At 35.6% G+C, this 71,699-nt stretch overlaps 4 protein-coding genes across 4 annotated transcripts in view; 3 read left to right on the plus strand and 1 right to left on the minus strand.

Annotated features, from left to right (window-relative positions):
• The first annotated feature begins 10,292 nt into the window (after positions 1-10,292).
• sh3rf2 (SH3 domain containing ring finger 2) lies at positions 10,293-33,264 on the plus strand. Its single transcript, XM_058797819.1, has 11 exons — positions 10,293-10,429; positions 10,835-11,209; positions 14,134-14,400; positions 23,247-23,342; positions 25,576-25,854; positions 29,231-29,352; positions 29,593-29,763; positions 30,779-31,020; positions 31,607-31,893; positions 32,017-32,297; positions 32,561-33,264. The coding sequence occupies exons 2-11, from the start codon at positions 10,865-10,867 to the stop codon at positions 32,739-32,741; spliced, it is 2,271 nt and encodes a 756-aa protein (XP_058653802.1). The 5' UTR covers positions 10,293-10,429; positions 10,835-10,864; the 3' UTR covers positions 32,742-33,264.
• Positions 33,265-34,217: 953 nt separating this feature from the next.
• Positions 34,218-54,176, plus strand: kif3a (kinesin family member 3A). Its single transcript, XM_058797820.1, has 17 exons — positions 34,218-34,370; positions 35,574-35,856; positions 35,988-36,132; positions 36,313-36,397; positions 37,310-37,415; positions 37,682-37,821; positions 37,904-38,101; positions 38,283-38,457; positions 39,864-39,962; positions 45,681-45,837; positions 45,956-46,136; positions 46,226-46,336; positions 48,964-49,089; positions 50,891-50,944; positions 51,050-51,118; positions 51,214-51,341; positions 53,576-54,176. Exons 1-17 carry the CDS (start codon positions 34,365-34,367, stop codon positions 53,622-53,624), a joined length of 2,112 nt encoding a protein of 703 aa, XP_058653803.1. The 5' UTR covers positions 34,218-34,364; the 3' UTR covers positions 53,625-54,176.
• A 42-nt stretch (positions 54,177-54,218) lies between these two features.
• On the minus strand, positions 54,219-56,549 carry il4 (interleukin 4). Its single transcript, XM_058797821.1, has 4 exons — positions 55,836-56,549; positions 55,710-55,757; positions 55,536-55,634; positions 54,219-54,566 (listed from the first exon to the last, which is right to left on the minus strand). Exons 1-4 carry the CDS (start codon positions 55,965-55,967, stop codon positions 54,447-54,449), a joined length of 399 nt encoding a protein of 132 aa, XP_058653804.1. The 5' UTR covers positions 55,968-56,549; the 3' UTR covers positions 54,219-54,446.
• Positions 56,550-64,868: 8,319 nt separating this feature from the next.
• The window catches only part of drd1a (dopamine receptor D1a), a 23,908-nt gene continuing 17,077 nt past the window's right edge, over positions 64,869-71,699 (plus strand). The window contains exon 1 of the mRNA XM_058798337.1: positions 64,869-65,295. The gene's annotated coding sequence lies outside the window, so the exon portion shown is untranslated. The remainder of the gene's footprint in view (positions 65,296-71,699) is intronic.

The following is a 71,699-nucleotide window of genomic DNA, read 5'->3' on the forward strand; positions in this document are numbered from 1 at the left end:
AAATACTTTTATTGATCATAATTAATTAATACAATTCTTCTGGCATATTGTTTTTGCATACTAAGAATTCGGACATACTATTCTGTTTTTCACATCCTATGAATTTTAACATTTCTTTTTTGCATATGAATTCAGACATTCTACTCTTTTGGCCTACTTTTTTCTAGCATCACGGCAATGAGTTTTCACTCACTTTTCTTAAGAAAATCTAAATGAAGTTTTTTTGTCATGTCAGTACATTGGAAACAGTTTGCTTTGCTTATTGCTTACTCTTTTAATTTATTGCTATGGATAACATTAATACTGCTCCATCTGTACAAAGAATCACTGACTCATCAAATCAAGGTACCACAGTCATTATGTTGCAAGGTGAGCCTTGAGAGATTCTTAATGATCTCAAGTTAAATCTATAGTCTGACCCCAGCCTGGCTGACTTGTTTTGATTCAGGCTGTTTGGCAGATGCAGATATTTCTCAATAGCTCCTGCATGCTGTACAGGTGAACAGAGACGTGAGCCACAGGGTGCCGAGGGTAAACAAGAAGAAAACTGATTACTTGAAAGAAGCATTTAAGAGGAAAGAAATATACGTGACCTCAAAACGAAATCAGGTTCTAAATGGCACCAGGCTGGAGTATTTGTCTAACATGTTCCAGAGAGGGCAAGCTGTCACTATTGAAAAATGAACACAGAATAGCCTGGCTCCGTGTGTTTGCCATGACGATGGGGTGGTTTGTGACCCGTGAGAGATACTCGGGAATGCCTCGGGGTGCAGGCGACATTTTATTCATGCTATTTCGCCACTCAGTATATATGTGGTTCATTTGCAGCCATGGCCTGCTTGGGCTTGGTTCTGTTTCTCTGTCACTTCACCTCATGTGCTTTGCATATCAGGCCTGGCTTCTTCAGCCGCTCTCAATGAAGAGGTGTCATCACTCTGTCAGCATTAGGTAGCATCACAATCATGTGAGAATCAGGGTGCTAATTTGTAAGAATGAATAAAAAAAAATCAAGCCTCTGTGTTATGCATGTACAATATAATGCATAAAATGCATGGGGATTTTCAGCCAAGTCTGGGTCATATATGTACTATTAATCATTTTCACACTGAGAAATTTTGCATTTTTACATTTTCATGACAAATATACACCCATCTCTATTCTTCATCCCTTCTTAGTAGCCCACTAATGGGAAGAAGTTTCATTACTAAACCCATATGAAAAAATATTTTCAAATATTTTTTAAATATATTTCAAAATATACATAAAATGGCCAAAAAATATATTTGCTAAAATATCTTTTCATAAATATATTTTCTACCAATATATTTGTATATTTTTGAAAACATATTTAAAAAAATTTAAATATACTTTTAAAAATTGAAAAATACATTTTGTGCTATATATTTCAATCCAAGAAAGCACATCTACACATTTGAAGAAAAGCGTTATTTGTTGTCTATAACACAATTTTTGAATAAAATTAAATTATAAAATAAGCTTATAAAATAATATCATAATATAAATAATATTATAAAATAAGCATTATTAAATCCTTATTAATGCAGATCTCTTGGCTGTTCCACATTTGCATTTAGCCAATAAATGCAGGCTATTGTAAGATTGGAAATGTATTTTCTTGCTCCTGAAATACATTTTGAAATATGTTTTGGTACACGAGGGTTGAAACTAAATATTTTGGTCTAATTTATTAATTATTTTGGTGTGTGTGTACTTTACAATTTAAATACTCATACAGCAATATATATTGCATCTGTAATGCATCTTAAACAGATCAGCACATGACAGATTTGTTATAATAATGCATTTTCTGTGCAAGCAACGACAGATCACATACATCAGCGGTATAAGAAGGTTTTGCTTGCAAGCATTTAATAAAAGGACAAAAACTCTGGGGACTTGCGGCATAAAATTTTAAGCAAAAGAACTGTGTCTGAATCCTCGGCCGAGTTCAAAAATGAAATCTTTGTATGGAATTGGAATTAGATACAGACAAACACATCAAAGCCATGATTATTGAGCTGGTTTGTTTCCCAGCAGATAAGTGTGGGAACGGCAGCCATAATTTCAGATGTGAATTAGTTTCATCATTTACAAACATGTGGGAAGCTATGTAATCATGTTACTAGTTTGACTTTGAAACCAAACAGCCTATTGCACGGTATCTGGGGAAATAATAAAAGGAGACTGTTTGTTTCATATGAGCTGCATAAACACAACTCAAAAAGCGAAGTTTTCTTTCCCTTTGAAAATCGAAATCACCATTCACTCTCTATTTTTCATTGGTGAGTCGTGCCTCGCTCTCTTTGTTTATGAGTAGCCATGCTATAATAAATAAAGGTCTTATCAGTTCAGCAAGCATTCAGACAGACCCTTTTTTTGTGTGCACTGATGTTAAATGTGGCCTCATTTCCCTTCCTGCATTCTTATTCACCATGGAATTTTCCTTTGGGGCCAATAGCACTCATTGGAAATCAATGGGAATAAAGCATGAGGGAATTGCAGAGATCAATTATTTCAAAAATGTGTTTGGCGTGAGGCCATTGTGGTTGGTTTTCTAATTTGGCTAGTTAATCAGCCTTAACCCAGGGCACAGAGAAGGAGAGTCTGGCTTTATGTTGTAGTCAACCCCCTCTCTCCCGCTCGTTTTTTCAGTGTCTGAGGAAATAGAGTGTTCTCAGTGAGGACAAACAGAGAGGCAGCTGGCTTGCATGCATGTTTGTGTGTGTGCATCCTATATTTAGGTCCTTTGCTTGTTCTGACAGCTGTTTATGTGTTCTTTAATTAAAAGCACAGCCAGATGTAAAGCTCCATGGATGTTCCATACACACACAATACCATCAAACACATTCACTCCGTACACCAAAATAAATAAATAAATATATATATAAATTTCACATATATTTCAAAATATTCAAAAAAAAAAAAAAATGCTTCAAAAATATTTATATATAAATATAGTAATTTAAATATAATATAAATAGTAATATAAGTCTAATATATTTTCTATAAAATAATATATACCACCACCAAACACATTCACTCCATACAGCAAAAAAAAAAGAAGATATATAAATTTCAAATATATTTCAAAATATTAAAAAAATGCATAATAGATTTTTTGTGAAAACGTAACGTGTAAATGTTGAGTCATATATCTGTCTATAGATGGTGACAGATTTCTTTCTCTTTTTTTGTAAATATTTTTTCTCTGGTTGCATTGCTATGAATTATATATGTGCAATATAATACAAGCACAGTGTATATTATAACACGTGTAAATTGTTGAGTCATATATCTATAATATTATTGATTTTAATACTGTGTACCGTATATTGTTTAAAGTGTATCATATTTCTGTCTGTCTATCTATCTATCTATCTATCTTGGTAAAATATGCTTCAAAAATATTTAAATATAAATATAAAAATTTAAATATAATATAAATATAATATATTATCTATAAAATAATATATTCCACCAACAAACACATCCACTCCATACAGCAAAAAAAAAAAAATGAAATTTGTGTGTATAATATATATTTTAATATACTTCAAAATATACAAAAATGACCCAAAAATATATTTGCTTAAATTTGATTCAAAATATATTTGCATAAATATATTTTCTACAAGTATTTTTATTTTTTCTTTGGCATTTTTTAAATTAAATAAAAATATATAAAAAACAAACATAAGAAATATTTTGCACTATATTTCATTTCAAGAAAATACATATGTCAAATTTGAAGAAAAACTTTGTTATCTAGGCCTATAACATGTATGAACATATTAACGCATTTGAATAAAATTAAGCAAAGAACATACTTTACGATGTTCAGCAAATTATATATAATGTAATGTAGGCTACTGTAAGATTGGAAATGTATTTCAGGGCCAAGGAAATACGTTTTGAAATATATTTTGGTATGAGAGGGTTGAAATGAAATAAATTAAACTAATAAACTAAATAAATGCCGTATCTGACTCAGGACATATCAGATCATTTTTCTACAAATGAACGTAATGTCCTCTATAATGGGAGCGCTTGAGGTTTATTTCTGATGATGGCCCGTCAGGTCCAGAAGGCAAACAGGACCTTAGACGGCTCGCCTAGAGGTCAGGCAGAATGTCACAACATCACAGACGCCACACTGATGACAGGCCGCTCTTAATGGACATGCACAGCCGTATCAGGTCACCGCCGAACTGAAGCAGGCTGAAGTGGCTTGATGTTCTTCTCATCGTGGTGGAGTATCAGCGTCCAGTGGCATGTTCAGTCATTAATTCAATCTTGTACAGTGGCTTCTTCTGTTATGGTGCCATCGCCCAGAGCTGAGAAGCACAATGCATTTCTCAATGGAGAATGACATATAATAACCTGTCGAACCAGAGCAGAAGCAGAATGAGAGCACAGGTGCGCTGCAGATGGATGGTAAAGGCATTTGGCAGGGGACCACCTGCTGCAGAAACAGCTAACATTTGGTTTCCAAATTAGATTCAAGGCCTTCAGACAAGGATAATTAAGTTGATCCAATGTGACAGATTTTCGACTTTGTTTCGTAGCAGGGGGTTGAATATTTTGATCCAAGGGTTTTTGTTTTTTTAAACCGTTTTGTGACAAATCTCTTGTATTTGTTCCAAATATTTTGATCTGCGGATTTGTTTGTATATCTCTGGTTGCAATAATATGAATATAAAATATGAGCAATAAAATACATTCATAATAGATTTTTTGTGAAAACGTAACGTGCAAATGTCGAGTCATATAGATGGTGACAGATTTCTTTCTCTTTTTTTGGAAATCTTTTTTCTCTGGTTGCATTGCTATTAATTATATATGTGCAATATAATACAAGCACAGTGTATATTATAACACGTGTAAATTGTTGAGTCATATATCTATAATATTATTGATTTTAATACTGTGTACTGTATATTGTTTAAAGTGTGTATCATATTTCTATCTATCTATCTATCTTGATTTGAGAGTTTATTTTGATCTGCAATATTTTTTTTCTTCACGTTGCAATGCTGTAAATTAGATATATGAGTAATATAATACAAACACAGTGTATATTATAACACTGTGCACATGTAAATTGTCAAGTAATATATCTGTAATATCAATTTTAATGCCTTGTACTGTATATTTTTAAATTGAGTTTAATATTTAAATTGTGCAGAGTGGCAGATTTGAGTGTTTTGACTACACTCTACAGTTTGATCTCTGGGAACTGTTTTAACCTTTTGTGTCAAATACAAGTGTTGCTTTTAACCTTAAAAAATGTTGTTGTTCAGGTTGGTCTTGCACAGCCGGCTCTTTGTTAAAAACTCTGCCAGCTGCATAACCACACATGGTGCACATACGGATATAACCATAATTAAGAAAACATCACAAACAGAAGGTGCTGTAGGATCCCAGAAATGGCAAAGTTAGGAAAATACAAACAACAGACTGACATCCCCCAGCATGAAAACTGAGCTACCTTAACAGTGTTTAGATTTACTGTTGCTCTCTCTCTCTCTCTCTGGCATGGACAACGCTGCAAAGATTTTAATATTGTGATCATTACAAGCGGCTGTAGTAGATACAAAAGTAAATTCTGCATCCAGCTGAGCAAGAAATGAATGCCTATACGTGTGTGGGCAATTTTGATAAATGTAAACTCTCAGAAATAATGGCAGGAAACAATAGCCATATAATCAGCCCATGAATAATTGATGCTCTGTAATGGAAGCCTATAAACACTCATTCCCACAGAACTCGGATGACTTGATTACTTCAAACTGCAGAGAAAGCACAAATCTGAAAGAATGATCGAAAACAAACAAAGAAACAAAATGAGCAAAGTAATGGACTACCGTTGTAACGAGCCAGTGATAAACTTTGTGTAAAGAGGAAACACTTAAAATTTGAGAAGAAAAGCTTATACAAACTGCGCCCTCTGCTGGCCAGATCTTCTCTGCTTCTGTCAGATAAGGGGCCAAAGAATTACAAACACCCAGCAAGGGCCTATTAAAGCTTTTGCAATTACTCTCCAGCCCGTCTCAAACACTCAGTCTTACAGCAGCCAAAGCCATACTGAGTTTTGTCAGGTCCTCAGCCTAACCTAACAAACTGAGTACAAGAAAAGCATGCATGAATACTTCAGTGAAGCACTCATATAAAACTACAGGAGATCACAAACATAAAGAAAACGAATCTTTCTTTTAAAGAATCTCTAAAAAAAACCTCCCATATTCTGCAGACTTACAAAACAGATAAAAAATTCATGCACCCTTAAAAAATTTAAGTGAATGTCCTGAACTTGTGCAGAACGCAGAGCCAATATTAATGAATAATTTAGCCGTGAGATGTTAACGGGACTTTGGGGTTTAAGGGATGTGTGAAATTGAAATCCCATAGATTCAAAACAGATGTCTGGATTGTTTCATTGCAGGGTAAAGCAGGAGATGATTTATGCGCTGACTAAGGCTGCAGTCACCAGCAGATCTCCCATCATCATTAGGCTTGTCTTGTCTTATCTGTCAATAGATCCACTGCTCATTAATCTGTCTGACTGAAGCATATGCCTATTCATGTAGGACGAATCTTATGACTAGGAACTTATAAACAAGATTAGAAGTTCCCGATGGGGTCGCTTTTATGGAAAACTTGGATGACTAATGAAATCGTAAGGCAATGCTATATTTAAAACAGAATTCAAATGCACCTGTTCACCACTAGAGGACGCCAGTATTATTTTAAAATAAACTTGGACCAGTTGCATTTTTTATATAACTAATTCATCAAATGAGCTCTGTATTGCATGTCTTGTTTATAGCACATATAGCACAAGTACAGTAAACTTTGGTTTTAAACAAATCCAATTTTTGTTGTGGAATCTATTTCATAAACTAATATCTAACATTAAAGCAGCTAGCTGTCAACAAATCAAATCTGTGTCTGATTTTGATGTTGATTTCGGCCTGTCTCACCTCAACTCACCTCAAAAAATAAAAAATAAAAAGGAATATAAAATCAAGTCATAATTGTCTAATGATCTTGGTATTTTGAGTATTTGTTTAATTGATATTCACTTTTAAAACATTTCCTACAGCCTGATGGGAAGACAAGTGAATCATCTCTAAATTATTTTCCATTTAAACCATTCTATTAAACAGAAAGTAATGTATCAATAACTACAACAAGTTTATAAATAACTACAAACCATTTTGGCCTGAATGGCAGCTTAATTATGGCAAAATTTACAGCACTTATAATATAAATTTTATATTTATATTATCATTATATTTATAACAAATATTTCACAAATTGTCCATTTAATTTAAATGTCTATTTAATACCGCCAATTATTATGTATTTCAAAATCACACAAAATTGCATTTTGCCAAATTTAGCTAACAGGGTAAACAAATTTAATAAATAAATAAAAAAAATTATTTTATTATTTTATTTTTTTTAAAGCTTAAGCACATTTCATTGACAATTTGTTGACAAATAAATGCATTAGTTTAAATGTCATTACAAATATCTGTCTCTCTAATGATCACTTAATTAATATAGTTTAACTTATACGGTGTACAGCGGCAATGAAAACATCATTTTGACTTCAGAAGTGTTTTCAGTCCGTTTCTGAATCTCAGGGACATTGAGCTGTAAGAGGACACCTGACCGCAAACATCCAGTTTAGGGCTGCTCTCTCAATCGCCCGTGCCCTTTTCTCTCTTCTTCTATTCCTACGTGACCACAAGGTACGTGAATGTTTAACTATATTTCAGTACAATGTTCAGTTTTATATCTAACTCGACGTTTTCGCTGCGAACGTGTTTCGTGTAACCAGGTAAACGTGACGTCGCGCGCGACTCACCTGATCTTGATTTCAATGAAAACTTGCTTTTGGCATAAGAGCACAAATGGTTTTGAAATGTAAGCTCAATTATAGTAACATAACCTAAACATAAACGTGTGTCGTGTCTGTATTTACAAATGTCGCTTGACGTTCACACCTGTTTGCATATTACAATAGCATAATGTACAGGTGTTGACGGAAGTACATGGCTAAACAGGTTTACAGTGAGAAATCATTATATGATTAGGGATCTAATATGCACTTTTGACTGAAGTAGCTCTGAATACTTTATGAAACTGTGTCTCAGGTGTGCTGGAGGAGGAGTGCCTGTTCCTGTATGATGGAGGATCTGGTTGTTTTGAACCTGTTGGAGTGTCCTTTGTGTATGGAGCCCTTGGACGTGTCTGCCAAGGTCTTGCCGTGCCAGCACACGTTCTGTATGGCATGCCTTCAGCAGCACGAGGCATCACACCCTCATCAGATGTGCTGTCCAGAGTGCAGAGCTGCTGTTCCAGGATCAGTGCAGGAGCTCCCGACCAACCCGCTGCTGCTGAGACTCCTCCAGAGCCTCCAGGATCGGGGTCCGCTGGGCACACCGAGGGACAGATCCGTCAGATATATCAGCTCCGCAGTCCAGGAGGACCTTTTAAGCAGTTACTTTCAAGATCTGCCCAAACAGGGGTAAGAATATGACATGTGCTTTTGTTGCATTGAGAAGAAAAGCTTATACAAACTGCGCCCTCTGCTGGCCAGATCTTCTCTGCTTCTGTCAGATAAGGGGCCAAAGAATTACAAACACCCAGCAAGGGCCTATTAAAGCTTTTGCAATTACTCTCCAGCCCGTCTCAAACACTCAGTCTTACAGCAGCCAAAGCCATACTGAGTTTTGTCAGGTCCTCAGCCTAACCTAACAAACTGAGTACAAGAAAAGCATGCATGAATACTTCAGTGAAGCACTCATATAAAACTACAGGAGATCACAAACATAAAGAAAACGAATCTTTCTTTTAAAGAATCTCTAAAAAAAACCTCCCATATTCTGCAGACTTACAAAACAGATAAAAAATTCATGCACCCTTAAAAAATTTAAGTGAATGTCCTGAACTTGTGCAGAACGCAGAGCCAATATTAATGAATAATTTAGCCGTGAGATGTTAACGGGACTTTGGGGTTTAAGGGATGTGTGAAATTGAAATCCCATAGATTCAAAACAGATGTCTGGATTGTTTCATTGCAGGGTAAAGCAGGAGATGATTTATGCGCTGACTAAGGCTGCAGTCACCAGCAGATCTCCCATCATCATTAGGCTTGTCTTGTCTTATCTGTCAATAGATCCACTGCTCATTAATCTGTCTGACTGAAGCATATGCCTATTCATGTAGGACGAATCTTATGACTAGGAACTTATAAACAAGATTAGAAGTTCCCGATGGGGTCGCTTTTATGGAAAACTTGGATGACTAATGAAATCGTAAGGCAATGCTATATTTAAAACAGAATTCAAATGCACCTGTTCACCACTAGAGGACGCCAGTATTATTTTAAAATAAACTTGGACCAGTTGCATTTTTTATATAACTAATTCATCAAATGAGCTCTGTATTGCATGTCTTGTTTATAGCACATATAGCACAAGTACAGTAAACTTTGGTTTTAAACAAATCCAATTTTTGTTGTGGAATCTATTTCATAAACTAATATCTAACATTAAAGCAGCTAGCTGTCAACAAATCAAATCTGTGTCTGATTTTGATGTTGATTTCGGCCTGTCTCACCTCAACTCACCTCAAAAAAATAAAAAATAAAAAAAGGAATATAAAATCAAGTCATAATTGTCTAATGATCTTGGTATTTTGAGTATTTGTTTAATTGATATTCACTTTTAAAACATTTCCTACAGCCTGATGGGAAGACAAGTGAATCATCTCTAAATTATTTTCCTTTTAAACCATTCTATTAAACAGAAAGTAATGTATCAATAACTACAACAAGTTTATAAATAACTACAAACCATTTTGGCCTGAATGGCAGCTTAATTATGGCAAAATTTACAGCACTTATAATATAAATTTTATATTTATATTATCATTATATTTATAACAAATATTTCACAAATTGTCCATTTAATTTAAATGTCTATTTAATACCGCCAATTATTATGTATTTCAAAATCACACAAAATTGCATTTTGCCAAATTTAGCTAACAGGGTAAACAAATTTAATAAATAAATAAAAAATTATTTTATTATTTTATTTTTTTTAAAGCTTAAGCACATTTCATTGACAATTTGTTGACAAATAAATGCATTAGTTTAAATGTCATTACAAATATCTGTCTCTCTAATGATCACTTAATTAATATAGTTTAACTTATACGGTGTACAGCGGCAATGAAAACATCATTTTGACTTCAGAAGTGTTTTCAGTCCGTTTCTGAATCTCAGGGACATTGAGCTGTAAGAGGACACCTGACCGCAAACATCCAGTTTAGGGCTGCTCTCTCAATCGCCCGTGCCCTTTTCTCTCTTCTTCTATTCCTACGTGACCACAAGGTACGTGAATGTTTAACTATATTTCAGTACAATGTTCAGTTTTATATCTAACTCGACGTTTTCGCTGCGAACGTGTTTCGTGTAACCAGGTAAACGTGACGTCGCGCGCGACTCACCTGATCTTGATTTCAATGAAAACTTGCTTTTGGCATAAGAGCACAAATGGTTTTGAAATGTAAGCTCAATTATAGTAACATAACCTAAACATAAACGTGTGTCGTGTCTGTATTTACAAATGTCGCTTGACGTTCACACCTGTTTGCATATTACAATAGCATAATGTACAGGTGTTGACGGAAGTACATGGCTAAACAGGTTTACAGTGAGAAATCATTATATGATTAGGGATCTAATATGCACTTTTGACTGAAGTAGCTCTGAATACTTTATGAAACTGTGTCTCAGGTGTGCTGGAGGAGGAGTGCCTGTTCCTGTATGATGGAGGATCTGGTTGTTTTGAACCTGTTGGAGTGTCCTTTGTGTATGGAGCCCTTGGACGTGTCTGCCAAGGTCTTGCCGTGCCAGCACACGTTCTGTATGGCATGCCTTCAGCAGCACGAGGCATCACACCCTCATCAGATGTGCTGTCCAGAGTGCAGAGCTGCTGTTCCAGGATCAGTGCAGGAGCTCCCGACCAACCCGCTGCTGCTGAGACTCCTCCAGAGCCTCCAGGATCGGGGTCCGCTGGGCACACCGAGGGACAGATCCGTCAGATATATCAGCTCCGCAGTCCAGGAGGACCTTTTAAGCAGTTACTTTCAAGATCTGCCCAAACAGGGGGTAAGAATATGACATGTGCTTTTGTTGCATTGAGACTTAAATGTCTTTTTTTTGTGTGTGTGTAGCAGCTGTTGGTGTGTTTTGTGACTTGCACTTAAGGCTTGCCTGCGTGTCAAGATTAGGCTTGTTTGCTTTTGTTTCTGAATTAAAAATAGTGCTGTCAAACGATTAATCGCATCCAAAATAAAAGTTTTTGTTTATATAATATGTGTGTGTGGACTGTATATAATAATACACACACATGCATGTATATATTTAAGAAAAATGTTAAGTTTATATATTAAATATGTTTATATATGATATAAATTATATGAATAAAAATATATGCATGTAAATATTTTCAAAATATATGCTATATGCAAAATATATACAAATATATTATGCAAACAAAAACTTTTAATCATTTGACAGCACTAATTAAAAGCTTTTATCTTTTAGGGGTTATGATTTATTGTTATTCTGATGTGAATATTTTCAAAACTTTCTCTAGTATGTGTTATATTACACCGTGTCTGTTGTCGTGCCACATCAAACAGAGCATGATGTTTGTTTTTCAACAGAGCGATAATCATGTGCAGCGTAAATGATGATGAAATGTGTATATTTAAATATATCAGGATGGTTTTTATGTTGTTTTATATGGTAGGTCAGTTTGACAATCCGATCTGCTTAAGAGCTCTATTATCTCTGTGTTTGTTTAACAATGTCCACTGAAACACACTGGGCCTTGGTTTGGTTTAAGTAGGTCGGTGGACTTGAGTTTCATTTGGGAAAAAAGCCATTGCATTTGCACAGTAATGCTGTTTAGAAGTTTGGGATGCTTTTGGGCTTTGGGGAACCTTTCCCACTGGATATCTCATTTCTAGTATACATGCATTTGAAGTACTGCAAGATAAAGAGCGCTGTTAGATGTTGTGTAATTTGCAAAAGTCAATTGTCCTTTAATTCTATATTTTTTTATTATTATATATTATATATAATAAATATATTTTTGTATTAAAGTTTAACTTTTTCTAATATTGTTTTAGTCTTTTATAGACCAAAACATGATTTTTTACAAAATGACAATGTTAGAAATAAACAACAAAAAAACAGAATAAATAAGATTTATAGACTGAATCTCTCTCTCAAAAAAGTCTAGATCATATTTAATTCCCAAAAAATCTAAATATAAAAAAAGCAATAATATTTTGCATAAAGAAAATACAATCTGTCTAAATCTATTTAGCTATAAAATTTTACATTTTTTGGTAACACTTTAGAACAGGGAACACTTATTCACTATTTACTACGACTCAATAAATTCCTAATTTGCTGCTTATTAATAGTTAGTAAGGTAGTTGTTAAGTTTAGGTGTCGGGTAGGATTAGGGATGTAGAATAAGGTCATGTAGAATAAGGCATTAATATGTGCTTAATTACTACTACTACTAACAAATGGCTAATATTCTAGTAATATGCATGCTAATAAGCAACTAGTTAAGAGACCCTAAAATAAAGTGTTACCGCTTTTATTATTATTATTATTAAAAAGAGCATAAATTAAAAACAATACAACAGGTACAGCATAAAGCATTCTTTAACTGTACTGTCAGATCTGCTTTTGAATTTAAACCAGGGGTCTTAAACTTTTTTTCTGATGTTTTGTACAGAAATCAATTTACTTTTATTTATAGTCATATATCAGAAAACAACAACAACAACAAAACATATATACATATAAAGGTCAAATACAAAATGACACATTTTGGTGTCCGCATCAAATTAAATTTACCAAAGTGATTTTATATACATAGAAAGCATATTAAATGCAAGTAAAGTGTCTACTTTAATGTTTCGAATAACGTTGTGATAATAAAATGTCAAAATATGGGTGAAATAATGTTCCATCTTCATTCATTGTAAAAGATATATTAACGTAAAAATGAATCAACATACTTATTCTGACCTGTGCTCATTAAAATATATAAAAGAATAAGTGATCGTTCTAAATTTTAGTATATTTTAAATGATTAAAAACCTCTTGCAGACAAATGAGTAAAACATGATAGTTTGAAGGATAGGCTTAGTAGGATTGGTAGATTTAAGATGAATTAGTTGAATTAATGGGTAACACTTTACAATAAGGTTCATTAGTTAAACATTAGTTAATGTATTAACTAACATGAACTAACCATGAGCAATACATTTGTTACTGTATTTACTAATCTTCGCTAACATTAGTTAATAAAAATACAGATGTTCATTGTTAGTTCATGTTAGCTCACAGTGCATTAACTAATGTTAACAAGATTTTAATAATGTATTAGTAAATGTTGAAATTAATATTAACAAAGATCAATAAATGCTGTATAAGTGCAGTTTATTATTAGTTAATGTTAACTAATGTAGTTAACTAATGAACCTTATTGTAAAGTGTTACCATAATGAATTAGTTTTTGGGGGCTGAACTGTGTGATCCTTAAATAGGTGTTTTAATCTTATCTAATGATTCTTGTTCTAAATATGCCTGACAAGATTTTTTTTTTTAAACTAGCGTTACATTGAATGACATATATAGTGGGTGTCTGCTGTAAATCATGTTAAAAATGTATGATAGTCATTTTTTTGGCTCAGAAAAAAATAAAATTAAACAGGACAGATTCTAATGTTTGGAGGGAACAATTAAAGCTGTATTTAACTTTTATTGTTTTGATGCTTCAAAACCCTTTTTTGTCTTTGACCCATTACCATATAGTAAAGTCCGTACATCAGTAGCATAATTTTGTGCATTCCAGGAAGTAGAATTAGATGTATTTAATTGTCATGACAATAATAGCACAATGTAAAATATAATTGTCCTAGAATGGCTTCATTATTTCTATTTGAGTTATGATCCAGATATATTTTTGACAGTCTTCCCTATGCTATTTGTATTTGTTTCAGGTGCAAGCTCAAGCTTTATCTGACTTCCAGGGTAACACACCTGGCGAGCTCATGATGAAGTCAGGTGACATTATTTACCTGCGCTGGAGAGTGGATGATAACTGGTATTACGGCGAAGGCAGAGACAGCTGCGGTCTGGTTCCGGTGGATGTGGTGAGGGTCATCGGCGAGCAGCCGCAGCCGCTGGCCCTTTGCCGAGCACTGTATGACTTCAATGCTAACCATCTGGATCCAGGGGGCAGCAAGGAATGCTTAACCTTCTTCAAGGTTCATTTCTGTACTTTATAGACCTACCCATTTAATTTGATTTCTTCTTCTTTAATCAATGTACCGCCACAATTCAGTTGGGTTGGTACAGTGGCCACAAAAAGTATTTGGACACTTATGCCATAAAAAATGTGTGAATGTCATTGCATTAATAAAACATCAAAGCTAGTGGCATCTGGTAAAATTATTCTAGACTGAGCTCTTCTAAGCTATTTTTACATTTACATTTAGTCAATTTGCAGACGCTTTTATCCAAAGCGACTTACAACTTGGGAATACATAAAGCGATTCATCTTGAAGAGGCAATCAGACAGACGAAGTGCTTGTAACACCAAGTCTCAGGCATTGTTCAAATAAGTACAAGCTAGCGAGGGAAGGAATAAATAATTTTTTTTAAGTTTAGGATGAACTCAAGTAGTGTCGAAAGAGATGAGTTTTCAGCTGTTGCTTGAAGATTGACAGGGATACAGCACTCTGGATTGGGGTGGGAAGATCATTCCACCAGCCAGGAATGGTGAACGAGAATGTTCTGGAGAGTGATTTTGAGCCTCTCTGTGATGGTACCACGAGGCGTCACTCACTAGCAGATCTCAGACTTCTGGAGGGGATGTAGATTCTTAATAGTGAGTGCATGTAGGCGGGTGCTGAGCCTGTGGTTGTTCTATGAGCAAGCATCAGTGTCTTGAACTTGATGTGAGCTGCGATTGGTAGCCAATGCAATGAGATAAAGAGAGGTGTAACATGGGCTTTTTTGGGCTCGTTGAAGACCAGTCGTGCCGCTGCATTCTGAATCATTTGTAGAGGTTTGACTGTGTTTGATGGAAGTCCAGCCAGAAGAGCATTGCAGTAGTCCAGCCTAGAAATGGCAAGGGTCTGGACAAGAAGTGGTGCAGCACGCTCCGTCAGAAAGGGCCTGATCTTTCTGATGTTGTGTAGTGCAAACCTGCAAGATCGAGCAGTCTTTGAAATGTGCTCTTTAAATGTCAGCTGGTCATCAAAGATTACACCAAGATTTCTGACTGAATTTGATGGGGTAATTGTTGATGAACCTAACTGGATCGTGAAGTCATGCTGTAGAGTTGGAGTGGCAGGGAAGACAAGAAGCTCAGTCTTTGCCAGGTTGAGCTGCAGGTGATGTTCTTTCATCCATGCTGAAATGTCCGCCAGGCAGCCTGAGATCCTTGCAGCTACCGTTGGATCATCTGGTTGAAAAGAGAGATAGAGCTGTGTGTCATCAGCGCAGCAATGGTAGGAGAATCCATGTGCCTGTATGATGGGACCCAGTGATGTAGTGTATGTGGAGAAGAGAAGGGGTCCAAGAACCGATCCCTGAGGAACCCCAGTGACCAGTTGATGTGCTTTGGATACCTCCCCTCCCCAGGCCACCCTGAAAGACCTACCAGTGAGATAGGATTCAAACCAGCGAAGTGGAATCCCAGTGATGCCCAGTGATGAGAGAGTGGAGAGGAGTATCTGATGATTGACAGTGTCAAAAGCGGCAGATAGATCCAGCAGAATGAGGACTGATGATTTGGAATGGGCTTTTGCAATTCGCAGGGCTTCAGTGACCGAGAGAAGCGCAGTCTCAGTTGAATGGCCACTCCTGAAACCTGACTGTTTAGCGTCCAGTTTGTTGTTCTGCAAAAGAAACAATGAGACCTGGTTGAAGACAACTCGCTCGAGTGTTTTCACTATGAATGGAAGGAGAGAGACAGGTCTGTATTTTTCTATAAGAGAAGTGTTTAATGTAGGTTTTTTGAGCAGCAGGGTTACCCGAGCCTGCTTGAACGCAGTGGGGAAGATGCCTGTGAGGAGGGATGTGTTGATGATGTGTGTGAGTGCCGGTAAGAGTGTGGGAGAGATTGCTTGCAGAAGGTGTGAGGGGACTGGGTCAAGAGGACATGTTGTAGGATGGTTGGAGAGGAGAAGTTTGGATACTTCAGCCTCAGTCAGGGGACAGAAGGAGAAGATGGGAGTTTTAGCAGTGGATGTGGTTGGTTGGGGGTCCTGTGTGTGTGGAGGTGAGAACTGACTACTGATTGAGTCATCAGCTGTTATAGAAGTGGTGGGAGGTGGTGGAGGGAGACAGAGGAGAGAATTAAATGTTCTGATTAAATTAATATATATTAAATATATATATATATACACACCTTTATTTAACCAGGAAAAGACTCACTGAGATTAAAATCTCTTTTCCAGGAGTGCCCTGGCCAAGATAGGCAGCCGAGTTTGCATATACAAATAAACAACATAGTTACGACATACATTAGAAAACCAACATATAACCGGTTAAAAACAATTACGCACGTTAAGTTGCTCTCTAGATTACATGGTAAGGACTATAAGAATTATAAGACACCAAGTTTTGTAACTTCATCTCCTTTTGGAGAAGATTCCAATCTGAGGCGGCAGCATATTTAAAAGAGGTTTTACCAAACTCAGTTCTGACGAAGGGCACACAGAGATTATAATTTGATTGAGAATGTAATGAATGATTTCCAAACAAAGTCCTTTGTATAAAACAACAGAGATAATTTGGCAAATGACTCAAAATTGCCTTATATATCAACAAATGCCAATGCATTTTCTCCGAATTCTCAGGGAAGGCCATGCAACTCTTGCACATAATTTACAATGATGAGTTAAAAATTTACAATCAGTTATAAATCTCAGAGCACCGTGGTACAAAGCATCCAAGGAAGAAAGAAGGTAAGAGGGGGCATGCTGGTAAACCACATCCCCATAGTCGAGAATAGGTAGAAATATAGCGTGGAATGTTTTTCGTCACCTTAAATGGGAAACATGACTTATTTCTAAAGTAAAAGCCTAACTTCTTCTTTAATTTTTTTACTCAGATATTTAATATGTGATCAGAGCTTAGATATAGGTCTATAATTATCCATTGAAGAAAGATCATCTCCTTTTGACAGAGGAACAACAAATGCTGATTTCCAAATCTTAGGAATTGTATAAGTTATTAATGAAAGATTAAAAAGATATGTCAACGGAGGAGAAATAAAATCAGCCGGGCAATATAATCAGGACCCGGCGATTTATTCACATTTAATTATTTTAAAGCAGAACAAACATCAGAGAGAGTAATTTGTTGGAAAACAAACTCTCTTGTCCATAAATTATGTTCAGCTTCAAAAAATTCTAAATCAGAAATCATATCATTACTGGAAATAAAGACCCTGATGCAATAAAGTGACTAAAGTTAAAACTATTAAGCATTTGCTTTTTATCTGTAATTTTAGTAGAGTCTGTCAATATACAAGGGGAAGCTCTGTAAATGTTTTGTTACCGGTTAAGAATTTAATATTCTTCCACAACTTCCTAGGATTTGTCAGATTTTCTGTAGTTTTATCAAGAAAGTAATTGGATTTAGACTTTCTAATCGCTACTGTACACTTATTACGAAGCTGCCTAAAATGTATCAAGTTAGAATTTAAATGTTTGTCTGGCCTTAGCCTATGCTGCATCACGCTTTTGGATAAGATCAAATAGGACAGTTGAAAACCAAGGATTGTCCCGGTGTTTAACTCTGTTTTCTCAAAGGTGCATGCTTATTAATAATTGGCATAAAACTATTATAAAAATAGTCCCACGCACGATCCACATCTGGAATTAAAGTGATTTTATCCCAATCAGTTTGAGCGAGATCATATAAGAAAGCTTGCTCATTAAAATATTTTCTATAATATATTCTATAACGCCTAGTTATAATTCTCGGATTCTGTTTGGGTAGTTTCGTATCTCTGGCTACTGCCACAACACAGCGATCACTGATATCGTTTGCGAATACAGAAACTGAAGAATATTTATGCGGAGCGTTTGAAAAGACCAGATCTTTTAAAGTAGATTTTCCTGGGAATTTCAAATTAGGCCTAGTGGGTGTATCTACCAATTGAAAAAAGATTACAACTATCGCAAAACAATTTAAAATCATCAGATATTGAATGCGTCCAATTAAAATTAAAATCACCCATTAAGATCGGTTCCCTGTAATTCAAAGAGGCCAATGAATGCATTATAGAATGTAAAACACAAGTAGAAGCCGAAGGAGGTCTGTAACAGTGAAGTCTGTTAAAGTGAGCTGAAGGGTCTTAGACACTGAGAGATTTAAAGCTAATAGTTCATACTGTTTAGCTATTGACACAGATATTCTTTGACATAAACTGCTACCCCCCCCCCCCCCCTTTTTAACCTATCTGCTCTAAAAACCTTATAACCAGCAATACTGATGTCGTTGTCTGTGATAGATTTATTAAGCCAGGATTCAGATATGACTATAACATCCGCATTTGTATTTTTAGCCCATATATACACCATATCCAACTTTGGCAACAGACTACAAACATTTAAATGTATAAAACCCAATCCAGACCTTGATCTAAACTCAACTGGTGTAGTAAAGTTTGAATCAATGTAAGGTCCTGGGTTAGGAGATACATTACCAGACATTAATAACATTATTACTATTAAACTCCTTCATTTAACTGAATTACTCACTCTAATTCTAGTCATCGGCCCCAAACAAAAAAAAAGAAAATTAAGCGTACAATAATTTACCTCCCTAGATAAAGCACATCTCAAAAAATCAAAATACATAAAATTCATGGGATACAACATCCCATCCCATAGTGTTCAAAAATGACAGAATTAGTAGATAATTCTAGATTAATATGTCTGGCTATCGAAATTTACCAATGATGAATTACACAAAAATGGACCTGAAGCAAACCCGCTGCCACTTGTATATACTTGACAAACTGTCCAAAACAAACTTAAAAAGAGCATGCTTCCAGTGGTTAAACACCGCATACTGTACACAAGCAAGTCGACGGCCACAAAAGTCCAAATAAGCCCGTAGAACAAAGGCAAACACGTACCAAGTCTCTTGTGCTCTTGACGAAGATCCCCGCCACACAGTCGATTAAAACCCAGTGCAGACTTGTAGACTGATGCCTTTGTGCAATGTAATAAGTGTAGCAAATCAGCTCAAAAGGGAAATGTATATAAATAATTACAATTAATTATGATTAATTACAATTATTTACAATTATACAATTATAATTACAATTATTGTCTCATAAAACAGAGATTTTTTGAGAAATACTTTCTTCGCTCACAAAATTGTTATACTCTTTCTGTTCCTTTTGTTCGATCTGAATTAGGTAAAACGTCTTTTATGTATGCTGCTCCGACAGACTGGAGTCTTTTGCCATCGAAACTGCAATTACAAAATTTGCTGTCTTTGGATAATTTTAAATTAGTTATTCGGCAGATGGAAATTGACTCAACGATATGTAACTGTTTTTGTGTTTTTAGTCTGTTTGTGTTGTAATATTTTGTGATGAAACTGATGTACTGCTGCCCATTTTTTGGCCAGGACACTCCTGCGAAAGAGATTTTTAATCTCAGTGAGTCTCTTCTGGTTAAATAAAGGTTAAATGAAAAAACAAAAATTATATCGGCTGACAGTAATAACTGTAGCAGAATTAAATTGCCATCAACTGATCTGTTCGTCCAGCGAACATTCAGCGTAAGTTCATATCAACTCTAAGAAAGGATATTTTCGTGGCCACAGAAAATACTTTCCTATTAATGCATTAGAGCATGTAGTAAGGATCAAAAATCGTAAAGGGACATTAATTTGCAAGGCAGAACCAGAAACTCATGTAATTTGTGCACACAACTTTTATTAACTAAACGCTAACACACATAACTAATCTAAACAAACAAACAAACATACATACACTCACGCGTATATACAAAAGGGGAGCTAAAGTGGATGAATGAAGCCATTAGAGAAAACAGAATGAAGCTATGAAAAGAGTCAGTTAACCACCGGAGTAAAACCATCAGCGCCGTTTATAACGGGGTCTATAGCTTATACTAAACCTCTGTTTTGTTTAGTTAAATGTACGATACTTGCATTGCGTCCGTGATTGACGAGTGTCTGGATGCAGTCTCGGATGAAAATCTTGATGGTTTCAAGGTTTGGACTCGCGATCACGTTCTTCCGGGTTGAAGAGTGATGAATTCCAAAGATGATATTCTGGCTCGGTGGTGATTGGGAGTTTCTTCCCAGGTAGAAAGTGAAAAATAGCTAAGAAAGAGATCTGATGAGGTCCGAGCTCTTGGGTGAATGGAAAGTCAAGGCCACAAGGCCTGGCACAAAAACTTAAGGGTCCAGAAGAGTTCTAGTTCACATCCTCATCTTCTCAGAATCTAAAAGAACCGCAGACTGTGATATGTTGGAGTCCACCGGGCACGTCGGTACCGGCTCAGGCTCTCCACACGGGCAGCAATCCGGAGATTTAGCAGAAGAGTTTTTGCAGAAGAGAGAAAGGCGTAACTGTGCGTGAGCCCTTTAAGGTCTGAGAAGAGTCACACCTCTCAGGATGGGCTTGACCAATGAGAAAGGCTGAATTTCCAAGCGGGAGTTTGGAAATACTGGGGGGGTTTATGACCCTTTGTCTGAGAGCATGGCAAATTGCATATGAACTGGATTGGAAGTTGATATACAAACTATTAAAGATTCCTAGAATACTAATATGTTGCATAGGTATCAACATATAATATACACTCTCAATTAGATCATCCGGAGACGAATTGATAGAGACCAAACATGGTATAAGTGAGGTGATATTAACTAGTGATCTATCATAAGCATGCATAAAGGTATAGAGGTAGTAATCATACACAAAGACATGGGAATATGCATGATAGAAAAATTTGTCTGTGAATTAATGAAAGAAGTCATTTCCTATAGCAGTATGTGTTGGTTTTAGAGAGAATTGAGTAGGGAGGAAGATTCTCTCTACATACTTTTTGGGGCGTAAAGTTTATCTGGTCTGGCTGAAATGTTCTGGTTGTCATGGTAACCGGGGGCCTGGAGTCATTCACAGACATACTGGCACCCAGTATGTGTATTGGGTGAGGGGTCTGTGTCTATTTGTTAATCTAATGACTAATTTGATTTGTTAAATCAAATGAAAAACTGTGTGTCTGATTGGTCCAAATGCTACATAAGCGTGAGTAATTCAACAAAAACAGTCAAATTTAAATCCAAATCCCAAACAAAGCTTCATGATCTTAAAACTCCAGGATTTAGGCTGAGATGGCAGCACACAGTCATGTACAGACCAGATGACTTGATCCGGACGACTTGTAGACTGATAGTTGTGTGTAATGCAACAAGCATGTGCAATGCTTCAAAACAGTCAGATTTATATCCAAATCCTGATCAAACAAAGCTACACAGGCCCAGAACTCCAGGATTCAGGCTCAGATGGTAGCACACAGCCACACATAAACCGGACAACTTGTAGACTGACGGCTTTGCGCGATGCATTAAATTTGTAAACTGATGACTTTGCGCGATGCAGCAAACGTGCACAATGCAACAGAAACAATCAGATTTAAATCCAAATCCCGATCAAGCAAAGCTTCGTGGTCTTAAAACTCCAGGATTAGGCCGAGATGGCAGCACACAGTCGCACGTAAATGAGATGGCTTGATCCAGACGGCTTGTCGACTGATAGTTATATGTATGCGATGTAACAAAAACAGTTTCAATTCTTTTCTTTTTTCTTCTTTAAATTAAACACCATATTTATGGTGTCAACAGTCCACTTAAAACATGAAAATCTAAATAAACAGAGACAGATACTAACACTACCCTGCTGAAAAAAACAATAGAATCCTGCCCAAAACACAATAGAAAATGTAATGGTTTTAATGGTTATAATGGGAATTGTATTGGTTTTAATGGAAACTATAATGGTGTGTACTGGTGTGTGATTGATTCTATTGGTGGGATGTTAAATCCTATTGGAAAAATGCCCAAAACACACTACAAAAAGGAATTTTGTAATGGTTTTACTGGAAAAAGCTAATGGTTTATAATGGTATTTTAATGGAAACCATTGGCATTTCTGTGATGGTTTCTATTGGGCTTCTATTGTTTTTTTGGTAACACTTTACAATAAGGTTCATTAGTTATCATTAGTTAACAACATTAGTAAACATGAACTAAGAATGAACATTACTTCTACAGCATTTCTTAATAGTAGATAATGTTAATTTCAACATTTACTAATGCATTATTAAAATCACAAGTTGTGTTTGTTAACATTAGTTAATGCACTGTGAACTAACACGAATAAACAATGAACAACTGTATTTTCATTAACTAACATGAACAAAGATTAATAAATAGTGTAATAAATGCATTGTTCATTGTTTGTTCATGTTAGTTAATACATTAACTAATGTTAACAAATGACACCTTATTGTAAAGTGTTACCTTTTTTTTTAGCAGGGTAGCAAATTAACGAGCTGCCATCTTGGAATATATATATATATATATATATATATATATATATATATATATATACACACACTCACACTATAAACATGTATTATTCTTATATTCTTATATTTTTATGTGTGAGTGAAGTGTCTAAGTACTTTTTGAGGCTATTGTATGTTGAACATAAGCATGTTTAGTATTACTTGCCTCATTAGTGTGACTCAATGTGGAACCTGGGAAGCAAATAAAGCTCTCTTCTTTGGGCTCTGTAATGTAGCAGTATTGTTAGTCACACCGCAGGACTTGAATTATATAACAGTTTTGACTCAGGCACAGCATCCATTAAAGGACATTTTCCTGGAGTGTTGTTTTTTTCTGAGAGCAGATGGTCCAAATGGGTCTGGAGCCGAGTTAAGGGTGTAATGGGCCTGCAGCTTAGAGTGATTCAAGCTAAGTAAACGTCTTCAGGGACGTCCTGCTCCCACAGCTGCCTAACACATGCCTATCTCTCTCTTTCCCCCCGCAGGGAGACAGCATTACTCTTATCAAACAAGTGAATGAAAATTGGGTTGAAGGTAAACTTGGAGACAAAGTTGGGATTTTTCCGTTGCAGCTCACAGAGGTAAGACAACAGGCTTTCATTCTCGATTTCAAAACATGTTGAATCTCCCAAAGAAATCATATATGTTCAGATCATATTTAACCCCAATAATAATAATAAAATAATTAAACAAGAAATTATATTTTGCATAAATAGATACATTTTCACTGCAATGCAAAAATACTGGACAATGTTTTTTTTCAATTACTGTTTTAAAATGAGCATCCATTTTACAACCGTAATGCATACTTTAAATTGTACATTCAAACCTGTTTAACAATTTAAACCAGGAGTGTTTAAATGTTTTCTTTTGTATTTCTATGATAGTAAGCTTTGCACTTTAAGCCAGGCCTGTAGTAACTTGCACAAAATATACAGTATTATTGTATGTACATCTTGTTATTATAGTGTCACTGAGATACTGAATATTACATTTGATTTTTTTAAATATTTTCATGCAAATTTTTTTTTTGTAATTTTGTTGTATTTTTTGTTATTTTATTAGCTTTTGACATTTTTAAATGTTTATACAGTTTTTAATAATTTTATTTCAGTTTAAGTTATTATCAAGTTAACTGAAAATGAATATGAGCAATGTTGCCTTGCAAACTAGCTGAGATAAATTAAGTTGTTTTTTATTTTATTTCATTTAACATTTATTCAATTTCAAGTAATGAAAATGTTTTTATGGTTTTAGTTAACTATAATAACCCTAATTTACATACTTTGTTGTGGTGCTTACATAACATTGAAAACCTCTAAAACAATCATTATTGATATGCATATAGTTGTACTTTACATTTTAAGTTTACCAATATATTTTAATGCGGGAGGGATAACGAGGCATGTTGCTAAACTTTAGCTTCTTTTTGTAATTTTTAATATTTTTATGTTATTTTTAATTTTAAACAAAAACAAAAACAAAACTAATTATTTATTTGTTCTCTTTCACAGACATGGCTTAGCTTAAGCCTTAGTTAAATTAAGATATATAAGCAGCTTTTATAAAAATGCCTTAAAAGAAATCTTTACAAGCGTACATCTTGAGACAGATCAATGGCACTGACATATTTTAAGATATGTCAGAGCAAGATATTTTTAGTTGAGACCGCTCAAACATGCATTTCAGTCTGGGACTAGCTTAAGCCTTGTCTGTGAAACCGGGGGTAAATATCCCAGAAAAGTACTCAATCTTTGATCAAATGTGCTTATGGACTCCTGAACTTTTGCTTTTTAACTCAAGCTTTGGTTGAAGTTAAGTTAATACTGTATTTTTGCTTATTGCATATTTTCACATTTTCTTCTATGAAAATAAAAAATTCAGATCAAACGGTAATTGGCAGACCCCTGCAGAGCTGTAATGAGAATAGTATTAGACCGCTGAGAATGGAGGATAATTTTCTTACGATTATAATGTCACTGCAAAAATGTAATGATCCTAAAAATAGGCTTCTTAGTGGAAAATATCATTCTTTTGATTTCGTATTAAAACATAACCCAGATATTTTTTTACTATTATTCACTTTCTAAGCCTTTATGCAATATAGAATATACAATCATTAAAATAATTATTATACAATAAATTAAAATCACTCATAAATTACAGTGTGACGTTAAATCTTCATTACTCGTCAATCTTTTCAGTGTCCCCTAATCGTTTCTCTGTTTAATGTCACGATTAAATGCAGAACAATAGGCCCTCATCTCTCAGCGCTGGCAGTGGTGGTAGCTACTTATCACTGTGTGATAACAGAGTAAGTGAGCATGCTATCTGTGACGCTGCACTCCTGTGACTGACATGTGTGCTTTTCCTCCACTGCTGCTCCAGTGAACTTCATGTGCCACCGGATAATTAAGGAATGCTTTTCATTATCCGTGCACTGGATTATATCTGAGGTTATTCAGATAAGACAGCCAGCCTCGCTCTCAACGCCACTTGGGCATCTGAGCAGCCAGGCGTGAAGGCACAGTAATGCTTTCTTCGGTGGCAGAGCAGCTCATCATGGGAACAGAGAGGGGGAGCGTCACTCCTCCTGCCCACATGTGCTGCACCAGTCCATCTTAACGCCGCGCTCCTCAGATCAGCAGCTCCAGCTGCCACTTACATAGGAAGTTTAGTGCGAGCAGGTGGGACTAACAGCACTTTTCTTTCTGACAAACTCAGACGCAGCAGGTAGAGCGGCTTATGCAACCCAGCATGCCTTTATTGTGCATCTCTGCTTCTTTTTAAACCGCTTTGTGTTTCCCGCTGCAGCCAAATCCGGCTGCGTACGAGCTTCTGGAAAAACGCAAAAGGAGGGACTCTGTGGAATCGCACCCACGGAGCGGAGGCAGGGTCAACGCCGATGCTAGCGTCCCCAGGCAGATCGCTGGAGCGTCTCACAAGTCAGCCAGGCCTCCAAATGTCAGTCTCCTGAACAGCCTGAACTATCCTCACATCAGCTCCAGCGCACAGCCGTCCTCCAGCAAGACGCCACAACTCACCACATTTAACAAGCCACGTCTGAGGAGCTCTCGCAGAAACTTGCCTAAGGTGAGCATGCAGCCCCTGTGTTTGTTTGTGTGGGAATGATGATTGGCTGTTTATTTGCTGTGCAGACATGCCATTAGTTAGCCATGCATGCTACATTAAATGATAAGAGTGAGTTTAACACCCGTGAGTCAGAGATGTGTTTGTTTTTGTTGTCTGTGGTCCTTCTTGTATAAACAAGGAACGATTTTTATAATATCTTAATATGTGCGTAATGTGTGTCAGTCTCAGATTGTCTCACACATTTGATTCGTTTTTGTGTACATAATATATGTGTATGTGTGCTGTGTATATTTATTATGTGTATATATAAATACACACACACATGCATGTATATATTTAAGAAAAATGTTATGATTATATATTAAATATATTTCTATGAATATAAATATATACATGTAAATACTTTCAAAATGTATACGGTATGTGTGTGTCTTTATATATATATATATATATACATAATAAATGTACACACACATATTACATAAACAAAAACTTTTATTTTGGATGCGATTAATCGCGATTAATCACAATTAATCGTTGCCCAGCACTAGAAACAATGCATTGAAATCCCCTTAAACGAGCTAATCCTTCTTGGATTTTCCGGACTTTCCCCTCAAAAACGGGTGCAAGTATTTCTCTCCTCTGTCGCTATGAGATGTTTTCCTGTGTGAGAGGAAGCCAGCGTGTTTGAGAGCTAAAAATGCCCTATTCTCTGTTGCTGCTTTACAAGCTCATGACTCATATAGAGTTACATAACACTTTCCTCTTATCTGGCTCATTCCTCTCCATCGAGCAGTGACTCTCTCTCTCCTCCTGCCATCAGCTGTGTCATTAATACAAGGCGAGGAGAACATCACATCACGGAGAGACGAGTCAGTCGTATTACGACCTGCCCGGGGCCAGTTAACACTGGATTTCTTGCATTATTTGTGTTTTTTCTTCAGATTGTGCAACACTCTGAAGTCACAGGAAACATGGCCACTGTTTCTGACTCAGCAGCATCTTTCTGATGCGAAAGAAAATATTTAAAGCAATAGTTTCCTAAAAATAAAAATTATTTTGTCATTGTTTACTCATCGCCGGTGCAAACCCATCATGAACATAATGGAGCACAAAAGAAGATATTGTAGAATCTGCTGGCTGCTCCATGCAATTAAAGTGAAATTTTGAGTCTGGTGCTGTAGAAGTGCGGGATATTGACAAAACATGATATCTCAATATTTATTTGACAGATTTTTTTTTTTGATGACTATAATTAAACAATATTTTCTGTGTTTTAATACTGGTACCTTGGCTGGTTTAGGCCTGTTACGGGTAAATAAATATGACACTAAAACCGCCAGTAGGTGGCGGCACGTCCCTGTCTTAAAGAGTGATTCATTGAATCATTCATTTAAACAATTAGTTCAAAACTGCTTCATTTAGAAACTAAGCAAGTGACTGTTTTTTCAAATGGATCATTGACTCAAATGATTTGTTCTAAAACAGATATATTTGGTAAGGAATATTGCTCTGAGATGCATAAATGATCCAGCTTTGATTGAAACAATTTTTTTTTTGTCGAAACAGAAAAAAAAAGACAATATTGTGTCAAAAATGTAACTCACTCAATATTAACTTCTTGTTTGTTGAACTGTTGGATAAAATTAATAAGACATTTGCGATCATGGTGCTAATATTTAGGAACACGGCTGTTGCTTGTGTGATATTACTTAGCTATATAAATGCAAAAGCCAATGCTTTTGCTCTCTCAAGACTTGTTTCTGTTTGTTTTTTTGCAAAGTGAGTGAAATATTCCATAATGTCAGCTCGCATATCATTCAAACAACAATTACGATATTATCACACACAATGTCGCACACCCCTAGCTGTAAAATAGTGAAAATAGTTTCAAAGTAAATCCTACACCAGAATTTCAGTGCAATATAATGTGGGACCAAACTGACTTTCTTAAAATACATGCTCTGTTGTACTTATCTGGTACTTTTAAGATACAATTGGATTGCAGCACTACTTATGTCACCGCCTCACTAAGATAAATCACCTATGCTGTATTTCTCATTTGTAAGTCGCATTGAATAAAATGTGTTAATGTATAACTTATGTGTCTTCTGTGGCAGTGCTGATGTAACTAAGCTGTAATCACCTGCTCTCTTTGAGATAATTATGGGACATACTGTAGGTGTAAGTGATTAAGAGAGGCGTGGAAATTGTCAAAGTTACAGAATTCACAGATCGGTCTCTTGTTTCATCATGCTTTTGTAATGAACTAATATTAGACTGGATTTCAGTTTAAGAGGAAGACTCATGACTCATGACTCATGACTCATGACTCGGACTCTTCCATGAGCCCATGGCCTTAGTATTAGTGGTTTGTTATCAGTGCTATGGAAAAGTCTCAGTCTAAGGCTGTTTTCTGTCTTAAGTCAGCTTTGCAACTCATGTCAGAGATGTTTCATTTGTTCTTACGCAAGAGAACTATAAAAATGACTCCTGAATTAACTTTTTACAATATCCTTAATATGTCAATCCATTAGCAGTATTCAGTGAGCGAAAGTTCCTGATCGTCTTTTAATTTTGCTTTGTTTGGTTTTTCAGTCTTGTTTTTGCTGTTTTCTGTTGCTTTTATTCTTTTTTTTTTTAGCTTTTAGTCTTTTTTGTCTAATTTTGTTTTTGTCTTATCTTGTTTTTTGTTTCGGTTTGTTTTTGTGTCGTATTTAGTTTTGTCATTTTTATTAATTTTATTTTTGTCTTGTTTTGCTTTGATTTTAGTCTTTTGCTTGTTTGGTTTTTGCTTATATCTTGTTTTTTTTGCTTCGTTTTTTGTCTTGTCTTTAGTCTTCTTTGTTTCAGCTTGTTTTTACTTTTGCTTTGTTTTTGCCTTTTGTTTTTAGTCTTGTCATTTTGTTTTGTCTTGTTTTTGTTTAGCTTTGTTTTATTTTGTTGTTGCTCATCTTGTTTTTTTTGTTTTGTGTTGTTTTTATTCTTGTCTTTTGTTTATCTTGTTTTTACAAGTCTTTTGTTTATCTTGGTAGTTTAATTTTCTATTTAGTTTTTGCTTGTCTTGTTTTTTGTTTTGCTTTGGTTTTTGCCTTTTGATTATTCATGTATTTTTGTTTTTGTTTTGTTTTTTGCCTTGTTTTTTCATCTTGTCTTACTTTTGTCTCTCTGTTTTGTTAATTAGTTATCGTGAAGTTATTAAAAACTATACCACTTACCATTTAACACATGCAAACTATACATTATCAGAATGCAACATAAGTATGAATGCTTGGAGTTCAACAAATGTTGTGCTACACTTGTATTGAAGAGATTACATTGCTGTCAGAGTTTGCACAAGATAAGAAAATTACCAGTTACTTTCTGACTATTACAGAGAGACAGAACAATGAGCGGTGATAGTCCGCCGACCATCACCATGGCACTGATTAACCCTCAGGCGTCCTCCCTGCCGTCAGAGAGCAAGATGTCTGCCACCCAGCAGCTCTCCATCAGTGTGTAAGTGTTTCTGAGATCATATACGATACAATACAATACAAGTTTATTTATATAGCACATTTTAAAACAACTGGACATATGTATCTTGGATGATCACCTAAAAGATGATCTTGCATTAAAGCAAAAAAAAAAAAAAACATTCATTTTATATATGTTCAATTACTGTGAGTGAGTAAATAATGACAGTAGTTTCATTTTAGGCTGTTTGGTTGACCTATTTCTTTAACTTGATATGTTCAGGTGTGCTGCGCTGTATTCCTACACGCCTCATCGCTCTGAAGAGCTGGAACTGAGGAAAGGTGAAATGGTGGGGGTTTATGGGAAATTCAAAGAGGGTTGGCTGCGTGGACTGTCTCTCAGAACAGGCAAAGTAGGGATCCTGCCAGCCAACTATGTTACACCTGTGCTCAGGTGAGCAGAAGAACTTATAGTCACAACAACAACTCTGCAAAACATACCACTACTTTCCTTCTCCTCTTCGTCTCCTTACTAGGGGTGTGCGATATTGGCAAAAAATTATATCTTGATATTTATTGGGATTTTTTCGATAACCATAATTAAATAATATATTGCTTAGTGTGTTTTGTGCTGGTACTTTAGCTGGTTTAGGCCTGTTACGGATAAATAAATGACACTAAAACTGCCAGTAGGTGGCAGCAAGTCACTGTCTTAATGAGTGATTCATTGATTCATTCGTTCAAACGATTTGTTCAAAACGGCTGATTCATTTAGAAACAAAGCAAGTGATCGTCTTTTGGATCATTGACTCAAATGATTAATTCAAAAATAGATTAATTCATTCAGACGCACAAATGTTCTTCTCTGGCTTTGTTTGAATTGATTTTCATTGGTGAAACAGAAAAAAGACAGTATTGTGTCTAAAATGTAACTCACTCAATATTAACCTCTTGTTTGTTGAACTGCTCATGCGCTGATATTTAGGAAAACAGCTGTTGCCTGTGTGATATAAATATAAAAACAAAAACCCATACAGGGATCTTTTTGGTTTCATAACGTGGATTTTAGGGTCATTCTAACTGCATTCTAATAGGCTTCATCACACAGTGAATGCTTTTGGACTCTCAAGACGTGTTTTTGTTTGTTTTTTGCAAAGTGTGTGACATTCTCGATCATGTCTGCTCACATATCGTTAAAACAACAATTACTATATTATCGCAGGCAATAAATATTGCACATCCCTAAGGTCCTTATATTATTTAATATCTTAAAAACACTGTTAAAAATATTCATATAGGCTCTTCAGGTCAGTTTATTGGTGCATGGGTTGTTTAAAGTCACAGTACATGTTACAAATGCAATGTTTTTATAGACCTTTTTAGTTCTAATTAGAACCGTTTTAGTTTTACAAGCACAAACTTATTATCTTGATAATCAAGTTTACAGTAAAACACTGACTTTCCCACAGGACATCTGCAAGGTTTCTTGAACAAACCAAACCTGCCGTTCCTAATACAAGCACAGTATCAACAAAACGGCACACCCCACACAAGCCGCAGGCTGTTGTCCTGGCCCTAGACCGAGTAAACGCCGACGCCCCTTCAGCTACAATGGCTGTCATGTCATCTGGCGGTCCCGGGCGAGCGCCGCAGCTGGGTGGAAAGCAGGGATGGAGCACAGTGAGACGCACCCTCCACTCCACACACAGGGGTGAGAGCCAACGAGCCCTTACACGCCGGGACAAATTAAATCAGCTTTTACTGTTGCACTTGTAACTGTTCTATATGGAAAAACTAGTCAAAATTGTGTTTTATTTATACATTTTGTCATTTTAAGCCAATATACATTTGATATGTTTTTGAAATTTATCTATTCTGCTTACCAAAACTGCATTTTAAGCATTAGGCATGATCATGTGACACTGAAGACTGGAGTAATGAAGCTGAAAATTCACATAAACATTTACATTTTACAATTTAGAAAAGAGTTAGTTTAATCATAGACTTTTCAATATTACTGTTTTAGTGTATTTTTAATTATTTCAAATAAATGCGGCCTTGGTGAGCACTTCTTTTAAAAACATTAAAAAAATAAATATTTCAAACTTGTATGGGCACATTTTCGATCAGTATCAAAAGAATGAATGAATACATTCATTTTCAGTTAATTTAGATTGAACAGTTATATATGGTCATTTTCTCTCTTCGTATATTTTTTAGATTTTTCATTGACGTGAAATCTTCTGCAGCAGGTGTGTTATTCAGTCTGATGCATTTCTGCTCTGCCTTTTGTTTAGGCTTGCCTCATCATGGAAACTACAATTCAGATTCCATCGTGAGCCTTCAGCCTCCACCTCAGGATTTGGGGCAGATCTATACTTTCGGCCGCTCACCCGTTCTTCCCAAAAAGAGAAACGGTTTGTTCTCAAACCCCATGAAGGCACAGCATTGGGCATATGAAACCACAGCTCCCTCTGCTGGTGGATATCAAACGGTCAGCAGGGACCCGGTCCAGAAAGAGGCCACCACAGCGCCTCAGTCCATTCTGGTCAAACCAGACGCTCATAAGCACAATACAGAGAAGGTAAAACATCTTTTTAGGACTAGGAGTTGTGATGTTCTAGGATTTAATGAGATGTTTCGTCCTTAAATACTCTCAAATGTTCAAATGAATTGCATCAGCATTTTTTTCTTTTTGTTCTTTCAGCCAGTAAAGTCAGTGCGGTTCCTGACTCATGATGCTCCGCAAACATCAAAAATGGCATCCACCTCACCTACAGGACAAATCTCTAGTTCCCAGCCTGGTCTTTCGGCTCTAGACCACTGGAACCCTTCAGCCATCTTGGGTCGGGACGGAAATACATTAGTTTTTAAAGACACAAAAACACCTGCACCCAGAAAGAGCACAGGCCCGGACCACGCTTCTATGGACTGCCTCTCGCTAAATATGAAGCCAGTACTGATCAACAACCAGTCCGGCTCTAATAGGTGGGTTTTCTTGAGTGTGCCTTTAAAGGAAGTATTGCGTTATCTGATCAAATGGCTCGCAATGAATGGCAGACTCATTTTTCTTACATCGGAAAACTGTCAGTTAGCAGATAAAGTATTTTTATGAGATTTATCGAGATAATTCACCGAAACTGTTTTAACAGAAAAAACATTTCCTGTCAGAATGTGAAGAAGCATGTAGCACATCCTGGCGTTTTGTGTTTGTTGCATGCTTTCTGACCGGCTAATGTTGCTTTTTTCAGATTTAGGGTAATGAAAGGTTACAACTCTAAAACCGATGCAGAGCTCACGCTGACGGAAGGAGAAATAGTCGTCGTTCAGAGGCCTCGAGCAGACGGAAGGATTCTCGTGACCCAGGAGATCAGTGGAAAAACGGGCCTTTTCCACAGCAGCGTTCTGGAAATCCTAGACAAACTCCTTTGAGTGCCACAGTTTCTTCTGCACACGTTCTTCGTCCAGTGCTGTGTTTATAGTCACACCGTTTTAGCCTGTTCTGTCATAAACCTAAATTAAAAGCAATATCCTGTGTATGACAAATCAAGTCTTGTTTCATGCACACCCACTTGGCACACAAACTAGGTTTTTATCATTAGTCAGTTCTGACGGATAAACGTGCCTTTTTGTATGTTGAATCGCTGTTTGCACTTTTAGATGTGGTGAGAGGTGGGGAAGTTTGTTCATTCTAGGAAACCAATAAGTATCTTTGACTGTTGGATAAAGAGAGGCCTAATGATGACTTGTTTAAGATTGTCTTTTTCACGCTTAAAATCCTGTCGTCTTAATACAGTAATGGTGGATTTGTTTTGTTGTATAAAACGTCATAGCATCTATATCCTGACGATGGAATTCTTCAGCGTTCCTGTTCTCAGTCCCTTTTTTGGGGGGAATTTTGGGAAAACTGGTAAACTAATAATAATAATAAACATAAAGAGTTCAGAATTCTCTACTGATTGGGCTTTTTTTTTTGCTTTTTATTGAATTGGATTTAGGACTGATGTTATTGTTTACATTAAAAAACATTTTCTCCTTTTGCACATAAAAAAAACTGAGTAATATACAACAGCAGCCACTTCACATTAATTGTTTGTCATATCAGAGAATTCAGACTGAAGCAGGATTTTAAAAAATTACAAATAATTCAGTTACAATGGGACTAACACTGGTAATAATAAACATTTCAGATTGAGAAAAGGATGATTAGAATATTAAATTATTAAATATATTAACTGATTACATGTAATCTGGATTATGTAATCATATTCCAAAAATCAAGTATTTATGATTAGATTAAATTACATTTTAAAATAATCAAACTACAGTAACTACGGTCTTTGTCTTTGGAAGGCTTGTCTTTCAAACACATTAAAATGCACAACCTCTTTCACCTAATATATTTATTTTAAGGTAATAATTCAGTAACACATTTGCATTCACGGTTCTCTGGAGTTCTTTAAGGGTCACGTGACATGCAGGTAAACAACAACAAAAATCTTTTTAGTTAGTGTTTTATTTTGATTGTTGTCATTTTAAAATTATTTTAATTTTACATTTTTACGATTTAACTCACAAACCCCTGCATTTCGTTAATGAACCCCTAAACCTTGACGCAACGAATTGAATATATTTTCATGATCTTTTTTTTTTTTAATTTTATGTATTTTTTATTTTAATACGGTACAAAATTATCCTGTTTAAATCAATGTGATAAACGAGTTAGGTCAAAAGTAGTCCGATTATATTAGGCCACCTAAAAATGGGTGTAATGGATTACGTTACAATTTTTTACGTTACAAATAAAACATTTTGTCATTTCATTTGGAATCAGTATAATTTGTAAGTAATCTACCCAGCACTGTCTGGCTATTAAACATTGATATCCATAAATATGTAAATAGCCCTGGCCGCGCATGCGCAGTAAGCGCAGTTTGGGATGGGCGCTTGAGCTGGAAAAATACATCCTCCACCGTATGAGCCCATCGATTGTTATTCCAGACGAAAAATCCTTTATTTAGGTCTTAATAAAGAGCCATATATCCGATTCTAAAAATGCCGGTAAGATTATAATCTCTTATCTTTATTTATCGCAGTGTAATATGTGTGTTGTTATGCCCCACCGTCCCGTCATTCCTTTGCTTTGCAACCGGAATCTCCTGCAGATATTCACAGACTGTTATTTGACAGCGTTTTCTATCGCGCGTTTACCCTTATTGTTCAATTCTATGATGCATTTAATTATTATGCCATGCTTTTGTCCTTTCTGTGACCAGAGCTGTTTTGTGCACATCAAGCTAGCTGCCTGCTAGTTATTAGCTTCATAGCAAGCGCAGGGGGTTAACGATATTATGATCTCTCAACGAGTCAGATTCATTGAAATGAAAGAGAAACTATGTTAAAACCGCTTACTACATATAAATAACTATGTTCTGCGTGTAAAAAAATGAATCTGCATTTTTGTTGTTTGTTAATTTAGCTGTTAGCTTGACACAGGCCGAGCGGTCATATCCGCTGCTTAGCAACAGGGTTGAGTTACATCAACCCCACCTATCAAATCCATTCAACATCCAGTGACCTTTACAGTAAAGGTTGCCCATTAAGAAAACCCTGGTTCACGCATTAAAATGCCATAATTTGGTGTTTGTTTACCTATGTGTTCTGTGACTTTTGGAACATAAACTCGCTTTAAAACGTTTAATAGTTTCACGAATTTATTTAATTTGTCTGCTAACGATGTTAGCAGTGGACATACATGCACAGCAGAATATGTCTGTCATTTGTTTTTCTATTCGGTCATGAAAAAAATGTTATTTATGCTACATTTTAAGTCATCCTTCATTATGAGTTGGAAATATAATTTTAAACATTTCTGGAATGTCTCAAATAATATTTAGACATTTGTTGTTTACATAATTGAACAAAGCTTAATTGGAATGTGCAATAATCATACAGCATTAAATATTCTGCTCTTTTGCATACTCTTAACTGACATTGTGTTTGTAAACATTTAAGAACAATTTAAAGCAGTCATAATTTGTGTAAAAATGTTTATTTTACTCATAGTTTAGATTTTACAAAACCAATAATCACTACAAAATTGTGTATTTTTATGATGGATTTTCACTTTTTTTTTTTTAATGGCTGACTTCCATTGTGCTGACAAACAGATGGTCCTGCATTAACCTTATTTAAACTCCTAGTTTAGATTTTAAACAGATGGTCATGCACTAACTTTTTTTAAACCGGTTTCTGTTTGTCCAGAGTAATAAGATGGATAAACCAGAGAAGTTGGAGGTGAGTGATAACGTGAAGGTGGTGGTGAGATGTCGACCCCTTAACGAGAAGGAGAAGATGATGGGATACAAGCAGTCCGTCACTGTGGACGAGATCCGGGGAACGATTACTGTGAACAAATTTGATATGACCAGTGAGCCGCCAAAGACGTTCACCTTCGACACAGTGTTCAGTCCAGACAGTAAACAGCTGGATGTGTATAATTTAACCGCTCGACCGATTATTGACTCAGTATTAGAGGGTTACAATGGTAAGTCAAAGACAATAGAAATATTTATTGCATATATTGTTTATCTATTTATATCTACTTTTATCTATAATATATATTTGTCTGTTTTTGCAAGTTTGAAATGTTGAAGATTAATTATAATTTTTTTTCAGGAACCATATTTGCGTACGGCCAGACAGGCACGGGGAAGACGTTCACTATGGAGGGTGTCAGAGCAGTGCCTGAACTCAGAGGGATCATCCCAAATTCATTTGCTCATGTATTTGGTCACATTGCAAAAGCAGAAGGCGACACCAGGTGAGAACGGGGATTATTTTTGAGTGCTGTGCTGTGCTGTTCAAAGGTCAGTGTATTCATGCATGATTAATCATGAAGATTCTTATCAGTTGTCATGCTTTTTCATTATACGTCTTTTCAATGTTATCAGAGACGTGCAGAGTGTTAAGATAAACTCTGGCGATGTGTGTTATCTGACAGGTTTCTGGTAAGAGTTTCTTATTTAGAAATATACAATGAGGAGGTGAAAGACCTGTTGGGAAAGGACCAGATGCAGAGGCTGGAGGTGAGAAACCAACATATATCAACATATTCCCCATCACTGCTCTTATTAGGTGTGTTGTTAAGTGGGCACTCCAATATAGGTCATGAAGCGTTTGACTAATGCATACGTACATCTGCATGGTATCTGCACCCACAGAATTCTGCAGAAGACTGCACCCGTTTTCTGTAGAATTGAAACACCTCAAACAGAATTTGATCATTCAAAGAATTCTTTGTGGGATTGTTTATGAAATATTTTTCTTTATTTGATATCATTTGATAATGTTTTCAGCTTCAAATTGGAATGTCACATATCACATTTTAACATTTAGCTTATTCAATACAGTCTAGTTCGGATTTTAGTGCAAATTTTTGTTTTGATGAACACTGACTTATATTGCTAAACAACAACATACACTTCCACTCAAAAGTTTGGAGTCAGTAAGATTTTGTCTTTCTTTTCTATTGTTTTTTTTTTTTTTTTTTTAAATGATGTTTACCAAGGCTGCATTTATTGGAATAAAAATAGTAATATTGTGAAATATTATTCTTAAAAAAACAACAACAAAAAAAAAAACAGCTTTCTATTTATATGTTTTGAAGTGTAATTTATTTCTGTGATCAAAGCTGATTTTTTAGCATCATTACTCCAGTCTTCAGTGTCACATGATCTTCAGAAATCATTCTAATATGCTGGTTTGCTGCTCAAGAAACATGCTGAAAACAGTTGTGCTTCTTAATGTTTTTGTGGAAACTGTTACATTTTTTTTTTTCAAGGTTCTTTGATGAATAGAAAAAAGAACCTTTCATTTCATTGTGATTGAGGAAGTCTGACTTGACTAGAGCTTGAATCTTTGAAATAAGGCAATGCATTTTGTTGTGCCACTTGAATGATGAATTTCTGCAAATAATGAATACTAAACTCAAAATACAGGTTAAGGAGAGACCTGATGTAGGAGTTTACATCAAGGATCTTTCTGGATATGTGGTAAACAATGCTGACGATATGGACCGGATTATGACCCTTGGACACAAAAACCGTGAGTATATTTGAATTATTTTATTAAGTGAAATCTATTAGGGCATGCAAAGTTAGATCAGTAAAGTCTTTAAAATGCATCTTGGACACGGATGACTGCTTTATTTCTAATCTAATGTTTTAATTAATAATTAATTGTAATAATAATATAGAAAATGTGTTGATCAGAGCAAGAATATTACTTAAGCAGTGGGTTTGGTGCTCTCTAGAGAGGAAGCTTTAAAGATGGCCAACATTTTGTGCTTGTGTTTATTTGTCCTTGCCCAGGTTCTGTGGGTGCGACTAATATGAACGAGCACAGCTCTCGTTCTCATGCTATCTTCACCATAACTATTGAGTGCAGTGAGAAAGGTGTAGATGGAAATCAACACGTGCGCATGGGAAAGCTACACTTGGTGGATCTTGCGGTAAGCAGCCCATGTCATGTGGATGAACTTTACATCATCTTGGTTTTCTTTCCAATACTGACGGGGATGTTTTGTTGCTCAGGGCTCTGAAAGACAAGGAAAAACGGGAGCCACAGGTCAACGTCTTAAAGAGGCTACAAAAATCAACCTGTCTCTGTCCACCCTGGGAAATGTTATCTCTGCACTAGTGGATGGGAAAAGCACCCACGTGCCCTACAGGAACTCAAAACTCACCCGACTCTTACAGGACTCTCTAGGAGGAAACTCCAAAACCATGATGGTACGATCAGTGATCAAACTCGTACAGGCCCTGGCTTATATAATATCCCAATTGTTGATTAAATTGCTAGCAAAATGCTTTTTCTACTTGGTTTTTATTAAAATACTGCAGAAATCAATCAGATTTCAATGAAAGTAGTGCACACAGTATAATTCTGTTTTATCGCACTCTTATTTTGCAGTGTGCAAACATCGGCCCAGCAGATTACAACTATGATGAAACCATCAGTACACTCCGTTACGCCAACCGTGCCAAAAACATCAAGAATAAGGCCAGGATTAATGAGGACCCGAAGGATGCACTGCTGCGTCAGTTTCAGAAGGAAATTGAAGATCTCAAGAAAAAACTGGAAGAAGGTACACCGCATCAGTTTCAGCTGTATCATGTCTCCAGTGTTTCCCCTACCATTATTTTAGGGGGGCGGTCCGCCCCCCCAACGGCACCCCCGCCCCCCTTGAAGGTCAAGTTAATTTTATTTAATTTTATTTTCTCTATAGCACCAGACCACAAAAGAAGTCATTCAATGTTACCTTCCCTATAGAACAGGTCTATACCTTGTTCTTTTATTAAACAAACTAAATAGCCTTATGTTATTTATCTTATTTGCACGACGGCATGTCATTTCTGTCTCTAATTTACATGGTCGCGCTCTCAGTATCGCGCACAGCGGAGTTCCGCCCCGGTTCGCACACACACACACACACACACACACACAAACGTAAGCGCACACACAAGTGAGCACACTCCCACTCCTATTTGTAAATATTAAGCTGCAAAACGTGTATTTAAATATGACTTCTGCGTGTCTCTGTGTTAATGTATGGCGCATACGCGCGGGTTTGTTCACTACTCATACAGAAGCACGCAACGCTTGCGGTGATATTAACGTCTGTCCTCTCACTAAATGAGGACATAAATACATGAACAACATCTCCAGAACTGCTCTGAGAGTCACTTCATGAGCATTTGACCGTTTCATTTGAGAAAAACTATCCTCATATCATATACACAGAAATGTAAGGTATTCACGGCAACCCGTCAAAATAAAAGTTCGGTTTCACTTGAAGACATTGGGCAGAATGTAATAGGCTACTACTACTAAAACTATTAAAACCTTATCTTTAAGGAATAATCATACAATGTCTATTGTACGATTAAGCTTCCGCCCCCCCAAAGCCATAAAACTAGGGGAAACACTGTGTCTCTGTCAGGGTTGCTCTTCAGGATGTGACTCACAGTCTTCAGTGTCACATGATCCTTCAGAATTTCCTAATTTGCTGCTCAAGAAACTGGTTATTATATTTCTAATTATTATAATATATTAAATTCTATTCTAATTATTACTGTTTAAAAAAAAAACTGTTGTGCTGCTTTAAAAATCTTTTGTAACATTATAAATGTATTCCTTGTTTTGATCAATTTAATGCATCCTTCCTGAAGAAAGTGTTTTAATGTCTTGCAAAAAAACCCCAAAAAGTCTTACTGACCCTGAACTTTTGAACAGTAGTGAATGTTTTCTGCGCAGTTTTTAATAAATGAATATTACAAAGATTGACATTTATTAATTGTCCTTGCACATGATTTTGCTTAAGAATTTGACCAAAGACTGTATCTTGAAAAACAACATCTTTTTATACATTTTTTTTTTTGCATCTGTGGTGCATCTATGCTTGCCCTCTAGATTTTAGGTACAGAGCCAGAGTATTTCTACATGTTTAGCACCGAGACACAATCCCATACTATGCTTTATTTTACTGTTCAGGTGAGGAGATCTCCGGCTCTGACGGCAGTGGATCAGATGACATGTATGAGGGCGAAGATGAAGTCGGAGATGGAGGCGAGAGACGCAGGAAACGAAGAGGTATGAATCTCCCCTTATTGTTCCAGTTTCATGACTGGGCAACATTAGTTAGAAAACTCTTTTAGAAAGATGATGCAGATTGTGGTTTTGGCTTTTACCCACAGGAGCTGCTTCAAATAATCGTCTTCATAATCTGCAGCGTTTTGTGGTATTTTTATCTTTGAGCTCATTAATGTTGTTTTATTGCAAAACATCAAGATGTTAAATTTTCGTCCAGGATTATTTATAAAAACTTTTGGAATTAAAAGCTATATAGCATCAGGTACCCTGACATCATCTAGGTTTCAATTGCTGGATATCAGAGAATCAGTGGAGGGAGAAACAATTTGGCTTTGGTTTGCTTGTCTAGACCATCAGATCAAACGAATGTAGTTTCATTGTGCGTCATGAACACAAACCGTTAATGCCTGGCAATGACTGTCTCTGTGCCCACATATAGTCCAACAGTCTGCGACCACTAGTGAAGATGCAAGTTAATGCAATTTTTGTCATGATAAAATGATATTGTCAGCCTTTAATTTGAGCAAAGCGCTGAAGTGGAAAATGATCACCAATTTCAGGGTGATTTTCATGTCGTGAGTAATTGATTTCCCCCCTTTTGCTTTAATGACAGCAGTTTGAGTTTCATAATTTCCACAAGGGTGTGTGAATTATCAAAACTTGTAGCCTTTCACTTTTCACGATTTCTAAATCAGAAAGGGCTATATTGGCAAGTATGTTTACACACACAAGCTGATTTTGACAGGGTAAAAAAGGTGTTTTTTACACTACCATTGAGAAATTTTAACCAAAGTATTTTATAGAGTTTTCAATAAGACCCTAAAGAATCATATCAACTTGTGGAAAATGGGCATCTGATGACCCCTTTAAGTGACAAATGCAGAAAAAATACATACATTGGTATTAAGGCAATTAAATGAAAAATAACACAATAAAGACAATAAAATTGAAATATAATAAAAAAATAGAAAAACACACAATTGACAAAATTATGTACAATTCTGTGAAAAACATCTTTACATGTGAAAAAAAGCATATCCGTTTAAGATGTCTTTCTCTGTATCTCTGTCTCTGATGGTTGTGGTGCTGTTGGTTGGTGGTCAGTCTCTCAGTCTCTCTCTCTCTTGCAGACAGTGGCAGCAGTAGTTCAGACTCTGCCTGTTATTTAGCGCAGCACTTTGAGGAGAGAGCCCAGACTAGTGAGTGGGAGCAGCACATGGATAATGTGAATCATTCCTACCTCTTGTGCTCCCTTAATCACCTTCTTTCCCAAATACACAATCCCTCTTGCACCCAGACATCAGCACAGTCCAGTGATCATGTAAATGTACACTATCATTCAAAAGTTTGGGGTCGGTAACAATAAAAAAGGAAATGTTTTTGAAAGAAATCTCTTAGGTCACAAATGCAGCATCTAGTTGATCAAAACACTGTAAAAACAGTAATATTATGAATATATGTTAAAATGTTATTCATTTCTGTGATTAAGGTTGTCAAAAAGTGTCACATGATCCTTCAGAAATCATTCTAATATGCTGATGTGCTGCTCAAGAAACATTTCATCCTGTTATCAATGTTTAAAACTATTTTATGTTGAAAACAATATTTTTTTGTAGAAACTCTGATATTTTCAGGATTCTTTGATAAATAAATGGTTCAGAAGAACAGCATTTATATTATATTTAATATATAATACTGTCACTTTTGATCAATTGAAAGAGTCCTTAATGAACAGAAATATGAAATTATTAAAAAAAACAAAAAAAAAACATATGGACCTCAAACTTTTGAATAGTAGTCTCAGCCCACACTGTCAGATGCATATTAGATCAATTAAATTTGAAAAAACTCGAATTGATCTTGAATGCTCAAGCTCCAACGCAGCATCTGATGCTAATCATAAAATCTCCTCATCTTCTAATAACTTTTAATAAACGACACAAATGAAATTATTCAGCAGTCAAGCCTTTATTTTAATTGGCATAAAACAGATGTGTAATAACTTGAATCAGTGGGTAGCAGCAGACTCAGTGACACAGCAGAAGCTGAATGTAGGCCACCTTCACTTCTTCCGACAGGAACGCAATAAATGGTTCAAGCATCACGTCTTTCAGTAAAACTGGCATCTGATTACTTCATGTTTATCATCATCTTCCTTTCTGGTGCATCTCACAGTTTCTCTCTGCATCAGCCTAATGATCAGTGACTGCGGTCTTATTTCACACAGACCCAAACTGCAAACCTGAGTCCTTGTTAAAAACCATTTAGATGATGATATGATATGTGCTTCTGTTTTCTCTCTTCTTGTGCAATGTGCTGGCCATGTGACTTCTCTGCTCTAAATTCAAGACACAAGAGGTTGGTGTTACAATCTCCTCAACATCAGCCCAACCTCACGGCTATGGAAATGTGCTTGGTTTTACTGTCCCACAAATGAGATGGTCAGACAGAACAAAAATAAAGTCTTAAAATTTGGTGTGAGAAATTTAAAGGTGCTGTATGTCATTTTTTTTGTCAATGTCAGTTTATTTCTAGAGCACAGTTTAAAACGACTTGGAGTTGACCAAAGTGCTTTACATATAGAACAACATTCAAAACAAAACAGAGCAAAACAGTTTTAAAGAGATTAAATTAATGTCTATAATACATTAAAAGCCAGAGAAAACAGATGAGTTTTTAACTTAGCCTTAAGATCTGACAATGTTTTAGCAGTTCTGATATACAGTGGAAGACTTCCACAATTTAGGCCCGATCCCTCTCATTTTTAGTCTTGCCCTAGGAACAGTCAACAGCCTCTGATCAGTTGTGTAAGAGCAACGGATTTGACAGATATTTTGGTGCCAGTCTGTGTAAAGATTTAAAAACAATTTTAAAAAGTAAATTCTATAGTGGACAGGAAGCCAATGAAGAGACATTAGAATTGGGGTAATATGTGACCCTGGACCACAAAACCAGTCTTAAGTGTCAATTTTTCGAAATTGAGATTTATACATCATCTGAAAGCTGAATACACAATTGATGTATGGTTTGTTAGGATCAGACAATATTTGGCTGAGATACAACTATTTGAAAATCTGGAATCTGAGGGTGCAAAAAAATCAAAATATTGAGAAAATCTCCTTTAAAGTTGTCCAAATGAAGTTCTTAGCAATGCATATTACTAATCAAAAATTAAGTTTTGATATATTTACGGTAAGAAATTTACAAAATATCTTCATGGAACATGATCTTTACTTAATATCCTAATGATTTTTGGCATAAAAGAAAAATTTATAATTTTGACCCATACAGTGTATTTTTGGCTATTGCTGCAAATATACCCCAGCGACTTAAGACTGGTTTTGTGGTCCAGGGTCACATATGTTCACGTTTTCGTACACCCAACAGAAGTCTCGTCACAGAGTTTTGCACCATTTGAAGTCGAGAAATAGATTATTTGTTTATTCCTACATAGAGAGATTTGCAGTCAAGACAGGTATAGAGATAAAGGCATGAATTACCTTTTCAAAGTCTTTGCGAGAGAGCCAAGGCTTCGCTTTGGCCAAAAGCCTTAGATGGCTAGATTTTATAACCAAGTTTATCTGTTTATCAAACTTAACTTAAGGGAACTCTCAAATAGCACACCCAGGTTTTTGACTGTACAAGGCATAAAATTACTAATATGTTTGCAGATGTTTAGGAAACATGCTAAGTTCACATGCTTGGTTCTCTGAAGCAATGCTACAGCCAGTTATTCTACTTTGAAATGTGCATTCCTTGTCAGAATATCTGTTTAAACTGGCAGTTTAACCAATAGTATATCGACACACCAGGTTGCCAGTTGGCAGAAAACTCAGCATATTGCAAACTGAGTCAGAGATCGCAAATTCTACCGACCTAAAAAGTCTCGGCATCCATCTAAAAAGCTCTGTGACCAGAGGAATATTGAAACATCGATACATCAGAGAAATGTAAAGTTGCTTTGACACAATCTGCTTTGTAAAAAGCACTATATAAATAATGGTGACCCGATTTGACATCAGCTCATTAACTTGCAGTGTAAGGCTCGTTGCCTTCCATTGTCAGTTGCGCTATTTCCTGTTGCATGTCCTCAATCTGGCAACCCATGTGAGCATCGAGTCTGAGGAAGGGGGTACGGGAGAAATAACTCTTCCCAATATTTTGAATTTGGACTTCAGTAGCTGTTACATGCTGTACAGCACCTTTAATTCAATCACTGACAGTGGATATGATCAGATCTCTAATGTTTTATTTAATTGACATTTACATCAGATGTCTCTTTACCACTTGACCATATGCACATTATGCAATCATCTTGTGGAAAATGATCTCCAAGCTCATTAGAGCTCAGTTTGGCATCTTATTTTCCTGGTCCTCCCTCAGTCACAGATGCTCTGAGATCATGAAAGCTTCTTGCTGACCCCTCAAAAATGATTGTGTGTTTTAATTTTAAAATGGCTTTTAATTAAAAAAAATAAATCAGAAGAGTTTGTGAAAATGCAATTTTTCAGAAAATGCAGAGGGTTTGTGAGTTGATGGAAAGCTAAGAGTTAATTAAATCATTAAAATGTCAAATTTAAACACATAAATAATTGTAACATCAGAACAAATCCAAATGAAATTTTGTTTACCTGCACATCATGTCACCAGTAACCTACATCAGAGAATCGTGAACATGCAAATGTGTTGTTAAATTCTTGAAATAATAACTTCAAGTAAATAATTTAGGTTGAAGGGATTGAAAAAAAAAAGTTTGGGAGTCCCTGTATTAGTGCTTTAATGATTAAGTAACATTGAGTAAAATCTCTTGACATTTATTGTAGCCATCAGTGAATGTCACATTTGTGTTACTTATATAATCTCCATTTTCTTAATGCAAAATATCATTGATTTTTGGGTGGAAACAAGACCCAAACTAAACACTAACGATGCATAGCTGTGAAATATGTCTTTATCATATGCAGTGACCTTTACTAATTATTAATATTGGAAGTCTGGACAAAAATATTTCAAATCTGAAAAATAAAAAATAAATATTTTAAAAACCTCCCTTTTTGGCCATGTAATGTCATGTTTTAATGTTTCTTAATGTTTGTCCATGTATTGTAGGGATTCCCATGTTTTTGACTTTTTTTATGATTTCATTAATTATTAGCTTTTCATGAACACCCTACAGCTTTTTCACTAACCTGCCATTTATTCCATTTCATTTTGATAAAAAAAAATAAAAAAATAATACATATACATATATACACACACAGTATATATATATGTTTGTGTATGTATATATAATTTTTTTATTTTTAATATTAATATTTATTTTTTATTAGTTTGGTATGCAGTAATCACATTCAAGTCTATGTGATAAACGAGTTTGATCAAAAGTAATCTAAAAGTAATCAAAAAATAATCAGACTACCTTATTATGTATAATCCAGATTAATCCGTAACAGACTACAATTTGTAAATAATCTACCCAGCACTGCATATCAAATAGTGTGGAAATATTTATGGTGCCTTGTATGCCTTGTGGTGTCAGTCACCAGCTTACAGAGAAACTGGGCAGTATTTCAGTGGGGTAAGAGATCACTGCTAGCTCTGTTAGCTTGCATCTGATGGAATGTTATTTCTTCTGCTACCATGCATCTGCAGAATGCACAAGTGTTGCTATACATTTCTTCTAAGGCTTTTATCTGTTTTTATATCTGTCATGCTAAGGGAGGAAGAAGGTGTCTCCTGACAAGATGGTGGAGATGCAAGCTAAGATCGAAGAGGAGCGTAAAGCACTGGAGGCCAAACTAGACATGGAAGAGGAAGAGAGGAACAAAGCGCGTGCAGAGCTTGAGAAGAGAGAGAAGGACCTTCTCAAAGCCCAGTAAGTCACTGAATCTGTCCAACAGATCTGTTGTTTATATATTATCTATCTATATTGCCAATATAGTACATGTAGGAGTATAATAATGTCATGATTTGTGTTGTTTCCTGCATCTCAGACAGGAGCATCACTTATTACTCGAGAAGCTGTCTGCTCTGGAGAAGAGGGTTATTGTTGGAGGAGTTGATTTACTGGCTAAAGCTGAGGAGCAGGAGAAGCTTCTGGAAGAATCCAACAATGAACTGGAGGAGAGGAGGATGAGGGCCGAGCAGCTCCGGAGAGAACTGGAAGAAAAGGAGGTAGCGATGAGCAGATTCGTGCTTGACCAATATTCTTGTGTAGTTTTATCATTAAATAGTGATTCATGTTTGCAAATGTCTCTAAACAGCAAGAACGCTTGGACATCGAGGAGAAATACACCAGTTTACAGGAAGAAGCTCAAGGCAAGACCAAGAAACTGAAGAAAGTCTGGACCATGTTGATGGCAGCAAAATCTGAGGTGCAGTAAAGTTCATTTAGATTTCAAATAGCACAGTTCACAATTGTGTTGTCAAAAGTACAAGTATAATTTAAAAAAATGTAATGATACCAGCCTTTCTGCAGTACCTTGAACTAGTCAACATAAAAATGTAACTGCTACATGATTCAAGTAGCGTTTTCTTTATTAACCGTCTAGTTGAAGAAAGTGCAGCACACATGAAGTTCCACTCGGTGTAAATGTAAAACAAATCACTTGTTAAATTTCTTTGCAGAAAAGATGCATGAAATATGAAGGCACATAAACTTGCCTTAAAACATATGTTCAGAAATAATATAAGTAAAATGCTAAAAAAAAAAGTCTCAAAAGTCAAGGTAATTAAAATTCAAAATGACTAAAAGCGTAACACAAGGAGATTATTATTAACTATAAATGTTTATAAAAACAAAGAAAATGACAGTAGCCAGTCAGCATCACGCAGACATTAAATATCCGACACACAGAAGTTATTTACAGGTTTTTGTATTCCACTGCTGCTAGTGTGTGTGTATGTGTGTGTATATACATATATATATATATATATATATATATATATATATATATATATATATATATATATATATATACATATATATGCATATACATTAACATATACAGTGGGGCAAAAAGTATTTAGTCAGCTACCAATTGTGCAAGTTTTCCCACTTAAAAAGATGAGAGAGGCCTGTAATTTTCATCATAGGTATACCTCAACTATGAGAGACAAAATGAGGGGGGAAAAATCCAGAAAATCACATTGTAGGATTTTTCAAGAATTAAGAGATAATCTCCCTTGATCTGGGGCTCCATGCAAGATCTCACCCCGTGGGGTCAAAATGATCACAAGAACTGTGAGCAAAAATCCCAGAACCACACGGGGACCTAGTGAATGACCTGCAGAGAGCTGGGACCAAAGTAACAAAGGCTACCATCAGTAACACACTGCGCCGCCAGGGACTCAAATCCTGCAGTGCCAGGCGTGTCCCCTGCTTAAGCCAGTACATGTCCGGCCCGTCTGAAGTTTGCTAGAGAGCATTTGGATGATCATATGGTCAGATGAAACCAAAACAGAACTTTTGGTAAAAACTCAACTTGTCGTGTTTGGAGGAGAAAGAATGCTGAGTTGCATCCAAAGAACACCATACCTACTGTGAAGCATGGGGTGGAAACATCATGCTTTGGGGCTGTTTTTCTGCAAAGGGACCAGGACGACTGATCCGTGTAGGCGAAAGAATGAATGGGGCCATGTATCGTGAGATTTTGGTGAAAACCTCCTTCCATCAGCAAGGGCATTGAAGATGAAACGTGGCTGGGTCTTTCAGCATGACAATGATCCCAAACACACTGCCGAACAGCGAAGGAGTGGCTTCGTAAGAAGCATTTCAAGGTCCTGGAGTGGCTGAGCCAGTCTCCAGATCTCAACCCCATCGAAAATCTTTGAGTCCGTGTTGCCCAGCGACAGCCCCAAAACATTACTGCTCGAGGAGATCTGCATGGAGGAATGGGCCAAAATACCAGCAACAGTGTGTGAAGACTTACAGAAAATGTTTGACCTCTGTCATTGCCAACAAAGGGTGTATAACAAAGTACTGAGATGAAATTTTGTTATTGACCAAATACTTATTTTCCACCATAATTTGCAAATAAATTCTTTAAAAATCCTACAATGTGATTTTCTGGATTTTTTTTTCTCATTTTGTCTCTCATAGTTGAGGTATACTTATGATGAAAATTACAGGCCTCTCTCATCTTTTTAAGTGGGAGAACTTGCACAATTGGTGGCTGACTAAATACTTTTTTGCCCCACTGTATATATATGTGTGACCCTGGACCACAAAACCAGTCTTAAGTCGCTGGGGTATATTTGTAGCAATAGTCAAAATTATCAATTTTTCTTTTATGCCAAAAATCATTAGGATATTAAGTAAAGATCATGTTCCATGAAGATATTTTGTAAATTTATTACCGTAAATGTATAAAAACTTAGTAATATGCATTGCTAAGAACTTCATTTGGACAACTTTAAAGGCGATTTTCTCAATATTTTGATTTTTTTTTGCACCCTCAGATTCCAGATATTCATATAGTTGTATCTCAGCCACTAACAATCCTAACAAGCCATACATCAATGGAAAGCTTATTTATTCAGCTTTCAGATGATGTATAAATCTCATTTTCGAAAAATTGACACTTAAGACTGGTTTTGTGGGCCAGGGTCAAATATGCATAATTTGCAATGAACTTGATAGTCTGATTTTTAATTAGATTGATGGCATTCATGTGTTTATTTGTTGTTTCATTACTTTCATTTGAACTTTTAATGCAATGTTTACATAATTGAACAACATTCGAAGGCTACATGCTAATGTTTTAATGTATTATGTGTTTAGAAATATTAATAGCATATTCTTATTTTCAAGTAGTTAAATAAAAAAAAAAAACAATTAAAATAAAATGGTTACAAAAGTTTTTCCAATTGTATCAAAATAGTACAGAGAACTGTTGAGTTTAACTGGTACTGGTAACGATTACTGAACTTTTAGTATCGAGACTACTAGTTTACAATACACGATATTGGTACTCTGGTAAGAATGTCTGCTGTGTTTCAGATGGCTGATCTGCAGCAAGAGCATCACAGAGAGATCGAAGGTCTGCTGGAAAACATCCGGCAGCTGAGCAGAGAGCTGCGGCTACAGATGCTCATCATTGATAACTTCATTCCTCAAGAATATCAGGTCTGGATTTATGCTCATCAGTCAAAACTTTAGACAAACCCCCTTATTCCTTATTGATGGCATGTTTTAGAATAACAGTGAAGTGATCAAATGATAGCTACCGAAATACAGGAATTACTTAGTAATCAAAACATGTTGATAAAGATCTCGTAGATCAGCTTAATTTTAACCACCCTTTTTCACAGGAAAACCCTCCCATATTTGCATGTCAGATGTCTTTGTCTGACATTTACATATTACCTTGGATTGTGTAATGTTTAATCAAGTTAATCTAAATTTAGTTTTAGGCTTTTTAAGGAAAATGGTCCATCTTAAGTTAAGTCGTGACATATTGTCAAGTATGGTGACCCATACTCGAAATGGTACTCTACATTTAACCCATCCAAGTGCACACACACACAGCAGTGAGTAGTGAACAATGCACCCGGGGAGCAATTAGGGGTTTGGTGCCTTGCTCAAGGGCCGAAGGTGGAGAGAGTGATGTTCATTCACATTCCTGCCGGCGCGAGAATCGAACCGGCAACCTTCAGGTTACAAGCCCGACTCCCTAACCTTTAGGCCACGACTACCTATATAAATATCTTATTTAGTTGGTATTTTGCGCTTTGCAAGGTTTCTGCCAGCCTAAAACAGGTCCTAGTTCGCGCTTCTACAAAATAAGACTTAAAAATTCTTAAATCAGAGCAGAACGTCTTAAATTCATAAAGTTATGGCATGAAATGTTGTGTATTTGTGGATTTTTGTTGTCTAACACAAACATGTAAACATCCTTAAAACGAGATGCATTTACTTGAGCTGCAAATGTAAAATTAAGTCTTGAAAAAGTGAACAAAACTAACTCAGTTTATGCTTAAAACAAGAACAAACATCAGTCAGTGAGGTATGAAAACCTTTAAATTTGTTTATCCTTTAAATTAAATATATTTTTCAGAGCCAATTGGCAGATATTTGCTCTATGTTTATATATATTTTATTTATTCACTTCATTTTGATTAATTTTACAGAAAACAAGACTTCTTTCTTATGTCGTTTCGCTCCAAGTACATGTTTGGTGTATTTAATTAATTCTTTACTTGGTCTTTAAAAGGACTTTAAACAAATCTTAAATTTACGTTCGTTTAACCTGCAGTTTTAATAACTGAAGTATTGTGTTTCTCTCCGTATCTTGTTTCTCCTGCACTAACACAGCGTTTCAAAATGCAGCACTTGCATAGATAAGCATGCAAATCATTTTTTGCTTTTTCCCCCTTGTCAGGATTTGATTAATCAGATATTTTTTGCTGATAACATAAAGTGTGAAATGCTGCACTTGCACAATAAAGGAGAAAATGTCGAAACTGAGCTAGCAAATCAACTGTACAGAAAGTCTTAAAGCGATAGTTCACCCTATAAATGATCCTTTTGTCATCATTTACTCTCTTGATGTCATTCCAAACCTTTATTACTTACTTTATTTTGTGAAAAATAGAAGATATCAAGTGTTTTTATTTATTTATTTTTATTTTTTTGTCCAGTACAGTGGAAATCAGTGGTTATGAAAGCTGTTTAAAATATTAAACTCAAACTACATTTTTGGGTGAACTTTCCCTTTAAGAATCGAATATTTCAAATGCAGTTCAGTGAAATGATGAGCTGTATTAACTAGCTTTGCTTATTTTCTCTCAGAGTTTAACATGAACTTCAAAAGTCTCCAAAAGAATATTCACAATATCTGAACTTCGCTTAATATTTGTCTCAGCGTTTCAGTTGCACTACTATTAAAACATGCAAACAACATCTCTTTTTGTTGTGTCGTGTACAGGAGATGATTGAGAACTATGTGCACTGGAATGAGGACATTGGAGAATGGCAGTTGGTGAGCGTCTTTAACACATTTTATTCAGCACATCTCTCAGATCTGGGATGTTTGGGTACAATGAAAATATATAATACAGCTGATGTATTTGCTGTTTTTTTTTAGAAATGTGTGGCCTACACAGGCAACAACATGAGAAAACAGACGCCGGTGTCGGACAAGAAAGAAAAAGATGTAAGTGTCCGTTCAGATCTAATGAGGCACACGTGATGCACGCTGCTCCCTTTTCATGTTTTATTTTTGTCCTCTGTCCCTGTTTTGTGATTCAGCCATTTGAAGTGGACCTGTCCCATGTTTATCTGGCCTACACTGAGGAGAGCATGAGACAGTCCCTAATGAAACTAGAAAGGCCTCGGACATCAAAGAGTGGAAAGTCCAGGCCTAAAACTGGTCGTAGGTGAGGTGTGATGCTTGGTTTCATTTTTGGACTTTCTGGTTCACACCTTTGCACACACAAATGCATCTGACTGTTCCAACTACTTGCAGTCAAATAATCCTTCAGTTTAGTTTACTTGATGCAGTAATAAGTTGTATGATTTTATATGTATGATTTTAGATGTTGTATACAGGTATGTAATTGCTGAAATGGGCACTGTAAGCATATATTAAAATTGTCCAACATTTATTTATTTATTTATTTAAATAAATGTGTATATATATATATATATATATAATAACGTATTTAATACAAATAAGTTACTGAAATACTATTTTGTTTGAATTATTTAATGTAATAATAATAAAGCATGTCTCTTTGGAGTTAAACGTAAGTGATCCTGAGTCAAACATCACTGCATTTCTTTGCACAGTTTCACGTTTTGCACACTGCTGTTAAAACGTTTGGTGTCTATATGTTGTAAAAAAAATAAAAAACTTTTTGAAAAGTCTCTTATGCTCACAAAGGCTGCATATATTGGATCAAAAATACAAGTATCATTATTTTTTACAAATTATACAATTTAAATATAAATATTGAAATATCTGTTTTCTATTTAAATATGGTGTAAAATGTAATTTATTTCTGTGATCAAAGCTGAATTTTTAGCATCATTACTTCTTCAGTCTTCAGAGTCACATGATCCTTCAGAAATCGTTCTAATATGCTTATTATATTTGCTGCTCAATAAATATTTACTGTTATTTTCAATGTTGAAAATAGTTGTCACCTTAATATTTTTGTGGAAAACCAAGATATATTTTATTTTCTGGATCCTTTGATTAATTGAATGTTTATAAGGAAGAGCAGTATTTATTTGAAACAGAAATATTTTTTTACATTATAAATGTCTGTCACTTTTGGACAATTTCAGCGATTACCAATTGAATACAGTCATGGCCAAAAATATTGGCACCCTTGGTAAATATGATCAAAGAAGGCTTAATTAGGCAAATTAATCTGCATTGTTAATCCTTTTGATCTTTTATTAAAAATAAAAATATCATTATGAAATAAATGTTTTTCTCTAATACACATTGGCCACAATTAACGGCACCCTTTTATTCAATACTTTTTGAAACCTCCATTTGCCAGTTTAACAGCTCTAAATGTTCTCCTATAATGCCTGATGAGGTTAGAGAACACCTAACGAGATCAGAGACCATTCCTTCATCCAGAATCACTCCAGACCCTTTAGATTCACAGCTCCATGTTGGTGCTTCTTCTCTTCAGTTCACTCATTTTCTACAGGGTTCAGGTCAGAGGACTGGAATGGCCAGCAGAAGCTTGGTTTTGTGCTCAGTGACCCATTTTTGTGTTGTTTTTGAGGTTTGTGTTTGGATTATTGTACGGTTGGAAGATCCAAACATGGCCCATTATAAGATTTCTAACAGAGTCAGTCACTTATTGATTTTTTATCTGTTGGTATTTGATAGAATCAGTGATGCCATGTGTCTAAACAAGATGTCCAGGACCTCCAGCAGAAATATAGGCCTACAACATCAAAAATACAGCAGTATATTTCATTGTACACATGGGGTACTTTTTATCCCTGTGTTCACCAAACCCATCTTGAGTGTTTGCTGCTAAAAAGCTCATTTTTTAGTCTCATCTGACCATAGAAGCCAGTCCCATTTGAAGTTCCAGTCGTGTCTGATAACTGAATATGCTGGAGTTTGTTTTTGGATGAGCGAGGAGAATTTTTCTTGAAACCCTCCCAAACAACATGTGCTGATGTAGGGGCTGTTTGACCATTTTTTTTTTTTTTATTAAGGTTTTCTGTCCCCGAGACTCAACTATTTTCTGCAATTCTCCAGCTGTGGTCCTTGGAGAGTCTTTAGCCACTCAAACTCTCCTTCTCACCGATATTTTACTCATAAGAATTTCTAGGGGTGCCAATAATTGTGTCCAACGTGTATTTGAGAAAAACAGTTATTTCATAATGATGTTTTCCCCCGTTTTAAATTCTTATTATCCAATGAAAGGTTAGATTTTTGTTAATTTTTTAATATAATTAACAATGCAGATTAATTCTTTGATCATATTTACCAAGGGTGGCGATATTTTTGGCCATGACTGTATGTAAATGCAAACCTCTTTAGATAATCAAAATGAAATAATTTTTGTCATGCGCATATATTTTTGTCTACATGTCTGTCTAAATGTCTTTTTTCACCCGATCTCATTGTTTTTAGGAAACGTTCCTCCAAACCAGAGGCTGCGATTGAATCCCTGCTGCAGTGAGCCTTGTGTCTGATGGAAGACCACCATATTTTGTGCATTTTCAAGGCCAGTCCAGTATGTGTCTTAGGAAATACTGATTCTTGTGACATTAAGGCACTTTGACATAAGTGTATGTGAAAATAAATCATGTGTTAATATGCAGGAACTCCAGAGCTGCTCCAAAGCTGGGTTTTAGATTGCTGTAAAATGTCTGTAGACGATAGCTCTCCAAAAGGCACATTTCACCTTTAACATAAACACTGTTACTGTATATTCTGCTTTACACTGATGGCTGGGATGACACAAGAGATGAGCTTGCCGTCAGGGAATATGCTATTGAGAAACGAATCTAATCTTAATGTTTTATACAATTGGCAGCGTGCAATTGCTTTAGCTCGATGTACACAAGCTATGCTACTTAATTTTTTTTTTATAGTGAGAATGTGCATGCCATGTTCCCCTGGCTGGGGTGCCATTAACTCGGTTTACTCTAATTGTAATGTATTTCCATTGTGCACTGTAGTAAAACCATTAGTCTTATGTAATATGTAAAAATGTTTACATTTTCTTGTCCCCCACCGTACTCCTCTTTAAATTATTAAATTATTTTACAAAGTAAAAATAGTAGTGTTTTTTTTAAATAATAATTTCAAATTTCAAAAACAACAAACACAATTTTTTTTATCATTCTAGAATACTTTTATTCATAAATACAATAAATATATAAATATGAGCAAATACCCAAATATATTTCATACAAAATAATTGAATGTTAATGTTAAATTTAATACAAAATAATAATGTAAAAATATAGTATTGTGTTTCTAAGAAGTAAGTCTAGAGTTATTTCACATCTGTTTCATTCTTGAGTTTAGAGTGTTGTTCTTGGGAGCATTCTTTGATTTTTGTCAGAAAAACTTTCATTCTGTGTTCCTCTGTAGCTGGAATGCTGCAGGGATGGTGCTGTGGAGAAAAAAACACGCATTCAGTAATAAGATTACACCAAACCTCTTTCATTAAGCAGTCTAAAATCAGTCTAATAAATCTACAGTTGTAGGCATAGCTAATTCTCTAACGTTGTAAAACTGATGTTATTTAAACTGATTTTTAAAAACTATATTGTTATTTCCTCTGCATTTGCCACTGTTCAGTCCGGAATCCTGTGAAAGTCTTAATTGAATTAGTAGTCCGTTAAGTTAAGCTTAGTTAAGTCTGTCGTTAGTTATGTTAAGCTTGGTTAAGTCAAGCTTAGTTAAGTTGGACTTAGTTAAGTTAAGCTTAGTTAAGTCTGTCGTTAGTTACGTTAAGCTTAGTTAAGTCTGTTGTTAGTTACGTTAAGCTTGGTTAAGTCAAGCTTAGTTAAGTTGGACTTAGTTAAGTCAAGCTTAGTTTAAGTCAGTTGTTTGTTAAGTTAAGCTTAAGCCAGTTGTTCAGACAAGCATTGCTGTTCAATTTGGTGATACTAGTGGGGCAGAAATTACCGATAGTAGTGGAAAAATGGAAATAACATTTTGATAATTTCTAAAGTGTAAGAATCATGCCGATAATATCAGTACATAGCATTGTTTTTTTCCTGCACAGAATCATACACTCTTAAAAATAAAGGTGCTTCACAATGCCATAGAAGAACCTTTTTTGTCTAAATGGTTCCAAAAAGAACCTTTAACATCTGAAGAAACTTTGTTTCACAAAAGGTTCTTTGTGACGAAAGAAGGTTCTTCAGATTATAAAAAGGTAAGAAAGAGATGGTTCTTTAAAGAAAAAGACCAAATGGTTCTTTGTGGAACCAAAAACGGTTGTTCTATGTCATCGCTGTGAAGAACCTTTTGAAGCACCTTTATTTTTAACAGTGCACTCTAATAATATAGTATAGTATAGTAATCGTGTTGTTTATCATTAAATTCAACAAATGAATATTGTGAGATGACTTACCGTTGAATTATTAGCGTAGGCAGACAGTTGTCTGTGCAGCTTGGTGCGCTTTAGATTTGTGTGCATCATAACCTTTGCTGCTTGGCAAAGGTGTTTCTCCTGTGTAACCATATGTAATTAATGATAATGAAATCAAGTATGTTCTCTAATACTGTGATATAAAATTCAACTTACTGAGCAGCCCGCTTGTGGAAATATGTCTTTTACAAATTGGTTGAGAATCTGTGAATGAAAGTTTAAAGTTTGTTAGAGAAAGAAAAAAAACAAACCGATGAAATGAAATAAAATTTCAGTTCTTACCTCCTTTGAATTTTGTTTTAGTATGGTGTTCACACTCATGATGATTTCCTTTAGGAGAATTTCTTTCATTTTATCTTGCCTTGATTCGGTAACAGCTACAATTGCCAGCACCAAGAGCATTAAAGTCCTCATGTTGGTTGTATTGATTCCTACTGAGGTCTGCAGTTGTTGAGATGGTCTTCATAGCTTCAGCAATGATCAGTCTTCTTATAGCGCTGACAGAGGAAATGACATTCTCACCACCTTGATTTTGCCGATTACACGTCAAAGAAAAAAAATCCCAAAATGCTTGCACACCCCCGTAATCACTAATAGAGATTTCAGAGAATCGCAATAATGTTGAGAATCCCCTTAAGATGGAGGAGAAAGACACTGTTAGCTCACAACGCTTGAACTCAAAGACTGTTGGGACCATCAGACATAACTTATAAAAATAATAATAATGCTTAAGTGTAATGCCTAAGTGTAAAGGGAATCACCCTGACGATTTTTAGTCACTTAATAATTCTGTCCAGTGTTGTTGCAACAGATTCCATTAATGCAAAATCAAGTGCAGATCATCTCAGATCATTGTTGTCATACGGCTGCATCATGGTTTGCCACATCCCTTTGACCTTCTTTTGTTTTTTAAGAGGATGGACAGACAGACACACAGTATACACATACAGTGATGTAAATGAACCAATGAAGTTATTTTTTCTCACGTCCTCTGAAGACACCACACAACCACAACAGATGATTGCTTCATCAAGCTGTGCCACTGCATCGCATGTCAGCACCTTTATCTAGGTCACATTTAGCATTTTGGGAAAATAATGCCAGGTTACCGTTTTATTTAGATGATGTCATTGATTAATTAGGGTACTTTGACACTTTTTTGCCATTTGAGATGACTTTTCAAAAAATGTCTCAATTAGCCCTGGATAAATATGAACAAAAGAACAATATCAAGAACAGTGGGAATGTATTGTTGTTAATGTTGTTGCTGTTGTTTATTATTACTAGACTGTTACCATGCCATAAAAAAAGGAACTTTGAGAAACTCCTCCCCAATCCAAAAACAAGCCAACCAGCAACAAAATTATCAGAAATTTACATCATGTGCCATATATAGACCATAGCGGTCTGATCTTGGAAATTTTGAAATTTTGTTGAGGGCTTTTGTTCCCCTTATTTTTTAGATTTAAATGGTTTTCAGTAATTTGATACAAACTAAAAGAGAGAACTAGTTCATGGCAATATTGTTATTGTTTACTTAAAAATGTTTTTTTTTTTTTTTTAATAAAGCATAAATATTAGATAAAAAAAAAAATGACTTAAAAAAATGTAAATGACAAATGTAGCCTGGGAACTAACTGAAATAATATTTAAGTAAGTTTAAGTTTAGAGTAGTTTAGAATACTAAAATTAAAGCTGAAATATATGAGCTGCATTGCCATAAAATAGTTATCTTGTAAAGCAATACATAAAGTAATAAAAATGACAAAAGCTCATAACAAAAATGAAAATGAAGCCTGAAAATTAAAAAAATATTAAGAAAAAGTATAATAACACAATTTGACCCTGTAAGCAACTTTGCTGTGTGTGTAACTTGTGTGTGTAATGATTGATTGTGTTTGTGTGTGTGTGTGTGTGTGTGTGTGTGTGCGTGTGTGTGTGTGTGTAATGATTGTGTATGCTTTATGCATAAAAATAAAAGTCTTAGTAAAAATAAAAGTCTTTCCAAATCTTACTTTGATTTTTTTTCTTTTAAACTTTACTTTAGAGGATCTTTAAAAATGTTAATAGTTAGTACTTCAAGCTTTTCAGAATTTTTGCATTAGTTCCACTTGCTCTGGATGTCTAATGGGGTGGAGAAAGAGAATTGTGGGTAGGGTTGGATATTCTAGCTCCACCCATTAGGCACAAATTATATTCGCTCCTCCTTGCTGGATGTATAGTGAGGCGGAGCTACATGTAAGCTCCACCCATTTGCTCTGCAGTGAGCATCGGCTCCATCGGCTATTGATCAGTTATTTTCTATAACATGAAAATAATTATTAGCTTGTTAGTTTTGGCCAGAATTGTAACACGAGTGCAGACAGTGACACTGAGAAACATTCTTGAGTAATCCGCTTGTGTAAGCAAATCATTCCTTTACAAATTTTTGCAATCGCTATGACAATTTTTTCAATAATTTTTTTTTAACAATTTTCCTAAACTCTTAACACAGTTAGCACAACATCCGTCTGTGTAGGCTATACAATTAACACATTTCTTGTTGCTTTGACCCAAATTGCATACAGTTAACACAAATGCTTGAACTTCTTTTACACACAAGCTCAACCAAAACAATGTAATTTTACTGCCAAATTTTCAAATGCTTTCACACTGTAGGCTATGTCAGAACAGATAACATCATGTTCTAAAACTAACTTATAGGCTAAAGTGAAAGTGAACAGCTGTTCATATTGTGAACACAAATATGTCCTCTGTATTTTATTCTATATTGCTAATGAGAAACAGGTGATTGAAGTCATAAAAATATATAAATTACAGCTGATTCCCATCTAGGAAACACATTCAGGTTCTTTCAGTCACATGGCCATATGATATACAGTAAAAGAAGGCCTCTTTGGGCCGATCTTGTGTGGAAAAGTGCGTTCCTGCTTAAATATGATATTTTGAGCCCGGTCTCATGAAAGTGCATATAAATAGTATGCCAAATAAAAACGAAAACTCATGGTATTGATACGGAAAAATGGACTTTGGCGTATATATGATACAAATGTGTTTGGCGTGCATATAAAACGCAGTTTTCACGTGCATATAATACGCACCTACCCCACAACCCTAATCCCATCAATACCACAAGTTTTCATTTTTATTTGGCGTACTATTTATACGCACTTTCATGAGATCGGGTTGGATATTTTGTGGTGTTTTATTAACATTAAAGGAATAATTCACCCCAAAATTAAAATCGGCTATTGTTTTATTTTTATACATTCATTTACTCACTCAAAAGTTGTTTTAAACCTGAATGAGTTTCTTCTGCTGAAAATAAATGCTATTTTGAAGAAGCTGGAAAACCAAAGAGTTGCTGGTCTACAGTGACTTCAATAGTATTGTTTTCCCTACTGTTAAAGACAATGTGGACCAGCAACTGTTTGGCTAGCCACATCCTTCAAATATCTTCTTTTGTGTTCAGTACAAGAAAGAAAGCTGTTTACTTTCATTTTAGACATAACCAACTGAGCAAGGGCACTTTACCGTCGGACCTCAAAGGGCAGGGCAGTTTCTAGCCATTTTGACGCCCTAGGCAAAATCCCTATTAGTACCCCCCCCATATATATATATATATATATATATATTAGGGGTGTCAACGTTAACGCATGCGATTAATCAAAAACATTTTTAACGCGTTAATATTTTTTTAACGCAAATTAATCGTTTGATAAGGTTTGACCCCAACTTCTTCCCGTCATCCCAGCGCGGAAGGTTATCTATCATTGTGTGATAAGGGTACAGCGAACCAGTGTTGCCACGGTAGCGGCACAAGTGGGCTATTTTGAAAACACAGTTGCGGGAAAATATTACAGAGCCGTGGGTTGCGGTTTTTTGGGCTACTTTTATAATGTACCACGGCCGCCCAAAGTGTATATAGACAAATACAAATTAAAATAGATCCTTTTACTAATGTGTATTATACTTGGAATGTAACCCTGGCAACTTAAGAACGGAGAGGCGGTTGTAACATCAAACAACGTGAGTTTCAGCAGAGCAGCAGAAATAAACATGACAACAGCCACTATAGATTATATAAAATAATAAACACACGATTACGATAGATATGGTCTGTATGTGATTTTCTTGAAAGGAATGTGTACATCTGAAATGCTAATTTGTGCAGATATAAAAAGCTATAAAAAGCATATTTTAACAACAGTAAACGACAAAATTCCACATGTGATCGCAAAAGGAAGTTATTGCAAACACTCGATGGTGGTTTGAAGTGAGTTCTGAGTAAAAGTGTACTATTAATCTCATAAATTGTCTTATGTAGCATGATGCTAATATTAGCTCTAATGCAGCTGCAGAACAGGTCCAATTCTTCTTTATAATGCATTTTGTCATAATACTTAACATAAGGTCGCAAGACATGTTTTGTTGTATTTATTTAGAAATACTTTTGATAATAGTTGGGTAAATGTATACTGGGATTGAAGCGATGTGGCTTGGTAAACATTTTATTGCCAGTATAAAGGCTGAGTAAAAACAAAAGAATAATGATAAAAGAATAATAAGGATTATGTCTCATAGCTGGCTGAAGTGTGAAAGGTTCTGTTTCCTTAAACTAGTTTGCCATTGTGAGTTCCACAAATCTGAATGCATTAGGCCTATTTGTAAATTGACCTAGAAACGGTACTGTCAAAGGGGCAGGGGCTCGAAACTCCCCCCCCCCCCAAACTGTGCACGCAGGAAGGATAAGGCATACCAAAAGATTCTTCCCAAGAAGCCTTGCCAGAGAAGATATCAGGTGTGATATGGATGAGAACATGTGGCCTAATGCAGAAGGCCAAATTATTTTTTATTATTATTATTTTTTTTATTCTTATGTGGCTTTTTTTGTTTTGTATATTTTGTATTAATAATAAATGACAGCTATATTGCATATTTTGGTTTTTGTTTTCCTGCATTCTTGTTTTCTTTCTTGTTGCATTCTTGTTTTCTAATGTCCTGTTGCAAATAAAGCCTTTACTGCAGCAATTCTGTCTGTCTTTCCCCGCTTTCTGCAGCAAAATAAACAAAATGCATGCATTTACTAAACCGAACAAAACAAAAATTATAGAGAGGCTTCAAAAGAAACCTGACCTGACACCTAAAATGCTGCCGTTTCCGTTTGATGTTAGGGTTTTTATGATGTTGTGCTATGATTGACTAAATGTTCCTGTTGGAAGAGAACATGAGTTAGAGTTTTGGATTACTAATTTGATTTTGAGACATGTTTGCAGTGTTTAGGTAGATATAGTGTATTGTGTTAGTGTATTATTGTAATTTGAAAATTAGTGTTGGAGTTTAGTTTACAATGCGTGATTTTGAGCGTGAAATTAACTGTTTTGTCAATTGGTGTGTTGTAGGTGTGTTGGTGCGTTAAGAGTTTAGGAAAATTGTTAGAAGTATTGAAAAAATTGTCATAGCGATTGTAAAAAAACTGTAAAGATTTTTATGACAATAAATCCAGTGCTGTAGATGATGGTGTATCTGCAGAGGGTGCTGTCGCTCCATTGTCACTCTACATGTTCAGTTTGATACCTGCTTTCTATCACACATCCTCAGCTTCATGACACATGATATTACTTGTGAAAATGAAAAATGACTTATCACATATCATTATTACATTCATTCGAGAACACTAAAAATAAGGGTAACTGAATTAACAAAGGGTTGCATTAACTTTTTTTCTTTTTTTATAAATGTGTGATGACATTTTCATGGATGCTTTTATTTTAACACTTAAACTTGAGGAAAAGTACAAGTCAAGCACTTTGTTTCAATAGTCCACTTTAGACATTCAACTATAAGTAACTTTGCAACTGCATGTCAACTAACTCTGGTTCACGATTAGTCACAAACGTACAATATAACTTTATAAGAAGCTAAAAATCTTAGAGATGTGCCTCGGTATAGCTGGTGGTGGTGGGGCTTATTGTGCCTTCAGGTATTTTGTAAAGAAAGAGAAACTGTATTATTAAATATAACCTAATTTCATGCGTTTATTATGTTGACATGAAATGATACCAGTACACAAAAAAAAAAAAAATATATATATATATATATATATATATACACACACACATGTTCGTTTTTGTGAAAAGTGGGGACATTCCATAGGCGTAATGGTTTATATAGTGTACTTACTGTATGTGCTATTGCCCTACGCCAACCCTACACCTGAACCTACCCCTTACAGGAGACTGTGCATTTCAACTTTCCCCAAAAAAACCTCACTCTGTGTGATTTCTAAGCGTTTTGAAAAGTGGGGGACATGGGTCAATGTCCTGAGAAGTCACCTTCACCTTGTAATACCTGTCATACCTTTGTCATTATACAAATCTATGTCCTGACATGCACACACATATATATATATATATATATATATATATATATATATATACAGGTGCATCTCAATAAATTAAAATGTCGTGGGAGAGTTCATTTATTTCAGTAATTCAACTCAAATTGTGAAACTCGTGTATTAAATAAATTCAATGCACACAGACTGAAGTAGTTTAAGTCTTTGGTTATTTTAATTGTGATGATTTTGGCTCACATTTAACAAAAACCCACCAATTCACTATCTCAACAAATTAGAATATGGTGACATGCCAATCAGCTAATCAACTCAAAACACCTGCAAAGGTTTCCTGAGCCTTCAAAATGGTCTCTCAGTTTGGTTCACTAGGCTACACAATCATGGGGAAGACTGCTGATCTGACAGTTGTCCAGAAGACAATCATTGACACCCTTCACAAGGAGGATAAGCCACAAACATTCATTGCCAAAGAAGCTGGCTGTTCACAGAGTGCTGTATCCAAGCATGTTAACAGAAAGTTGAGTGGAAGGAAAAGGGTGGAAGAAAAGATGCACAACCAACCGAGAGAACCGCAGCCTTATGAGGATTGTCATGCAAAATCGATTCAAGAATTTGGGTGAACTTCACAAGGAATGGACTGAGGCTGGGGTCAAGAGCCACCACACACAGACGTGTCAGGAATTTGGCTACAGTTGTCGTATTCCTCTTGTTAAGCCACTCCTGAACCACAGACAACGCCAGAGGCGCCTTACCTGAGCTAAGGAGAAGAAGAACTGGACTGTTGCCCAGTGGTCCAAAGTCCTCTTTTCAGATGAGAGCAAGTTTTGTATTTCATTTGGAAACCAAGGTCCTAGAGTCTGGAGGAAGGGTGGAGAAGCTCATAGCCCAAGTTGCTTGAAGTCCAGTGTTTCCACAGTCTGTGATGATTTGGGGTGCAATGTCATCTGCTGGTGTTGGTCCATTGTGTTTTTTGAAAACCAAAGTCTCTGCACCCGTTTACCAAGACATTTTGGAGCACTTCATGCTTCCTTCTGCTGACCAGCTTTTTAAAGATGCTGATTTCATTTTCCAGCAGGATCTGGCACCTGCCCACACTGCCAAAAGCACCAAAAGTTGGTTAAATGACCATGGTGTTGGTGTGCTTGACTGGCCAGCAAACTCACCAGACCTGAACCCTATAGAGAATCTACGGGGTATTGTCAAGAGGAAAATGAGAAACAAGAGACCAAAAAATGCAGATGAGCTGAAGGGCACTGTCAAAGAAACCTTGGCTTCCATACCACCTCAGCAGTGCCACAAACTGATCACCTCCATGCCACGCCGAATTGAGGCAGTAACTCAAGCAAAAGGAGCCCCTACCAAGTATTGAGTACATATACAGTAAATGAACATACTTTCCAGAAGGCCAACAATTCACTAAAAATGTTTTTTTTTATTGGTCTTATGAAGTATTCTAATTTGTTGAGATAGTGAATTGGTGGGTTTTTGTTAAATGTGAGCCAAAATCATCACAATTAAAAGAACCAAAGACTTAAACTACTTCAGTCTGTGTGCATTGAATTTATTTAATACACAAGTTTCACAATTTGAGTTGAATTACTGAAATAAATTAACTTTTCCACGACATTCTAATTTATTGAGATGCACCTGTATACACACACACACACATATATATACACACACACACACACACACACACACACAGAGAGAGAGAGAGAGACAGGTTTATAACAATGAGATCTAAACCTGAGTAAACTGAGCTGTTTGTGATCAGAAACTAATTTTGGGATAGTTTTGCTCAAAACTGACTAGTCATATATATATATATATATATATATATACAAATGACCTGAATGAGTCTGTTTGAAAGTTAAACTGTGGTAAAGTAAGTAAAGCACCATTTAATGAAACCTGTATCTCACAACTTCAGGAGAAAATGTAGATCTTATCTGTTAAAACGTGCACAGAAAAAAACTGCACACATGACAGCATTTTTACTACAGACGGTGGAGTAATAAGAAACACTTGTATTTTCTTTAAAAGAAAATAATAATAAAAAAATAATTCATAATATTTGTTGAGTGGAAAAAAATAAGTCTCTATGTATTTAATAACAGTAAATGCAATCATGCTTCAGCATTTTTAGTCAGCAGTGTAGTACAGCTCTTGCTCAGATGTGGCTTTGCATTGTGATTCCTATCTCTGTTTCTAGAAATGCTAAGTGCAGTTTCCTGTGTGATCAATGTGCTCTGCTGACTTTGCTCTTGGCCTAATAACCCTTAACATAACGGTTCATGTTTATTTGTTTAGTGTGAAACACCTCCTCATTTATCCCAAGCTATTATAATTACATTTAAAGATGATTAGAATAAATGGAACTGTTTTCCAGAAATAAATCTTCCTTTCCAAAACAATAAAAATCTATAATGTATAAACATTTCAAGACAGTGCTGCCTTAAGATCCGCCTTGCCTTTTATACCTCACAAATGTGAATATGTGACCCTGGACCACAAAACCAGTCTTAAGTCGCTGGAGTATATTTTTAGCAATAGCCAAAAATACATTGTATGGGTCAAAATGATCCATTTTTATTTTATGCCAAAAATCATAAGGATATTAAGTAAAGATCATGTTCCATGAAGATATTCATTTATTCATTAATTTTGAAAAATTGACACTTATAACTGGTTTTGTGGTCCAGGGTCACATATGATATAAATTAGGTTGACCATACCCAGACATGAAATCCATGTCTTTGCCTGTTTTTCTAAAATGCCTAAAATATCAGAATTTTGTCCTTGTTTTCCTCATTAATGCTCTTTCTACACTCATACATTACATTTACGACAAATATTTGAAATGCATTGACCGTTATCTGTAGATCCCGCCTTCTCGCACGCCACGATTGGATTGGTCGATTTTGTGCAGTGCCTGCACGCTATTGGTCAAACTACTTTTCAGGCAAAAACATTTTAGGCAGTTTAAATTATAATTATACATTGCTTCAGTGCTAATTTAGATCCACAAAAAAAAAATATGTTGCCTTTACGTTTAGGTTGATTGTGTGTGGCACTGTGTGCGAAAATGGACGTGTGGCGCGAAAACAGTGTCAAGTGCGTCAGTCTCGCGCTGAATGCGAGAGAGTTGGCAGCCATAATTGTTTTAGACACGAGGCTCCGAACCAAGTGGAGTTTATTTTATATAAATAAAGCACATTTTAGAACAGCATTTAGATACCTTATATGGTTGTCAGACGTTAGTGGGTTTTACAGTTAATGTGGAAACTAGACACGTGGTTATTCGACTACTAGCCATAACACCTGTGGGCTCTTGAGGGAAAACACCGACCTTCACTATGATCTTTGGACCACTTGGTTAATAAGGTAAGGCCAAAAGAAAAAAATTATGATTGTTCAGAGAAAAGCTCCAGCTAGTTTGTCTACAGATGCCACTTGGTTTGATGTTTCTGTGTTGTGACAATCAGGCATTTTAAAGTGTTTTAAGTGCAGTTTCAGCATCTTCCAACCATTGAGATTTTGTAGTAGTGTGTGGATGAACTGGGCATTAGTTTTCATGGCTATACAGTGCTCTCTAGTGGCACTCATGGAGAGGTGCGCTGCTCAATGAAAGACAAGAAAGAAAAGAAAAGCTCTTGGTCTGTGCTGAAATCGTCTGATCATCTAAAACACTTCTTTAAAACCTGATAGGTTCATCTTAGTATCTTAATCAAGCCTGTTACCTTGTTTATGCACATCTATGTCATCTGTTGTGTGTTGTGGCCTATTAATAGGGTGTGAACCACAATGTTTTCCTGAGTGTGTTTCGTTTCGCATTTTACCTGTGATTATAGTTTAGCATCACTGGCCACAAATGCATTATGAGGGTGTGATTACTGCCCACATTAATAGTTTAAGCTGATGCATACAATCCAGAACATCATCATTTCAGCGAAACACACTGACGCAAGTCAATGTTCCTTCATGACCGGTCTGGGACTGATTAACACTAGGTGGTACCATCACAGTCACTCTCCAGCCTTTGACTTTCACTGTCCCTCAGTGGAGGAATTATCTTCTAGACGTTTCATCTGAACGACACGTTACATTCTCTTCACAACTCTTCATCAAGCATCTGAATCAAAACCATCTGCACTAAGACACACATTCAGTCCGGAAGCTCAAAATTGCTCCTGTCAGTGTTTTTATTTGATTCTCTCTTCTAGCTTGAAACCGCGTGGCCTTTGAAATGTTGTTTTTCAGAACTTGAAGCTTTGTCGACATTTGATCAAATCATTTACGTTGCATAATTCTTCACTTTTCAGTCGCTTAGGATGAAAGAGTCTAATGTAAATGCAAATGTTGTCTTCCTTATGCATCTACAAAGCCAAAGTCTAATACTATGAGTGTCATGCTTCAGACATTTCAGCTTAAACAGTTTTTAACAATTGTAAACATTCAGTATCCATTATATAATCAACATTTAACTGCTGAGTTTAGCAGTTAGCTACTGCATTATCATGCATTATCGTAAATCATTTTTAAACATTAAAAACAAAAATTCACTCAGAAATTGCTAGTAAATGATTCAAGATTAAATAGTTGTTATGTTGTGTGGGGGCTGTTTCATAAAACAGTTTTACCAAATAAGCCAGGCTTATTTCAGTTAGTCTGACTTATTGTCACTTGATTTGGTTTCAGAAAGCAAATTTACCAAATTTACCAAGCTCAGTCACTCTGGCAACGTATGCTGGGAAACTAACCTGGTCAGGGGCAGGCTAACTGATCAGGCTACGCTGAGCTCCTCCAAAACTGACTAATAGGAATGCATTGATATTACCACTGACTCTCTCACATACAATTATTTGACTTTATTATCAGTCCAAAAATAAAAGTATACCGAAAATGCAACTTCAATAAATCAAATAAATAAAAAATATAGGCCTAGGCTACAACCGACTGTATTTAATGTATTGTGCCCAAAATGTAATGATCTTTTTTAAGATATATGAAAACATTTGAACATAGTTGCTACTTGCGCATTCAGTTGATCAGCAGTTTCTAGCCATGCAGCCTTTCTCTCGGGTTTTATGACAGCTGTACATTTTATGGTTAGGCTATAGAACATTAAAACATTGCTCTTTAAAGCATTAAAAACACTAAATTAAAAGTTAAAATCACTGAATTAAAAATGAAATTAAATAACAGAAAACAGACTAGGGTAAACATACCAATTAAGCACACTTCCATTTTTGAGATCAGATTATAAAAAGAAAACATTATTTATTATTCTACTTCATCTCTTAACCAATTGATATGTTTGTTACTATATACCTCCTTCAAGTCAATCAGATCATTGCACACTGAGATATGAGTCTCCATGTGTTCACACTGTCTGGCGGCCATATTGAAAGCTGTCTAAAAACTTTCACCAAAAGAGGAGCCCCTTAAATGTGCCTTTTTTAGATGTCTAAGACTTTATTTTGGGTAAGTTTCACTAATTATTGTAAAATTAAGAGATTAATGTTCAGACTTTTGCATATTATAACCTGGAACTTGGATGTGGGAAATAATTACATTAGATCCAAAATATAGTTTTAGCAACATAACACCGATGCTACAGAACACAGTTAGCTGACTAGCTGTATAAGATTGTGTGCTACGCTAATATATTACTTCACAGGCATTACTGGATTGTACTTTTACATCCATAATATTATAAATTGACAGTTTATTGCTGGTCTGTTGTTTTACAGTGCTAATAATTTTTAAGGATTTCATATTATTTTAAGGTGAGCTTAAAGGGTACACTACTACGAAAATCACACAGCTTCATCAATACATCAATAAAAAAAAGTATAATTTCATAGATATTTTTAATAATAGTTGTTCATATTAAAATATATATGATCTTAATACATGACCTAGACTATTTATTTAGCAAAATCCTGTCATTAGGGGCCAAGCACCGAAGGTGTGTAGGCACCTATTAAATCCGTTAGTGTTCTTCTTCTTCTTCTTCCGTTTCTTCCGCTCTTGAGTCTATGGCAGCCCATAGAACCGTTTGCGGGAAAGTTGTAAAATTTGGCACACTGATAGATGATAGTGTCAATAGTAAACACAGCAAATTTGGAGTCTCTAACTCAAACTCTCTAGCGCCACCACTTGTCCAAAGTTTCACTCATGTTTATGTTAATAACTTTTGAACCGTAAGCCACAAAATGAAAATTTTCAAAAAGTCCAAATTTCAAAAATCGTAAGGTTTCGTTTTTTCGCTATGTTCAATTGTTTGCAATACCTACTTTTTCGAACTCGTCCTAGACGGTTCGTCCGATTTTCACCAAAATTGGCTCAGATCATCTACAGACCATGCTGGCAAAAAGTTATGGAATTCAAGTTGATTCATCCAAACGTTCTCGAATGACACACTAATGAATTTGCCAAAAAGCACGCAAAAGTGGATCAGAGGCTATATCTCCGCAATGGTTTGGCATATTGAGACCAAACTTGGTGTGTGTTATAACAAGCATGACCTGAGGCTACCTGCTGTGTTTCGGCACTGTGCCACCTAGTGGTCAGGAGATATGAAAAATGCATATTTTTGCTTATAACTTGTGAATGGTTTGGCCAAAAGTCACAAAACCTTTAGATTCGGTGCATCATGCCGAGTCGAACCATATCCAATTTTCCCATATGAGCCATTTTGGGCGTCTGCTATTTTGAATTTTGTAGTAAAATGGTATATTTTACGAACGCATTGACGTATTGTTACGAAACTTGGTATGGGTCATCAGTACGATGCCCTGAAGGAGCCTGAGAAGGTTCGAGTCAGCGCCACCTAGTTGTAAAATCAAATATTCACATGCTTATAACTTTAGGTGTGGTCGACTTATTTTCACCTTTTTAGACTCCTGAATCCTTGCCGAGTCCAGCGATACCAAACTTGTCAGGTTTCGCCTTATGGTTTGTGCAGCGTTGTACTTTAGCGCTTAAAAAACAGCTGGCAATATCTTAGAAACTGTTACTCCGATCGACTCGAAACCACCGTAGGAAATTGAGAAACTTAGCGTGTCGGCTATACGCTAATGCCCAATTGCAAAAATTTTGATAGTAACTGGTACAAAAATGCAAACAAAGTCGACAGTCAGTCATTTTTTCTCTTTTCTTATATAAAAATGTCAATAACTCCAAAACAAAATGAGATATTTTCACCAAATTTGACACACATATGTATGGGCACACAAATTTGGTGGGATTGTGCCTCTTGGTGGCGCTATAATTGAACAAAACATGAAATTTCCATTGACTACAATACAATATTATGATGTAAAATGCTATATTTTAGGAATGCATTGGTGTACCATTACGAAACTTTTGATTTTCTTTAAAAGCCTACTTTTTCAAACTCCTCCTAGATCGTTGGTCTGATTTTCACCAAAATCAAATCATATCATCTTCAGACCATGCTGACAAAAAGTTATGGATTTTGTGTTGCTAGACAAAACCGTTTTCGCATACAACAGCAACGAATTTGTGGCATGATGCCATTATGACACTTGAGGCTGTATCTCTGCAATGCTTTGGAATATTGACACCAAACTTTGTGTGTGCCATTGTCAACTCACACAGAACACATTACTTAGATTTGATAACAGCGCCACCTATTGGTCAAACGAGAAGCCTAGAAATCATATTACTAGAGGTTGTATTCATGATTTTTCAGCCATTTTGACTAAAATCATCCTAAACTGGCTTCAATTACTCATTTCTGCTGTTGGTCTGATGCTTGCTTCTGTTGTGCTTGGCCCCGTAATTGCTGCTTGCAGCTATATTTTTAATAAATATTACATGAAATTTCTTAAAAATTGTTGCTGCTCCAATTAAGCTCAGTGCGCTCTCTTTAAGCTCTTCCACATTGAACGTCTATGTAAATACTTCATAAACAGACTTTAAATATTAACTGATGGTTGTCACTTTAAGTTAAGTTAATAGATTTTCTATGTATTCTGTCAACTCAAATCTGCAGACTGGCTCTGATCTTTGGCAACTAGCATCAGCTTCTCCAGACTGTAAATCTGTGGAAAATCGGGGCAAAAATCGTGTAGTGTATTCCAGCCTTAAGAGACTATAGATAAATTGACATCCATTTGATTTAAATTGAATTTTAGTGTTCTGTATTTTTATTGTTTTTTTTTTTGTTTTGTTTTTTGTGATTGACTTTGTACTTTCAAAAAATATATTTTTACAATTATTCTTTAAAAAATTTCCTTAAAATAAACAAGAATTTTTCATAAAACATGATGTGAGCTTAATGGGAACAGGGGTGTGCTTAAAGGGTACAAAAAAGTACCCATTAAGCACAGCCAGACCTTTTGAATTTAATTATGTATATCTTAATTTAAATGCTCTTGTCATTTAAAATAAAATAAAATATTTTTGCGTGAGAGATTAATATTTATTTTACCAAAACTTTTTGTACTGAAACCAATATCTTGTGCACTAAATATGTCTCAATGTAGATTTTGGTGAGCTTAATAGGTACGTTTACCCTATATTTTAACTGATAAGAGGAATACACATGTTTTGAGCGCAGCAGTGCTCGTTCACTCACGAAAATGTGTATAATAAATAGTACACCAAAAAAAACACGAAAACTCGTGGTATTGATACACAAAAATGGACTTTGGTGTGTATATGATACGCACGTGTTTGGTGTGCATGTAATACGCAGTTTCCGCGTGCATATGATAAGAAATTTGTTGGCGTGCATATGATACGCATCTACCCCACAACCCTAATCCTACCCATTGCGTAGTATATACACGCCAAAGTAAATTTTTGCATATCAGTATCAGAAATAAAGGTACAAAAGCTGTCACTGGGGCGGTACCTTTTCAAAAGGTACATGTTTGTACCTAAAGGGTCCATTTTGGTACTTTAAAGGTACATATTAGTACTTAAAGTGTACATATTTGAACCTAATAGGCACAAAAGTGTACCTTTTGAAAAGGTACCGCTCCAGTGACAGCTTTTGTACCTTTATTTCTGAGAGTGTACCACAAGTTTTTGTTTTTATTTGGAGTACAATTTATATGCACTTTCATGAGATCGGGTTGATATATTTGCATGACTTTCTAACATTTACAGATGAAGAATATAACTGTGACAGATCCGTTATGCACTGAGGGAAACACAATGTCTCAAATGCATTAAACAGCTCAAATATATTCGCTGTTTGCCATGGTGGATTGATTTGATCCATGATTGACATTAAAGGCTGCTTAAGAATAAGCGTGCGCATCAAATTATCCTGACTCACTGAACCTGGATCAAATTAGTGAGATTGTGTGAACTTAAATTGTCATTTATGAAACCGCTTTAGTCCCGATTGATTTGTTAGGTTATTTAGGTTTCTTAGTGTCTTTTATGAAACAGCCCCCTGTTCATTCATGTTAGCTCAGGTCCATTAAATAATATTAACAGATAAAATGCTTTAGAAGTAAGGTCCCATTTGTTAACTATATTTAATGCATCAACAACTAACAATGAGCAATACATTGCATATTTATTAATCTTTTTAGCATTAGTTAATAAAAATACAGCTGTTCATTGTTAGTACATGTTAGCTCAGGTCCATTAAATAACATTAATAGATACAACTTCCGATTTTCATAATGCAAATGCGGGTTCGAGTCTCAGGTCCGGCAGGAATTGTAGGTGGGGGGAGTGAATGTCCAGCACTCTCTCCACCCTCAATACCACGACTGAGGTACCCTTGAGCAAAGCACCGA

Source organism: Onychostoma macrolepis, chromosome 14 (genome assembly GCF_012432095.1).
Source record: "Onychostoma macrolepis isolate SWU-2019 chromosome 14, ASM1243209v1, whole genome shotgun sequence".
NCBI classification, from domain to species: Eukaryota; Metazoa; Chordata; class Actinopteri; order Cypriniformes; family Cyprinidae; genus Onychostoma; species Onychostoma macrolepis.

Excerpts from the sequence above, each read along its gene's own strand:
- sh3rf2 (XM_058797819.1), top strand. The coding sequence starts at position 10,865 with ATGATGGAGGATCTGGTTGTTTTGAACCTGTTGGAGTGTCCTTTGTGT. Across the intron at positions 29,353-29,592 it reads CAGCAGCTCTCCATCAGTGT|GTGTGCTGCGCTGTATTCCT; the intron begins GTAAGTGTTTCT and ends TGATATGTTCAG. Across the intron at positions 32,298-32,560 it reads AACCAGTCCGGCTCTAATAG|ATTTAGGGTAATGAAAGGTT; the intron begins GTGGGTTTTCTT and ends TGCTTTTTTCAG.
- kif3a (XM_058797820.1), top strand. Across the intron at positions 36,133-36,312 it reads AAAGCAGAAGGCGACACCAG|GTTTCTGGTAAGAGTTTCTT; the intron begins GTGAGAACGGGG and ends GTTATCTGACAG. Across the intron at positions 49,090-50,890 it reads TCATTCCTCAAGAATATCAG|GAGATGATTGAGAACTATGT; the intron begins GTCTGGATTTAT and ends TGTCGTGTACAG.
- il4 (XM_058797821.1), bottom strand. The coding sequence starts at position 55,967 with ATGAGGACTTTAATGCTCTTGGTGCTGGCAATTGTAGCTGTTACCGAA. Across the intron at positions 55,635-55,709 it reads TTCCACAAGCGGGCTGCTCA|GAGAAACACCTTTGCCAAGC; the intron begins GTAAGTTGAATT and ends ATGGTTACACAG. Across the intron at positions 54,567-55,535 it reads CCTACGCTAATAATTCAACG|CACCATCCCTGCAGCATTCC; the intron begins GTAAGTCATCTC and ends TTTTCTCCACAG.